Source organism: Anguilla anguilla, chromosome 8 (genome assembly GCF_013347855.1).
Source record: "Anguilla anguilla isolate fAngAng1 chromosome 8, fAngAng1.pri, whole genome shotgun sequence".
Lineage (NCBI taxonomy): Eukaryota > Metazoa > Chordata > Actinopteri > Anguilliformes > Anguillidae > Anguilla > Anguilla anguilla.
The window spans coordinates 23,957,830-24,013,378 of NC_049208.1; the positions used below are offsets into that span (position 1 = coordinate 23,957,830).

The 55,549-nt window shown below is 37.8% G+C and overlaps 1 protein-coding gene, 1 long non-coding RNA gene and 1 pseudogene across 2 annotated transcripts; all 3 read right to left on the reverse strand.

Annotated features, from left to right (window-relative positions):
* Positions 1-9,010, reverse strand: part of LOC118233589 — a 24,746-nt pseudogene extending 15,736 nt beyond the window's left edge.
* Positions 9,011-16,424: 7,414 nt separating this feature from the next.
* LOC118233259 lies at positions 16,425-43,444 on the reverse strand. Its single transcript, XR_004766502.1, has 3 exons — positions 43,290-43,444; positions 24,441-24,587; positions 16,425-18,925 (listed from the first exon to the last, which is right to left on the reverse strand). It is a non-coding gene; the product is annotated as an uncharacterized LOC118233259 (long non-coding RNA).
* An 876-nt stretch (positions 43,445-44,320) lies between these two features.
* On the reverse strand, positions 44,321-45,540 carry ptf1a (pancreas associated transcription factor 1a). Its single transcript, XM_035430236.1, has 2 exons — positions 44,877-45,540; positions 44,321-44,733 (listed from the first exon to the last, which is right to left on the reverse strand). The coding sequence occupies exons 1-2, from the start codon at positions 45,475-45,477 to the stop codon at positions 44,537-44,539; spliced, it is 798 nt and encodes a 265-aa protein (XP_035286127.1). The 5' UTR covers positions 45,478-45,540; the 3' UTR covers positions 44,321-44,536.
* Between the last annotated feature and the right edge of the window lie 10,009 nt (positions 45,541-55,549).

A 55,549-nucleotide genomic window follows, 5' to 3' on the forward strand; every position in this document is an offset into this window, starting at 1 on the left:
TATATGCTATAGATTAAGATTTATATGAAAAACCCGGGAGAGGAGGCGTACCTTTGATTTTTCAATTTGTTCCTTGGCCTGCTTCTCTGCCTCTTTTCGAGCTGCCTCTTCTTCAGGAGTAACCTCTGGAATTTCTGGCTCACGCTGCGGGTTGAGGAAGACAATATGTTTCAAATTTTATTTTCTCCTTGTAAATACACCTCTCCTACCTGCCATACCAGCCCTTTCATACACATAGCATATTCTTTACTTTTGCTTCATATTTATATTGTAAAAATAAAGTTTGGAATGACAAAATCCCAGAACCAAATCAATAAAGAAATCCTCTTAACAGAATCATACTGTACCTCACAGCTCACTCAGATCATATACTGAGACAGATGCATGCCTTACAGTCCCCTCATACCATGTCATAAATGTGTACCTCATAGGACACTCAGATCATATCCTACAATAGACATATATTGCACTACACAGAATTCATATCCTTTCTTAAATTTGTTCAATATTTGTGTTGGAGAGAGATAAGGTGAATACCCTATCTAGGACCTTGGTTTAAATATGACTAATTATACGGTAATGCAGTTTAAGATGATTGTTTTAGTGTAGGCCACATATTAAATCCTGTCCTATAAGGGGGAGGTGATGATAAGTATCTTGGTATTATAGTTTTACTGTAGTTTTTATTTTATTTTTTATTGTAGTTTATGTGTAGATATTAGGGGTGTGTCAAGTACTCAGCCTACCATTTGAAGATTTGGAAATATCATTTATATTTGGAAAAAATACAGTCCTTATGTTTTTGTTTTCTTTCACTGAACAACTAACCCTGCTCTGACAGGCTGGGAACTGGCATGCTGTGTGCACTTGGTTTTTTGCCCACAGCAATGGATTAAAACAAGAGATGTGTGCTACATTAAAATAAGGCTGCACCAATGTAAGATTTCAATGTAAGATTTTAGATTTCCAAACCACTTCCAACGCTAATGTATTTAAAAAATTGTTGTGAGTATTAAGATCACATTCCCATACTAGCCGTATCATAAAATGCTGACTATTTCTCCTCCTAACACCAATGACAGCTGTTGTGTCAGTATGCTTGAATGAAGTTAATACCTGCTTTCACCAGGCATTAAATAACATGCACAACCTGTGAAGCCGCAATTGTTGCCAAACTTGATAAATCACATCTAATATCTAATGAGCGTATTTTCATATTCACAAATTATTTTGTGGTCCTACAGTTGTCTTTAGACAAAGATGCAAAAATGAGCATTCCTGTATTTGACCTGTTTTGCCATGACAAAAGGTACAGTGTTTTGTGCCACCTTGATAGACACAGTATGATGTGATATCTACAAATAGCAAGAGCTCTGTTGCACAAAAAAACCTTGAAAAATCTGCACCAAAGTGTAATGATGAATTTATGTTTACAAACTTTGTTAAAACCACTTTCCCCATATCAACCCTGCTGTTATACCACATTAGGCCGGAGGATAGCCGACCTTACTAATTACAGCTTGTAAGAAGCTTCTCCTATTTTTAGTAATACTTACAGGCCCGTCATATATGCATGCCATTTACCTGCATAGTACCATTGCCTCTTTCAAACTTTACTGTATTGTAAAAATAAATAATATTGAAATATTTCTTGTGTCCATGTTTGAATGTCTCTGATATCTCTTCTTAAAGAATATACCATGTACCTGAGGAACCTTAAAAGTTTAACAGCTTTTGGTTTAACAGTAGAATAACTCATTATTACACAGTAAAATGTACAGTGTTAAAACAACTCTTACAGTTGTACATACAGTACATCCCAGGTACATATGGTCCCAACTGTACACAACTGTGTACATGATATTAAGAGAGTTAAGAACATTTGCTTCATATGTGAATAATATACACAAATTATTATAATTATTGTACATATAACCCAAAGCTTGATATTCAGCTATTCAAATATATTTTTTTAAAGTCAAATCTAAACACAAAACAAGAAATTCATGGCACACGAAGGGACAGCAAACCTCTGAGTCAGGAAAAAGGTTACTGTTTAAAAGTTAATAGCAAATAGAATGCTTTTATCAGTATATTCTGCATGATACAGACGCAAGCAGAAAAGAAAGCCATTACTTTACCTTTCTCCTGTACTGTCTATACATTCCAGCAGTCTGCCACAGATGAGATCCTGCTTTTTGAATTATCCAGATCCGAGGCCCGTTTTTAATGAAAGGTGAAAGTGATATGTGATAATTTCATCTGTACAATGGTTAGGACTGATTCCTGAAAATGGCAGATACAACTGCCTTCATGTCAGTTGCCTATAGAGCTTCCACGGCCCATTTTTATAATTTGTCATGTGCAGCCTTTAACTGAGTCAAAGAATAGTGGATAGAGAATCTGCTACACAGAGGTAAGTTGTGTGAATCTGTTCTCTCTGAGCTCTGGTAGCATTACAGGCTTATTTCACAGTGTGACATCTGTTGCGCCCTGCTCCACTCACTGACATAAGCCTGCTTATGCTCATCAGACTGATTGATCCTGAATGCTCCCCTGTGTGCGGACAAACAGCAGTCTGCTGTGTGACTGAGTGAACGTAACTTCAAGACTGCAGTCAAGTGCAGCACACGCAGACCATCCGAACACCATCGCAGAAATGTACTCATTTTACATGTATTTCCAACTGTTCTAGTTTATTATTAGTTTGTATCATACCACTCTTCACGTTGTCTCTGGCACCTTTTTCAGATTATTGCTTAAGGCCTACTGCCAATTGATGAAGAGTTTTACTGGCATAAAAACTGGCATGTACAGGCATGTCCCAGGACTGAATTTGAAACCCCTGATATAAACAGTCATTAATCTTGACCCAATTGACCTAGAGACAGGAAACAATGAAGCATACCTCAAACCATCTTCGCACAGAGAAAGAATTTGTCAGAAAAACCTATACAGTCCATCATACTGGATTTAGAACAGAGATTAATTTTCTGACATTGTTGTCCTGGTATGATTTACACTTTTTATATATGTTCAAATAAACACGCCAACAGTTAAAATATTTCAAGTGACTGTCTAAAACACCGAGTTAACAAAGTTAATTAAACCATAACAAAGCAGAAGTTTTATTTATAATATGACAAGAATATCTCCCGTGGAGCAAACATTATTGTAGCAAATGTTTGTCATTTGTTTGGCTGTCAGAGTCCGTTGTGGACGTTGTTTCTGTCAATTAGAATCAGTTTGCCTGTATAGCTGTTTCTGAAAGATATCTGAAGAATTAAAATCAATTACTGTCAAACGACTGACATTTTCTCATGTTTTGCAAATTGAGGAAACACACTATCCAATTGCACATTTAGTCGCCCACAACCCATGTCCCCTTTGCAAATGAGTTTAGGTGGTCTCTTGCAATAGAAAATCTAATTTAGTGTGACAGCTCACTGCCAGTGTAACACTGATGAAGACCACAAGGGTGCAGGCGTGTTCTGTGGGGAGCCAACGGCCTGTGCTTAAGGAATGAAGTCTTTCGGTTGTCAGCAGGCGCCTGATGTCTGGGGGAATTTTCTGCCTGTATTCTTCATTCTGCCTCTAAAACACCAACCCTGCCTTTACATTGACTTTGCATACTACTTAAGTGATGTGCATAGATATATGCACATCATATGGCTGTATAATATTTGGCACAACTATTGATTTGGGAGCAAACAATATGAAATACTATATATGAGAAGTTTATGTCTGCAACTGTCATGTATTTAATTAGCCAAGGCTTAAGCTAAGACTAGAGACACATGCTGAAAGTGATCACATTTAAGAATTATTATTTTATATGAGATAATATCCAACAAAATATGTGTCATAGAACAGTCAGAGAGCTTCGGGTGCTTAATTCTGCAGGGACTGGCCGTTAATTTTTTAGGCATTTGGAAGATATTGAATTTACAATGGTGTACTATTATAATCATTTTCAGACAAGTGATGCAGTTATTTAAAAGTTCAACAAATTATCCTCTCAGGGTTAGTGAAATGACACATTAATGGGCCTCTGTAATATGTGCCAGTGGAACCCTGGTGAGAGTGTGACATTGTTCCCCGGTGCAGATGGCCTATTGTTTTCCTGCAGTGTGGCTTGCGCTTTACCACTCACTCTGACATGTTATGTAGAAAATCCAGTAATCCGCTTCTGCATTCAACCATGTTAAACATGTCTGTGAAGCAAAAAGCTAACTCATATGGTCATTCTGTGGGAGAGATGTTTATTTTATTGGGAAAGTGAGGGTGTTAGGCGGACTGTGGACGAGTCCGGTAAACCCTATTGGATAACACTCACTCTAATAGATTTTGACACCTCTAATATTGACCCTTAATGTGTCTCCATCCTTAACAGCACTCTTCTGCATTCAAATACTAAAAGTAGACCTGATCTAGTGTTGCAACCAAGCTGTTAACAAAATGTCATTGGCAACATCAAGAGAAACTTGAACAACAATAATAACCAGCCCTTGCTCTTTGGAGATTGTTTGATTAATTAAAGTGCCATACTGCCTTGCCCTCAGGGCAGACTCGTACAGTAGAAGCTACGCTTTGTGATGGGGGAGGGGACATACCTAAAGTCTGCTCTTTTAAGACCTTGTGGATGAGGCTTAGAGCAGGGAGCGGGGTGCATTTCAGATTTAGGGATCACACAATTTAAACAGATTTAGGGATTATGCTATTCAAACAGACAAGATTCAATTTTGATAGAATTTTCATTCTGTGAAAAGAAACAGCTAAATCCATTAAAATCATCAAAGCATATAGCAAGTTTAGCCATTATCACAGGCGATAAGCCACTTAAGCTATTTAGCTAAAGTCTACTTTCTACAAATATATGCATTTTGATACTGTTTCAATGGTGTCTTGAACTGGAAAATATTTTGTTTGGATGTCCTGTTCACAATAATACCCTATATTCCAGTGCTTATTTTAATATTTCAGTGAAATCAGTGCAATTTATTTTATTATTTGTCATTTGTAAAAAAAATATATATATTACAAAATAGCTAAATAAACAATTGCAAATACATACTAAGTTTGCTTTTTATTTCTCAGTTTTTTAAATTAGAAAAATGTGTACAATCTAGATATTGTTAATAATAATCAAGTGGAAGTTGATATGTGCTAAGATTAATAATATTATTTGAAAATGCTCAAAGGGCTAGATTTACAGAGCTGTTTGTGCATCATTTCTGGTGCAAATGATGTGCATGGAGGCCACGCATAATGCAAATTATTTACTAAAAGGGTGCACAGGGAAAAGTGTACTTCTCTTATTCATGCGTATGCATCTGAGGGAGGGTCGTGCAAGAAGGTGACAGAGATATTCCAAGTGTGGTTTAATTATGTATTACTCTCAATTTACTAAAGTTCACACATCTTGCAGTTGCCAGTTTAGCCCATTGAAGAGTAGGTCCAAAGTTACTTTTAAGGGAATGTCCTGACGGGTGGGAGTTTTTCTATGATGGCCACGGTAATTGAGGCAAGAAGACTTCACCGGGAAGGACGCCACAGAAGTTGTTCTGAGAGAGTATTTTGCAGCAGAATTTCATTATTTAACTGAGTGAGGAAGGAATTATCAGAAGGTACAGACAAGGGATGTCCCGATCCGATCCATTGGAATCGAGTCTCGACACCATCATGTTTTAAGGATCGGGTATCGGCTAGGACATGCCCGATCTGATATTTCTACTATATGCGAGTCCCTCCTCACTCTGACAGGAAAAGTAGACTCCACAAATTTGTCTTGCAGAACCTCAACCCTACCCTTACCTATGTCATTGGGTCCTATGTGAAACATGACCACTGAATCCCTCCCCGCTCTGGCCAGGAGCTTGTCCACACACTCCAGGAGATCTCCTACCTGGGCACCAGGTAGGCAACACACTGTAGGGGATTCCTTTTCATGTGAAGAGACTATGCTGTCTACCCCTCTAATGACTGAGTCATGATTTCGATTGGTCATGATTTTGATTGCTGCAACCATGATTTTCATTGCTGTTAGTTTTGCTATTGCCTGGTACCTGTCAAATGTTTGAATGTTATGCTTTCCCAATTTAGTCCAAATTGAGTATTTTTGTGGTGTCTCTGCAGGTGTCTCACAAAATTGGAGGATGTCCCAAACATCTCTGATATACTGTAATTTTATACTCTTAGCGTGCAAGTGCCCTTATTTTTTATTTATTTATTTATTTTTTGTGAACCACAAATAAATTATTTGAGGCTTGTAGAAAATTTAGTGATGCTGATACTTGAATTTGGAGGCATTTCTCTCTGTAGCCTAAATGAAAATGACAGCCTACTTCGCAGGCAGTGACAAAGTTTAAAAAAATACTTGCCATTCCATATGTCAAAGAAAAGTCTACAGGGGAGCAACTGGAAAGGTTTCTTGATACTAGTGCCTGATGTCAATGCATTTTTTGAATGAACAAAGGCACACTCATTTATGGATGCTGTGGACTTGTCAGAGACGAACACCAGAAATGGTGAGACCAATTGCAGTGACCAAGACAAGTCCATGTCTAAATGCCACAGAGCCCGAGACAGAAGAAAAACATCTTGAGTCCAGACTTAAGACTAAGCCCGGACTTGAGAACTATGGCCCTGTATGAGACTACTGGTAAATAAAACCAATCACGCTAATACAAACACAACATTCATGAATCAGTGGGGCCATATCCACAGTGACAGAGCATGATCCAACTGTGATCCAGTCAAACACCCTGAGCAATAATAACACAGCCAGGTAGACAGATGAAATGGCCTAGGACACAGAGGAGTAATTGTGAAGTTTATTGAGGAAAAATTCATTTTCAATTCCATCAGACGAGACCACCACAGCTCAATAATGCAATGGCAATGCAAGAAAGAACTTTCGCATGGGCGGCACAGTGGTGCAGTTGGTAGCACTGTCGCCTCAAAGCAAGATCAACTGCTTTAATTGGTCAAAACCAGCAGACTCTGTGGCATGCCAGGACCAGAAATAAAGATCACTGGTCTTGTTAAGAAATTGTACCATGGTTTTGTACTACAGTATAAACATGCAACAATTTGCATTTGCAAATTTTTGCATGTTTAGAGAGAAGTGTGATTAAGGGATATCTGGAATTGTGGTTAAGCTGTTTGAGGGTTAATTGGTTGTGCATATAACGGGCTTGGAGGGCAGTGTGAATAGAAGTGTAACGGTGTGTTTGAGTGAGAACTTGTTTTGTGTGCGAGGTGTTTTGAGGGTAGTGTTAGAAGTGATTAAGAGGTGTTTGGAGGCCACAGTAATTGGGAAAAAGTTGTGTGTGTAGTAGAAGCAGTGGCTTTTGTTATACATGGTTGTTGGTCTTTTTCTTAACTGCTTAACTGTCTTTGATTAACAAATACTTTCTCAGGTTAGATAAGTTACATTTAAAACTTTTAAACAATTACTCACAGATACAGTTTTCATAGATATTACAAATACTTGTACTCAAAGTGCTTTGTTATCAATGAACTGAAAGGGACTGTAATGTCATGTGACATAAAAAATATAAAGTCTGTACAGGGCGTCATGAAGAGGAATCAGTGTCTCATCACAATTTCACTAATGTCTTCATGTCATGTTTTTTTTAATCAACACTCATTAGATATTAGGTGTCAAAAAGATACACCCTCTTTTAATTGGAATTTTAATGGGCCTCCTAGGTCCTAGTAAATGTCCTCTCACCCTCTCAATTTCAGTTTTATCCAACTGAAAGCTGCTTCTGAGGGCAGATGGTGTGGAGGGCTCCCACACAAAACCAGGCACTCAAAGTGTAACAGATGACTGCAGCTCTAGAGAATCATCTCTTTGTTCTGTGTGCTAATGAGAGTGCTCAGTGCCACAGGAGACTGCATAGCTAATCACCTGCATTTCATCTCTTATGCAGATGGTGGCGCCAGAGTTAAACATATGAATGTGGCCAGACAGCATGCCTTTTTTCCAGAGATTATTTGAAATATGAGACAGTCATGCATGAAGCACATATACTGACGCATATATTTTACAGTTGATTTGAATACACACGATGAATGGAAGTGTTGATGTGTTGCTCTGCATGCAGTCAGCTGTTGATGTCTAGATTGCCAAAGCAGAGATGACTACACAGATTAGCTAGGAGAGCATGAGGATTTATGTGGGTTTACATGTGTGCCACTCAAAACAAAATTCTCTGTTGATCTCCCCATTTTATCTGGCAGAGAGTACCGTGACATAAGTACTTTATTATAATCCCAAACTTCACAATTTCACTTCAAAAATATTAGCATCCAAAATCCAAATAATACTTTGCCTTTGTTTATTCAGATTTATCCACAGTATTGGGCTTGATGATATGTTTTTTTTATTTTTTTTAATATTTTTATTTTGATGTTAAAATGAATTTAAAAAATGTGGACTCAATTTTTTCTATTCAATCACTCAATTTTATTGTTTTAAACAAATCTCTTGTGCATCACATCTAGGCACCACACCACAGATTTATATTCATAATGTTTCAAAAGTGAGATTTCTTTATTTTCTTTTGACCCCTACCAGCAATGTACTGCCTGCTTTCATAATGAAAATAGAGGCATAAAACAAAAGAAAGCGGGGAAAGGAAAGCGCTGAAGCATTTAAAGCCTTTGAAGGCCTGTGGAGGCCCGGCTGTGACAGGCATGCAAAGCTCTGTTAATGGCTGCGGTCTGAATGGTGACTGCTGCACAAAGTGGAGTGCTAACTGCGTGGATATCACAGGACCTGATGGCCTCCATGCGGGTCCCAGTCTGCAAACTTCAGGGCTTTGACATGTGATGTGATCCCCATGACACTGGCCGCGCCGTCACTGAGAGACAACACAAAGGCAACAAGCCCCCCTCTGGAAGCTGTGCACTTCGCAAGCCCCCTGGTGTTCCCCAGGCGTACTCCCCCGCACTGCCTGGCTACGAACAGTGCTTCTGGGTGGACAGGTTCCAGCTGCTTCATCGGACTTCCAGAATAAATTGACCTGAATGACAAGGGCGCACAAACAGTGTGATATGTATTATTCCTGTCAATAAAAATGTCCCCATGAATTATACTCTTTGTGTATAATGTACAGCCTTCTTTCTTCCGGCAAAAGTGTCCTATGGCCCAACTTCTCTTTTTGTCTCTTTCTTTTTATAACTGAGGATAAATCGTAGGAGGCGGAAAGTTGTACGATTGCTTTGTTGCTGAATACCACTCATATTTGCCACGCAGCTTGAATTGAGTGCCTTTTGTTTTGCAAATAAAAACTAAAAAACCGTTGTGTAATTTTTTAGATGAGCTTTGAGGGAGAGAGCCTGAGAAAGAAGAAACTAAAAAGCCAATGGAAAGGCCTGAGGCACTGCACATGGACTTGGAGAACAACTAGGATATGCATGCCAAAGAGCAACAAGTCAAACTTATTGAGGCTGTAAAATGAAAAGGTTCTTTTAAACTCCATTTTCTTTTACATTTTCTTGGGGGGGAAGTTTTATAGGTAGTTTTTAATGTGTATTGTTAAGATAATCTAATATCCTGAGTAGACCCACATTTCTATGTAACATAGAATTAATGATTTTAAAAACAAATGTATTTGATATGTGCTGAAGAACACAATATTTTTTATGTATTTACACAAGAATTGCTTTACTGTTAATAAAAAACTTATTCATTTAATGCACTTTGTTTTTATTTCATGTGAAGAGAAATGTTTGATAACACTTGTTAAATTGACTACCCTTCTGTAGTGCGTGGGAGTCCTTCAGAACAAAGTAAACACAAGACAGGTGTATTTTCAACAAGGGTCAGGGTTTTATTTACCTGAATGCATGATGGTAATTCATTGCATACGTAACTTAGGCAACTATCTATGTATGTTCCCCAGGGTATGTAAATATAAAATGTTTTTTCTTTACAATGTGGCAGTACGTTTGGAGATAAAAAATAGGAGATGAGGCATATACTCCCTTTTATTTTGCTAGGAAGTCATACAGACATTTAAAATTACTTTAGCAATTTTGACAATGTTTGTAAGGCAAGCATATCAAAACAGATCATCACACCAAAGTATAAACATTCATACCATACAAATACATCAAATAGTTATACATATGCATATGTATACCATATCAGGAGACATTCGATAAAATCAGTCCTACAGTACAAGTAAACAACGATTTAAAGCATTTATAGAAAGAAGTGAGAATGTATAATAGCTCAATTTTAAAATATGACAATGATATAAAATACTCTAGATTTGGTCTGAAATCATTCCAAGAGAAGGCTAATCCTAAACCAAGCTTTTAATTTTACTAAGAATAACTTTTTACATTAACATGTACCATCCAACTAAACTGTATAAAGTGCCAATGTGTTATGAGTTACATGTTCCAATGGCTCAAACTTTGAGGGTCAAAATGTTTTTATCTGTTACAGGGTTTGAAAGGTGTCATCAGTATTTTAGGGTGTGAATATTGATATAAAGGTCTAAAATGTTAGTTGCTTGTATCCCACTTTAATGCACCATCCCTTCCTTTGATACATGTCTCTTTCATAAAATAAAGAGCCACCTGCTAAAGGGCTTTGTATTGGCTGTGACTAACTTTAAGGGCTGTCCAGAATTGTATCGCTAAAGACAGTTGGGCATGGACCCACACTTGGCCCTTGAACTTACCCCTTAAACATCTTCCCCAACATTTCTGGGTTCATCAGCAAATCAGCGGGAAGGAGCCTAGGAATGTCATGGTCAGAGTGTGAGGGTGAGACCCCAGGCTACGCTGGTTACATTCAACTTTCTCAGGCTGACCCACAGGAGCACAAAGGGATTTCGGCCTGTCATGACATCATGTGATCTCTCTCTCTCTCTCTCTCTCTCTCTCTCTCTCTCTCTCTCTCTCTCTCTCTCTCTCTCTCTCTCTCTCCTGTATTCTTCAATATGTCCTATACAAATGTAAACATCAGTCAATGTTGTAAATCTGTCTTTTATAAAACACTTTTTTAATAGTTTTTAGGTCAACGTTACTTTCTGAAATTCATTGAAAATTATTTAACATTTATTTTAACACTGGGGATATGTTTTTGCCTTTTGTTTTTGTGTTCTTTCCTTGCTCCAGTATTAGCATTCATTTAATGTCTTTTGGTTTTAACTTTTTTTAACCATTTTTAAGCACTTTGTGATTAATATATTGTCCACTTATTTGGCGCAATGAAAACAGCAATTTCAATGTTGCAATTTACATTAAAACAACATCACTAATGTTACAGAAAACCAGAAAAACAATTAAAATTATGTGTTGCAATGAAAGTAATAAATTCAAAAATCAACATTTTTCTATAATAATATTCACACTGTACACTTTTTTTTATTTCTAGTCTTTTTTGTATTATCAGTATTTTTATGTTATTAATGTAATTAAATGAAATAAACTAAATGGGCTATACTAATGCATATGGTTGGCCTGTGAGAGGCCTTGTAATTTTGCATTGTAATTCAAAACTATTACATTAGTTAAGAATTTTTATTTATTAGGGAGCCAAGAATCAATTGTTTTGGATTATTCTTCTTCTCCTTCTGCCTCTTCCTAAATTTTCATCTCTTCCCCATGCTCAAAAATTCACAAAACCATGGCTGCCAATTTATTATTCATGATACCCACGCAATTGACAATAGGTGGCGCTGCAGAGTCTCCTGCAAAATTGCATAATGACTATCCTGTTTCATGCACAAAATTTCTTCCACGTCTACCTCCTCATCCTTAACAATAAATGTCTTAGTCTGCATCCAAAATTGCATACTACGTACTACATATACTATCATTCAGTGCATTTAGTATGTGCGTAAAAAGTGCAATGGCTTTTCAGACATACTATGTAGTCAGAGAAAAGCTCCACTCCCTTTCAGCACTTTGTACATTGATGATGGTGTGAGATAGGTGTGCAATATTTCACACGACAACGTCCTATGCCATTATTGGTTGATGTCTGGTTGCTTGGGTCGTGAATGATCACAATGCATTGGGGGATACTCATGCCGACATAATGTGCAGTGTTTCCATGCTACAATATTTCATTGAATGTAGTATGACATCCTAGTATTTTTTACATAATATTTCATTCATGCTATTGTCTCATACATGCTAAAAATAATACGTAGTACATAGATTTTGGACACAGCCTAGAATCCACAACGTCCGCCATCCTGGATTTTCCACCATTTAGAATTTTTGGAAAAACAAACTTTTTTGATTCCACAGTTTTTGATTTGTTTTATTATTTAGGTAACCTTCATAGTTGTGAGGCAGTACCAAACTGAATCTGTTATTTATTGTTTAGTGGATGTTGATAATATTGTATAACTATGGTTTGCTGTGGGATTTGACTGGGGTGGGGAACCTCCGGCCCGCGAGATGTATACGGCCCTCCAGTCAATATCACACGGCCTTCTGGGTGTTTCCTAGATTTGATATAGCCATATGTTTCCTATTTTTGAAAAAAAAAAAAGTTTATTATAATATAACAGCAATAGAGTGTTACAGAGATTACGTCTTTTTCCCACGGCGCGCAGGAACTGCCACCCTGGGCTATACATGGCAAATTGTGGTAACTCACTCACTCACTCACGAACGACCTGTGGGACGCATGCAAAGGTGGCGCCTCGTTTAGTAGGACGGTGCTTCGTTTAGTAGGACAAATGCGCAGGTGCATCTCCCAAAATCACCACTTCGAACGGTACGAGATTTTTAAGCACAGCTTTATCGCCTAACGTTACTTTAGCTAACCCTAACATGTTAGGGTTTCGCCTACTTTAGGCTACTTAACCTACTTAGCACGTAGCTTACCACCGATACAGATGTATGGACACACGGAGGACAACAAATAATGTTACAGAGGTCAGGACATGCCATAGCTAGCTAGCTATATAGTTAGCCAAGTTTTACTCATGACACTTTGTACAGGTGCGCAGTGGGTTTGCACGGTTTCGTGCTTGTTGTAGGCCAACTCGGGAGTTAATTACTTCCGCCATGGGTTCCCACGGAACATTTCCCATTTTTCCCATAGACATTTCGTTTTCTGGTTAACGTAGGCCTCTATGTAGAAGAGTTTCACTTTATTTTTGGCAAAAAAAAAAACGAAATCTCTATTGGATAAATGCATAGGAAATCTGACTCAAAAAATGCCTCAAGAAAGCGACTTAGGCTTCTTCTGGGTTTTAGGACTACAAACTGCAACACTCTGCAAAACAAAATGAAACTTTGCCTTCGAAGATTAATAACCACGAAAGATAGTTAAACGGTAACAGTTGCATCGTCCAGTTAAAGTCTAGCTATGTCACTCATGCAAGCCATCAAATAGTTATTTCTCAAATGTACGGTTTAATTGGGAAAATGGCGAAGCGAAGAAAAATCGATGCTTTTTAAGAGAAATGGACGGAGGATTACTTTTTTGTGGAAGTGAAAGGCAAGCCCGTTTTCTTTATTTGTGGAGATGCTCTTGCCATTCTCAAAAAGAGCAATCTTGAGAGACATTACACCTGCAGCCATACAAGTTATGCTACTCTTGAAGGAACTGTGCGAGGGGGGAAAATCAAGGCGTTGAATAATCTCGCTGCACAACAAGCATCTTTCCTACGTCATGGTGATTGAGTTGATCGCTGAAAGAATGAGGCCGTATTCCGAAAGCGAATTTGTAAAGAATTGTATGGTTGCTACTGCGCAAATACTTGCTCCTGTAAAACTGAAATAGTTTCAGAACCTTAGCTTGTCTCGCCGGACTGTTTCTGATCGTATCAGTGACATGGTACGAGATATTGAGAAGTCTTTGCAAAATTCTGCTGCCAATTTCGAGTGTTAGTCACTTGCTGTGGATGAGTCAACAGACGTGCCGAACACGAGCCAGTTAGCAATTTTTCTACGTGGGATTACAGCGGATTTTCACATTTCCTTTCATTGTTGGCTAGGCACCACACTACCAGAGGTGCCGGAGTGCATGCAACCATAGAGATAATTTAACTGCAGATTCTGGCAGCTAAGGCCTGGCATAGAAACACGGATCTGCTTGATTTAAGCAATTCAACTAGCGAAAGATAAGCGTCGACGAATTACCGAGTTTGAGGAAACGCGCTTAAAATCGCATCACTGTTCGGAACCACATACCGCAGTGAACAGTTCTACTCCAAGCTCTCGCTTGCAAAGGACAGACTTTGTTCCAGACTGACAGTCATCAATTTGGGAGGAGAGCCAGCTCCGTGTAGTCAGCCAGCACATTGAAATTAAGGTATGTTCAGTTTAAGATCAAGTTTACATTTAAAGTAATAATCTCGAAGATTTTCATTAAAATAAATGTCTGTTAAGTCACTATCTATCGCCGAATTAGGTAACACAATGGTGATTAAGCCTATTATTATATTAATTTATATTATTATTATTATTATTATTTATGATTAAAGAACTGGGTGTCTGTGGCGACATTCCCGGGAAAAAATCCAAGCGGCGCATTGTTAGTGACGCGTTTTCCATCACCCATCAGTGGTTGGTCCGCCAGAGAGGGTAGGCGAAGCTAACGCAACAGGCTTGCTCTTCAACTCACTTGTGTGTGAGCGGCGTACTGTTTTTTTCCGGTGTCTGCTACAATAACAGAGAAAGTAATGGAACCCTAAAAAGTTCTTGTGTAACACGAGAGGTCATATTATTTGTTGATGTAGATTTCGTATTACATTTGATGACAATGTAACGTTACTAAATTACATAGCTATTTGCACAGCTAACGCTAGCTACCGGACCATGTCAAGAAAGGCAACATTAGTTTAGACAACGTTGCGCACAGTATCCATCTCTCATATCAGGTAACGTTGCGTTAGCTAGCTAGCTAATGTAATTATCACAATCTAATGTCAGCTAACAATTCGAAAAAACGCTAGCTAACGCTACCGACCTCGCCAACTGTCTCTCGAATGCAATGCTACCTTGTTCCAACGTTGCAATGTAGCTAACTAAAGGGGCAGGCAACGGCTCTGCTACTAACCAGTTCACACCGCTGCAGTTTTCTCTGCTACATTCTAAAACCGTTTCGTCTCGTTGCGAATCATTGATCTGAACTGGGCTTAACGTTGCCGTTATTTACATTGACATCAAGTTCATCAGTAATCATAATGATAGGAATAAAGCCGGGGTATATGTGGATCAGAGCCGGGTTTGATAAATAAAGAAATAGGCTACGGCAGTATGGATTAGCATTGTTATTATTTTATTACCCTTCCTCATATGTTCCTTCAGCCTTGATGCCTTTTTTTCTTCTTGTTCTGATTGCTATTAACACCCAGCTCAGCTTTATTCTCGAACAGTTTAGCTAGCAATACCAGAAACACCAGGGGTAACATTTTGTAAGGCAGTTGTTTCAAAAATATTACACAACAGTCATTCACGAAAAAGACTTTATTGTGCACGAGATACATAATTCACAAGCCACAGCGAATCCCGCGAATTCTTCTCTGCAGTGTAAAGATGTTCATACCGGGCAAAAAGTGGATAAAGAACGTGTGTGGAAATTGATTATCACTAATTCTACCTCAGATCTGCTACAGAATTTTAACCCGGCTCGGCAGTGTAAAGACAGTTTAAGTTAGCCTAATGATAGACAACGAATGAGTAGGCTATGTACATAACATTACTTTTATAACGACCATTTTTTATTCAGTAAATAATAAGTGTTATAGTTGGCATGGCCCAGGTGCAAACTGACTGACGTCACAGGCGACAATGGTTGGATCGGGTTGGATCTATGGGAAGTGAGGTCCAAAAACGCACCTGCAATTACCGCTTCTCGCCATTGGCACCGCCATAGGGAACAAAACTGAAATCTTCGAGATTGTAACTTTAAGTTTAAGTTTATTGTCATTCAGTCTGCATGACATGGAAAAATGTGTCTGTAGCCTAATTGACTTGAGAGTTCATGGCCCACTGTCGTATATACAAATATTAATCTGGCCCCAGACAGAAAAAAGATTCCTCACCCCTGGATTAGAGGTATGTCATGATAAATAGATACGGCCCCCATCCCCTTCTCAGTTTTACTACGTTTATATTTTAACTAAGGCATGTGCCCGTTAATTATGAATGTGACACTGGCATGACCAGTCACATAAAACCAGTCTTGTGGTACAGAATGGGGATAAAGCAAAGATCCTCTATTTATTGAAAAATGGGCTACAAACTTGCTGCAAATTCAAGTTCAGCACCTGCAGAGGACTCCTTTCCAGCCAGCAACACAACCCGTGCCATTATCAGCACTCTGGGAAATAAATGACCATAAAATAAAAGGAGCCTCCCCCATTCCCCAATCACTTATTACACCCAAACCCACATCAAAAAAAAAAAAAGAACATTTTTCTTTCTTTCTGTGGTTAATTGGTCTCATCTATTTTTGCATGAAAATATACACCCTTTCAGCTTTAAGAACAGCACTTCAGATCACGGAATAAATCATTCAGAAAAAAGTTTCAAATGTCCATATGTAATGTACTTATATTACATTCACTTTCGGTATATCCAGTACTTGCATCTTCGTGGCTGCTTTGTCAATGTAAATACTATACTCCAAAATGTGTCCACTTGTATTCAAGCTAAAGATGTTAGCTAAGTTAGGTGTTATTTTCAACTCAAACCAACAAGTGTCCACTTAGAACATGGCTGGCATGTCTGACCACGCAATGCTGTCTTTACTACAGTAGTGTATTGTTAATTTGTAACATTTGTATGACCAGTGTATCTGGAAATAGTTGAAATATATAAATAGCATTTTGAAATACAGATATTTAAATACTCATGTATCAAATAGAAACTGTAAACATCATTAATAAATTCAGTGGAAGTGATCATGTCTTTACCTCCCTTTGGTTAACTGAGAAATGTTAAAAGGAACAATATAGGAAAAAAGTGGATTTCCACTGATTCACTTTTCACTTATGGCTTTTGAATTGTTATTTGTCTATGTTATACTAACCACAAACCCCTTTAACTTAATTATTTTAATTATTTCACCAACTGTTGAGTAGAGAAGCCAGGAATATATTGTTTTTGCCATCTCTTAATTATCTGGCGTCACGCTTGGGAGCTTACTCCAGCTGTATTTTCTGTCAGTCAAACTATGACAATCAGAATACGACAGTAATATAAATTCCAACTGTTAGATTTGTCACAGAATTGAATGATTCCAAGGCTGTCATATTGGGCAACTGGCGAGTGAGGAAAATGTTTGAATGATTTTATGATGTTTTCTCAAATGATAGATGTTTGTTTACAGAAAGATTTCACATGGAACACTGGCACAGCATTTGGTAAATGGGTTCTGAGTGTGGCAGTACTTTGATGTCTACAGTACAGTCAAAATTTATAGCTTTATTAACATTGTAAAGATAAATTATATGTATAATATGACATTTATGATATTGTACTAGAACATAAAACACTGAACACAGCAGATACTGTTACACTGTCTCTTATTTAGAAGGTTTCTGCTTATCATCTTAGAATTATGGGAATCAATAACTTTTTTTTTCAAGTCTAGTTAGCCAGGTGTTGGATCACCCCCTTTGATCCCAAAGACCTTTATTTGCCACAAACCAGTGTTGTAGTCCAGACCATCTCAAACAAGTCATATTTCAGACCAAAGATGTTTGGGACTGTTGCTAGGCAAAAACCAAAACAATCTGACTTGAAATAGTTTTGAAACTTAAGCTATGTTCACATTTTGCATGCAGCTGTCAATCAGATATCAAAGCCAGTAGATTTAAAAACAGCATACCAACCATTTACAGCAACACCTGAATATAAGATGGAACACTTCTCTAGCTGATATGAAACTATTTAGCTGCTGAAAATGTAGTTTGCAGTATTTTAATATGAATTTTTCAATATACAAACTACATCATAGATTTTATTGCCGTGTTCTTGCCATTTTGCCTATATTCACCCATTTCCATATTTTCAGTTCCTTTTTCTACCAGAGCACTGGTAAAATATAGCCTCCCACAAATCTAACCCCTTATGTGTCTTACCTGATATATTCATATAAATGTGATTATGTGTACTCATTTAATAAACAGCTTTAACCCCTTTGTGCAGATGCCAAAGCTGGACAATCCTCACCCATAATGTTCTATTCAAGGCTTTATAACTCCACATGTAAGCATCACAGAGACTTGGAAAATGAATCAAGACACCATTTGCAATACTTAGATTATATTCATAATATTCATAAATAAAGTGCCACAAATGCAATTATCATGGTGAAAATGCAAAAGTGAAGTTGTTCTCCTTCAGATAAGTGATGTACTGAGAGATCACTGTTATAAAACAGGTAAAACTATACATGTCCTGTATCATAAACTCATTGACCACAAGTGTCCAAATCTGAGGGTGATATACGGAACTACTAATATCAGACATCTATTCTAAAATATCAAGAATGGATGGTTGCTCCACAATTAAGGTGCTCTTTAGGTGCAGTCATGAGTCCTAGCATCTCCCATGGAGGTCAGTTGATCCAATTGTTGTCCTAGAGACTGGTTTAGGGTGGCCTTCAAGGAATGGTGAAAACTGCATGTGGTAAGCTGCGGTGTGGTGGAGTGAGATAGATTCTGGGCGACTGAAATCCAGAGCCCAGAAGCCCATGATCGGAGGAGAGGTCGTAGGGGACACTAAACCAGACAACCCAGGTGCCGATGGACGTGTGGGCCCCGTCGGTCATAGGCATGCTACACAGGTCCTGACCCAATCATAAATGTCCGTCTTCATTCTACGCCAGATGAACTTCGCTGGGACTAGACACGGTGAGGGCTTCCTGCCCGGGTGTCAAACGCTTTCCGTCTCCAACTGTGGGATACCACCAGGTGCAGCTGTGCTGTAAAGCAAGGTAAGGCAAGTTTATTTATATAGCACATTGCATATCCAGTGAGAATTCAAGGTGCTGTACAAAGAACATAAAGCAGATAACCTTTTATTTAAAAAAATAAAAGATAAGAAGATACAATGAAAATAAAAATAAGATAAAAATAGGAATAAAAATAAATTATTCAAATTTAACTAAGTATATACACCATCTTACAGAATAAATATGTAGTATATATAGTATAGTATGTCTTCTATTTTCTAGCAGTTTGTTCCCACAATTTGGTGCATAATATTTCAAGAAGATTCACCAAATTTTGTTTTTATTCTACAAACATTTAGCAGACCAGTTCCGCTCTGCTTAGAAGATCTATTTGGTATGGAGGTTTCATTTCTCAAGAGCATGTCAGAGATATATTTTGGGACTATACAGGGATTTAAACTCAAGTAGCAGAATTTTAAAATCTGTTCTCTAACAGCTGAGAACTGGGGTAATAAGCTCTAGTTTTACTGTCTTAGTTAAAGCTCTGGCAGCTGCATTCTGAATTAGTTATAGTGAGCTCAGTGTTTTTTCAGGGTGTCTTGAAAAAAGACCATTGCAATAGTCTAATCCACTGGAAATAAAAGCATGCGTGAGTTTTTGGCATGAAACTGTAATTTTTTAACTCTGTAGCACTTTGAGATTTATTTCTAATGAAAAGTGCATTACAAATTAAGTGTATTATTATTTCTTATTATTAACACTTTGCTATATTTTTGAGATGATAGAATGCTGATTTTGTAATGGACTAGATGTGACTGTTAGAATTTAGGCCTGAATTTATAACACCCAGGCTCCTGGCTTGTCTTCAGAGAGAGGGAGTCAAGGTGGGCGCTAACTCACTGCCTCACTTCCTTGGCACCAAGAACAGTTACTTCAGTTTTTTATCTTTATTTAATCCCAGGACATTCTGGCACATCCAATCATTAATATGTGTTATGCATTGAATCAGTGATTCTTTGGCATTATTGTCACTTGGCGACTGCATCGTTGTGGTTGGAGATGTTATCATTTCATATGATTTGGCCTAGCGGGAACATGTAAAGATTGAACAAAAGAGGGCCATGGACTGATCCCTGGGCAATGCCACATGTGAAGCTAGTTCATTCGGACACAAAGTTAGCAAGGGAGGTAAAATTAGGTTCTATATTTAAGATATGTGTTGAACCAATTTAGCCCTGGGCCAGATAATCCAATCCAAGTTTTCAAGTCTGTCTAACAGTATTGTATGATCAACTGTGTTGAAAGCTGCACTGAGATCTAATAATGCAAGGATCAAAATTTTTCTAGATTCTGTGTGTTCATACAAAGATCATTTAAAACTATAATAAGAGCCATTTTAGTGCTGTGATGGAGTCAAAGTCCTGATTGAAAATGGTCATAATGACCATTTGAAATTAGATATTTACTAAGTTGGTAGAAGACCATTTTTGGCTGGACCGCAACAGCGGGGCCAGCCCTACAAACGCGAATGTCTGTGACTGACTGATTGAGTGACTGAGTGAGTGATGACGTTACACCATTGGACGGCCGGAGAGGTCAGCCATATACTAGGTTTTGACCTGGTCCCGTTTAAAGGATCTTGCCAATGAATGGGAAATTTTGGATTACTAATTACAGAAGTATCTCAGTCGTTCTTTTTAAGAGAGGCTTAATAACAGGAGTTTTTTGTGTATTTGGGAAAATGCCATACAGGAGGGAGCTATTAAGAATTTACAGTAGCTCCATCTCCAGGCCGATAAAAACATTTTTAAAAGGCTCATAGGCAGAGCAACAAGGTAGCAGGCAGACAGCTTGAGCTGTTTCAGTTTCCTCAAGTATTTTCTTATTGATGGCAGTAAAATTAGTTATTTTTACAAAGTGATGGTGATGACATTTTTATTTGACATGGGAGTGTTAATGGCTTGTCTAATGCTATGATTTTCTCATTTATTTTAGCTGTTGGTTAGACAGGGGTCACAGAATCTTGACTAAAGATCCAAAGGCTGGTACATACACCATGGTGTTTGAGCAGTGTACTTGTGTCTCAGAGCTCCCCTGCTATGTTTCTGTACGGCAATGACTATGGTACCAGAAGGACTGTTAAGGAGAATCTCCCCAAATGCTTCTTTTGCTTCCCTTAAATACAGTCCTAAGCAAGCATGTAGGCTATATTATTTGTACAGTCTACATACAGCTGGATATTTTACTGAAGCAATTCAGGTTGAGTACCTTGTTCAAGAGTTTCTCAACTAGGAGTTGCACCTGCAGCATTTTAGTTACAAGACCAATGCAAACATTATACTACACTCTTGTCCCACAATATTATTACCAAATCATGTGCCTACGGGGCCTCCTCATATGGGGTGGTCACTTACCCTACAAATAACAAAGTTCCTGAGTTTTCAAATTATTTTGATTTCATAGCTTTTTTTCAAAAGGGGGTCGTACAGAGTGAATAATAATAATGGAAGGACACCAAGATTATGCCTTATGGTGTTATTTCTATTTCCAACCATAATGCATTCTGCAAAAATTGACAGTATAAAGTGACAAAGTATTCTATCTTGTTATGTCTGATCATGAGGACACAGACATTTCTTATCAGTTTTCAATCAAATTAAGCTAATGAACGAATAGTTTAGCTAATTATATCGGTTGTAGGACTTGGAATTTTTTTCAAAACGTATTTTATGTTTGTAAGGCTTTAATGTCCAGTTGTGTTTTCCTAATTTTTTTATGTGAAAACAACATTTCATATCCATTATGCAGTGATATTTTTATAAATATACTTAAAATTTAGCTGCTCTGATTTTGCACATGTTGAGTAATAAACTGCTTATAAATCTAGAATGAATCTCTTAACTCATAAAAAATAAATGGAAATTGAATTAATTAACTTATGGCAGTTCTTATTCTATATTCTGTTCACTTTTCCACAACTGCTGTGGAAAGAAACGATACAAGTGACATTTCTTTAATGTTACATAAATAATCAGTGAAAAGGACTATACATTTTTGGTTTCAAGTGCGGCAATTGTTTCCTTGATTTATTTTAATGTTCCATTTTAACAAGGTACTTTGTGTTGTGACTGACAAACTCAATGTTAAGTTCTAAAAATATAAAAACTGAACTTTTAGCACACAATTTTGTGACTTTGATCAATGGAGCAGAAAAATGTTTCCATTGACTTAAACCTTTGTGGGAGGCATTGAATGAGAAAGCATATGATTTCCCAGTGTTGGCTTGGAAAGCACAGCAGGATGGAAGATCTCCCTGCTGAGAAGACTTTGTAGCCCTAGCACAGCGCCTCACACCAAATGTCACAGCTACATAGGTCAAACCAGACCAGTTTGAAACTTTTAATATTTTTATTTAGGTGTGTGTGCATATTTATAATTTTACCACAACTGCACTAAAGGCATGACTTTGTTCACATTATAATTATTATTGTAGAACATAGGTTATACATAGATATGCGTTATGACATAGATTCGGATTGATTTTGCATTTTGGAAAACGTTTCTGTGGGAAAACAGGATCAAATGTTGGTTAAAACTGATTGTCAGAAACATGGGAATATCAGACATTTAAAGCCACAGTGGAGCACATATGGAATAGAACTGGTGTACCCATTCAGAGTGTGAAATGTTTCATAAAAAAGCATCTGTACATAACCTTTTATTAAAGGATAATCTACTTCTTTGAGTTTATACGTCAGACAAGTAGAAATGAATGTTGAACTACAGGTATTTAATAATTTTAGTTGCAGCCCTTGATATAGATGATATAGAACTTAAAGTGGAGGTTTTTTTTACCTATGGAGGTAGCATGAATGGGGGCATAAGTTATCTGACAAAATTTTGTTTCTTATGCTTTATGCTTGATTGAAATGACATCTTAAATGTAATAGAATCACTGAACCATATTCACATTCCAATGTACTAAATTATTTTACTCAGAAATACTTTTTCATGTCAGCTTCATCTATATGATTGAACAGCTTCTCCTACTGAAAACTTAACTGCACCTCTCTCAGCAGGAGAGGCCTGTTGGTAAAGAAAAGCTATCTTTTCTTATGGCAAATGCACGTGTCCACCCACATGCATTTAAACAGGGGCAAAGAACAAACACACTATTCACAGCGTTCTCTAAAGAATGGGGACAATGGAGGCCCTTTTAGATAGCTGCTCCTGTACATCCTACATGAGTCTCTACTTTAAAGTGTAGGCATTTGTGATATTGTGCATGGCTAGATTTTCTGAATAGTGGTTATTTACCGGGTGGAGTGGGTTCTGTCACCAGCTACCACCAAGTGGGGTACCACAATTCTCTGATTGTGCATAGCAGCACTAAAGCCAAATAAAAACAGTAGGGAGGCACATTGAAGTTGAGCAGCCCATACTTCCTACATCACACCGCTTCACTCAAAAATTAGAATTCACCTCATACCTCGTAAAAATCTGATTTCACATTGTACCGCTCAAAAATTTCAAAATTAATTTTGGAAAGTGTCGAGTAAAAATGTATTTACAATCCACTTTCAACATTACAGAAAGTAATGACAAAAATAACAAAATAATAAAAAAACAAGAAAAAGAGATTAGGACAGGAAGAAAGGGGGTGGGGAAATCACATAAGGTCGAGGGCAGGTTAGGGTACAGAGGCAAGGTATGAGATATTGAACAAAAGATGGCGAGCAAGAGTAACACAACTGCAGGGGAAAACATGAAAACCACCCTAGCTTACGGGCATTACAAGTTAATTATCACCAGTGAAAATTGTCCTGCAGCAGTTGCTGGTGTACAACCGGGTGTCATCCTGACTGACTGAAACCCTCCCATCCTTGAATAATGCTACAGCTAATTGTCTATCACCATATGGAGTTTCTGGTCAAAGTTGCCCCTAGGCATGGTCTGGATTCAATGCCACACCATGCAGCCCATCCATGCACTAGAACAGTACCCAGTTAAAAAGGTTTTTAATCTAGATTTGAAGGCTGAGTCTGATGTGCAGACATGGACTGGCAAACTAGTCCATAATGAAGAGACCATTAGACTGCAGTTTGGTACTTGAGGTCAGTCCTGACTGAAGTGGCTAGTAGACAGCATTCTGTTCTAAGTCTGTAAGCTACTATAGTGCACTATACAGCACTATAGTATTTAGAAGTATTTTCACAAGGAATAACTTGGCCCAATATTGAGGTCTTAAAGGTCTTAACTTAACTTTAAGTCACTAACCGCATTTGGTACGGCACCTGAATACAGGGGTGAATTCATGATGTTCAGCAAAGGAGCGCATCGCCTTGCCCATCCTGAGCTGCATATTTACACACATTTCTTCGTTAGGACTTTCTATGCTGGCAGGTTTTTTAATACCTTAGGCTATAATCTTCCCAACCACTGTTTATTTGCTTTGATTGATTCCCCCTTACTTGTCTATTTCCATTTAGATTATCTTTAACTGGAGACACTGGGCCAGCCAGTGGACGATGGGCTCATTTCTTACCTCCACAGTTTTTTTTCTCTCACAGTGTTGTTTTTCTTCCCAATGGGAAGTTTTACATCATTTGCTGGTTCTTTGGGGGTTCAGGGTTGGTTGTTGTAATTTTTTCCTATTTCCTGTTTTCTGCAAAGTGTGATTGCAACAGCGTCTCTGTAAAAAGCACAGTACAAATAAAATTGAATTTACTGGATTTAGAAGTTCCATGAGCTGGAAGTAACTCTTAGTCTACATTGATGGGAATTGTTGTTTGGTCAGAAGACCCAGACTTGCACATGCAAATCACACAGCAATCAACCACAGCTGGGTTGCAGGATACAATAACTGTATATATTTTGTTTAAGAATTCACCATGTCATAATCGGCACTGAAACAGAAACTGGGTCAATAGGCATAGCCTCTGGTCCTTGTAAGTAGATAAAAGTTTGAGACCACTTAACTGATAACTGGCTGGGGTTTGGACAAATTAGCATAGTGGCAACTCCTACTGAGAATGAACTAATCATCCTTGTGATCTCCTTTCACTCTTACTGTGCTTACATCTCTTCCAGAGGTTAAATGAGAAATATAATTGAATTTATACTATGATTTGACAAATAATGTTTATGTAAAAAGTGTGATTTGTGTTTATTTTAATGCGTATGACTTGCAAATATAAATTTGACTGGCAGGCAGTTTGCAGTAAGGCCAGCTTATACAGTATCCTCCAAAGGTATGGGCACAGTTGCGTGAAATGTGTTACTTTTGCTATAAACTTGTCTCATATTCATCAAAAGATGAATATGAGACAAAAGTACAGATCATCAGGTTTTATTGAATGGTATTTCTATGCTAAAATGTTTTACCATTTTGCAAAAACAGCTGTTTTTCCCATGGCGCGCAGGAACTGGCCTGTGGGCTATGCGTGGCAAATTGTGATCACTCACTCACGGACGACCTTTGAGGGAGGTTTGGTGGGACGCATGCGCAGGTGGTGCTTCTTTCAGTAGGACGCATGCGCAGGTGGTATGGCACGACAAGCACAGCTTTATCGCCTAACGTTACTTTAGCTAACCCTAACATGTTCACGTTTCGCCTACTTTAGCTAACCTACTTAGCGCGTACGGTTCACCTACTTTAGTTAACCTAGTTAGCGGGTACGGAAGCTATTCTGCACGCATGAGTAGGAGCTAAGGACACACAGCTACAACCACCGATACAGATGTATGGACACACAGAGGACAACAAATAATGTTACAGGGGTGAGGACGTGCCATAGCTAGCTAGCTATATAGTCCGGAGGGCAAAATGGAGCTTTAGAATGTCGCCAGCAGTGTATGCGCTGAGCTCAACAACACATTTCTCATAGAAAAGGTAGTTTATAGCCTTTTTTTAGTTAATTACAGTGGTGGTAGAAGTGACAAGAAGTAAGTGGTACTGTGCTGTTGGCCTTTATTTATTGCCGTACAAGGTTAATGTAAAGTAGCTAGCACAATCTGACAGCACTAACCCATAAAAATGTACTGTGTATGATACTTGCTCAATCGAACGGTAAATGTGAAAAACATTTGATTACAGTCAGCGGCACCGAAATTTCCTGTCACACCCTCAACAAATGGCAAAACTCCCAGTAGAATATTGAAATAAATCTTTTAAAATTATATGTTTTCTGAAATGTTATCGATTCCGCTTGGCCACAGTGCGTGAAACTAGGCGATCTGAGCGTATGGTTTCTATGTAAATTACGTCAAAAGGAAGCTACCTAAACTTCACAGCAGTCATTGCCGTTATCATGATTGTAGCATGAAGTGTCTATTTTCAAAATCCATTTAAACCATTCACAAATGATCTGGGACTTTGAAGTTATAAGGCGGGATGTATCAAGTCTCCAGTGAAAATATTGACCTGGCTATATCAGTCAGAATTCTGAGAACCAACTGCCATATATGAACGTGTAAAATCAACCAAAAAAATATAGTTTGCCAAGTTGCGCCATGGGTCTGGATGGTTTCGTGCTTGTTATCCCCCCATTTTCAGCTGTGCAAAAGTAAGTTAATAGATAAACTTAAAAATAAATCAAAGCAATAAACTCTTATATTTAGATGTGTATCCCTCAAATTAAATAATTGCATCAATTCTATGACCCATTGACATCACCAATCGTTTGGTAGCTTCTTTGGAACTAGCTTTCCTGGCCTTCAATGAAGCAGCTTTCAGTTGATCTTTTTCTGGAGGGTTTCTGTCTTCAGTCTCTTCAGCAAGTGAAATGCATGCCCAGATGAATTTAAATCAGATGACTAACTTTGCCAGTCAAAAATTTTCCGCTTTTTCCCAGTGATGAATGCTTTGGTTGCATATGCAGTGTGTTTAGGTTTCATTGCTTTGCTGCAGGGTGAAGCGTCAGCCAATGAGGTTGGAGGAATTTCTTTGTACATAGCCAGACAAAATCTGTCTGTACACTTTAAAATTCATCCTACTGATGCCATCCTCAGTTACTCTTAAGTTTCCTTTGTTATCATCTGGAGTCGTATTCCTTGGCTGACCTGTACAGTTTTTATTTCTGGGTCCACCAGTGGTTTCTTTCTTTTTGACAACTTTCCAAACTGCTGTGCTTGATATACCCAGTTTCTTTTCCGTCCTCTCAGCTTACGGATTAGTTGTTTTTCGACGATAGTAGTAACTCTGGTCTTCAAGATGGTGTATACCAGAGCTGCCCAACCCTGTTTCTGGAGATCTACCGTCCTGTAGGTTTTCACTCCTACCCTAACAGAGCACACTGCATTCAACAGCTAGAGATCACAATTAGCTGCTAATTAATACAACCATGTATGCCAAATTAGGGTTGAAATGAAAACCTACAGGATGGTAGATTTCCAGGGACAGGGTTGGCCAGCCCTAGTGTATGCCTCTGACTCCAAATATAGTCTCCACAAATTAAAACAAAGTCTAAAACCAAGACTAGGTACTCACTGCTCTTTTATGTGTGAACAACCCATGCAAAAGGAAACTCCTGAGCAACAGTTAGTCGGGGGGGATTCAACTACTTCCATAAAATGGTAAAACATATGCATATGTAAATACCATGAAATAAAAGCTGATTGTCCTTATTTTGGTACGTATTCACCTATGATCTCAAATCCAAATGCCTTAAGTATAAAGCAAAAATAACTAATTTCACTCTGCTGTTCCCATCATTTTGGAGGGCACTATAGTTAAGAAACTGAGTGAAAGAGAGATAGGGGTACTTGGTAACTTATTAAATTATACAGTGACCATGGTCATTTGTTTAATCAGTTACTTTAGCCCTGTACAAAAGATAGATGGGTGACTGGAAATAGTAAGATATTTAGGATTTATAGTATATTCTTCTGAAATCAAATAGCTGATGTAGCAACTGTATTTCAAAAATAAGTCTTAGGCCACACTGCAGGGCACCTTTGGACACCCATTTTCTTACCAGTATTGCACTTGGATTACAGTAATGGAGCTTAAAACATAAAGAATATTTCTTCTTCAAACCATTCATTAGTGAAACGTGACTATGTACAGTCTGTCACATGGTGACTTATGCAGCAGCACATTCACTTTATGGAATCACGGGTCAGTGAAGTATTATCTGTGTGAAGTCTTTCACAGGTATGTCTGGAAGGACAACCACACAATCTGCAGACATTAGGCTTTTAAAACAAAGAGAAGGGATAACACACGCAACCTGTCCCTCTTGTATTGATTTTAACCATGAGTTGGTTAAAATACAACCTTCACCATTGTGTCAACACCAAAACACATCGTTCAACTTGTCTATTAGGTAGTGTGCCCTTTCTAAGCACCAACTGTTTTCAAGGGCAGCACAGTAACCACTGTTTTGTTTCTCATAAGAAATCAATCATTTGAATCAAAAATATGATACAAATATTTCTTGCACAATTTGAATAGCATCCCTTCTGGTTTAGATATTTTATTTGACATGTTTAATAATATATGCCTTCATCCATACCCAATCCTGATTATTTAAGTTAACTTCACTTCCCACTCTCTGATAAGCAAATAAAAGCACTTTTTTTCCAGGTGCCGTTAAATAGTGCGCTTCTTTCAAAGCTTATTCAGCCCTTGTCGGGGAGAGATTCTGTAAATATGTTGACCATACAGAGACATAGAACTGCAGCGCAGTGCAAGAGGAATGTGACTGCAGCTGACACAACACACTGAAGTGCCAGAGTATAAGTGGCACTGATTAATCATGCTATACAATAGAAGATTAAAGTCCACTTCATACAGAAGAGCTAACAATGCCCATCCTGTAGTACCCCCTGTTGCGGATATTTACAGATTTGTATTAAAATTAGAATCTTATCTCCCTCACACCAGGCAGTGGTCAATTCACATGCATGCATGTTGACGTTGTCATTTTGGAAGATATAAATGGTTCTTGGATTTTTGGAAAGGAAAATAAGAGCAAATTCAGTGCAAGGATTTGTATGTTATATTGTCAGACATTTATAGTTATGATACTGTCAGAAGGCTAATGCTGGAGTTCAGCTACCTGATTTATCCAGCTGCTATCTGACAGATCCAGCCACTATCTGACTGATCCAAGAGCTTACTCAATGATCCAGCCATAGAGGAGGCAGAAAATAAATGTTTCAACTCATTGATCTAAAGCACTTTCGTTGATTTCACTAACCAGAATAATCTCAATAATGGGGTTCTTGCTGTTATTACATCACAAATGGGGAAATATCTAATGGTTTTCCATCAGGAAATGTTACTACTACTAAGCATAACTACTAAGTGGATTTTAAAAACTTTCAAAAGAAATTATTTCCCATAGAATGCTTGGCCAGTGATATATTTCAAATTTGGCATCAGCTATTAATGGGCATGAAAGTAAATAATTTCTTCAGGAAATATCTGTAAAATTAAGGACTATACAGGTGTTATTTTAATAATTGATTAATTAATCACCTCATGTTAGTCACCCAGCTCCTTGCAAAAAAATTGGGCTTGCATTTTTCAGCCTTTAATTAGGCTTGCATTTTCCAGCCATTTTAAATGGCATCAATTGTTGGTGTTGGTACAAAAGAAAAGGAAATTGTTAGACCATTGTCATGAACTATCAAAAAAGCAATCATCATCACTTTCGAAAGTTGTTTCAGTAAAAAGTACAAGGGCCTCGTTCTTTGTAATGGTGAATTATGCTGACCAAAGTAACAGTATGTCTCTTTGACATTGGCTAGATTTGTTTGTTTGTAGGATAAATTCATTGAGAGTTGGGCAGAGACTTTATTGGATTTGGCCTTTTCGTAGGATATGTTTATGATGCTGAAAAAAGACAATTACCAGTGCTATCCATTAAACCGGAATTTTCAGCAGGAACGTTCTGCTACTTGTTTGCAGGCTACAATGGTTCTGATTATGAAAAGTAGGTTACGATTGATCCAGGACCATGATCGCCATGTTGATCCAGTGTAGATTTGCTAACGTTGAGCCAGGATAATCATTGCCATGTTGATCCTGTTGATCCAGGACCATCATCACCACCATATATATATATATATATATATATATATATATATATATATATAGAGAGAGAGAGAGAGAGAGAGAGCTATGGTGCACATAGTAGCATACCTCTTTGGAAACTGGGGTGTTTTGGAGGGAATTTTGAAAAGGCTGAGAAGCCTGAAGTTGTTCAGCACACACTGACATCAGTGGGCAATTATTGGTGAATAGAAATGTTGTTCCAGGAGCAACAAGGGATGTTGAGCCTGGAACATGTCCTACTTAAATAAAGAATACGAAAACACAACTGCATGCTCTTTTTTGTGACAGCAAATTTGATTTAGCTGGATTCCATCCTGCTCTCACAATTTCAAAGATACTTCCCCTAAAGGGAAGATATGCCTCTCAGACTTACAAAAAGGGGGTGCTCGAAGCGCAGTAAGTGCAAAAATGAATAGGATTAAATGGGGGGCTTCCAAAATTAAATTTTAAGGTATCCTGGGCCATATTTTCTCTCATTTTCATTAGAGAATCGACCTGCCATTGAGCTGGTGTATTCTTCTGTTTATGGTAGTCTTTAACACATTCTCATCCTGTAGAGTGTTCTTGATTGGTTCGACAGTTATTCGACAGTTGACTATTCTTCAGTCATCCACTACAGTGGTATTCTGTGGTCATTTGCTAAAATCAAACAGTTGATTTTGACACACCCAGTGTTTTGACTATGTGTTTGATCGAATTATTCAGATTTTTCAACCTCATGATGACCTGCTTTACTGTCATTGACACTAATTTGGCCCTCATGCTGAGAGACAACAGCAACAGACTCCAAATGCAAATTCTGCACCTACAATCAACTATAGACTATGCACTTTGCACTTTAACCTTATATTCATTGTTTTATTTCAAATCCAACATACTCGAATACAGAGCCAAAACAACAAAACTTGTGTCACTGTGCCAATACTTTAGCATTTTACTGTATCTTCACAGGCCTCTGTAGCTCCAGACCTATGGAGCTGAGAGGTAAGTACACGAGCACTGCTATATTTCCTCTGTTGGTGGCTGGAAAGTGTCTTTCCAGTGAGAATTCCAGGGTTGGCCAATTTGCTGTGAATTTGGAGGGGTGGGCTGTGTCCAGTGGTGGCGCCCACAACATAAGGCATGGGCGGCTCCAATTAAATGGGAGTGAGAACCCCGTCCAAGTTAGTGCATGCAGGCAAAAAGACTGACAGCCCAATAAAAGAAGTTTTACAATGAAAACCAGTGCTGTTGGCCTGCCTCACATGGCGGTAAAGGTGGCTTCACAGCCACCTGGCAGGAGTGGGAGAGTGATCCTGCATGGGCGTGAGGGGGCTGCAACATGGTGCTGTGAACCTTTAGTCCCAGCAGGGTGGATGGGAGTGTGCACACTGCACAGCACCTGTAGGAGCTGTCCATCAATTCATTTAGCCAAATAAATGTTTTGGTATAATGATTAAATAAATTTCCTCTCTGATAAATCACTAATTATCATTGTGTCAACAATACGCTAATAAGCCTCCACTTTCACTGCTGTGGCAAAGTCAAGCTGTTTGCCTTTGCAAAATACTTACCAGGCAGTAGTAACAAACTAAAAAAACATGTGTTAAATGTCAAACTGGACAGTCATTACAAAACAGCTTTTGAGAAAAATGTTTACACAAAAGCCCAAAATTAAATAACTAATTAATAATAGTAAATATTTTGTCTATATAATTGCAACTGCCCTTAACTAATTTTGCATATTCTGTTTGGTAAGTGTATCAGGTCTCTATAAAATAAAAAACAATGTTTATGTTTCAGCGAAAAAGTTAAATAATATTAGAAAATGAATAAATGGACTACCTTAATCACAGACAGATTCATTGGGGCTAAGCTCTTTTTAATCTTTCTATTTGCAAGCTATTGACTTTTTCATAATTAGGGATTTCACTAATGAGCTTAACCGACATGACTCAGATAGATAACTGGGAGGCATAATTCCTTCTGTCAATATGGAAGCTCTCTGACACAATATCTAATGCACAGAAGCTAACAAATTAATCTGCTAGATTACATTCTTATCTTATTGAAATATCCAAACAGTCCACAAAGACAATACATCTGTGTCATGAACAGCAGAATCTTTTCTGAATAAAAGCTTTTTTATTTTCTTATTTTATTTGTTTTTCTGATTCAGTAGGCCTAAAATAAGTACAGGTTTAAAATAGGAAATATTTGATTTTCTTTTTTTGTGTGAAATTCTTTGGGAAATAATATTGGTTTACTAGTTGTCATTATCTGCAGAGTGCCTTTCTGACTTCTCTGATTTGTTTCAATAAACTATTGTTTGGTTTTATCGGTCTGCCAACTTAGCATACTTTTATTTTAGTTTTCAGTGTCTAATGTGTGCTACCTTTTCACACTGGTTTTTGGGTTTTATCACTGCATCATCTGAGCCACTTGGTCACCAGAGGACAGAGTGGACAGCGGCAATGACCTCTACAATGTCCAGCAAGACCCAGACTAAATGATGAGAATTCCGGTTGCAGATTACCTTTGACACATTTTCATTGAAACAATGCAGATAAGGCTGTTGCCAGTTCTGGGTTTGACTCGTGGAAAGAGTTTGCAAACATTGTTGTCACAAAGTGGATGATGTCAAACCTGTTGGTCCACAATGTGAACTTAAACTCAGAGGTCAGAATTTTAGAAAAGAATATCTGAAATTTAGACAGTGACACTACTATCCAATACAGAATATCAACAGGAATCAGTTAACCATTTAAGCAAGGTTTGTTCGTGACAAATGATGTGTTGGAAATTGCTACATTTTATCTTTTTATTTTAAAACTAATATACAAATATTGTGTATTTCAATACATTGTTTTATTTTTGTTAGTGCTTATAATTTCATTGTCACTGTTCAAATAGACTGAAAGTTTGAAAAGTATGAACCAAAATGAGAAATAACATATTTTCTTTTTTAAAATATAAGTATTGCCATGTAAAACTAATTTGAAAGAAATTTTAAAATTTATTTTTACATGGAAAGCAGTTAAAACTACAAAGTCTGTGTGCAAACAAAAGAATCATTTTTAAAAGTGCTGGAACGTACAAGCATAATAAATTGTGGTTTGTGTCGGTGAATACGTCTGGCCCATATGCTGCAGTACAAAGCTACATGAATGAGGCATTTACAAACTCAGGCCCACTGCACTAAACAGAAAAAAATCTTTATTCATGGTAACTTATCAGTCTCAATTAATCAAGCTGAACAATGGAAATTGTGATGTGTTCAAGTGACCTGAAAGCTCTGGGTCATCACCAGGGCAGCACTATGCTCACAATTCCTCTCTTCTTAAAGCACATTATTTTATTCATTTTTATGATTTGTTATTACATTAATTTGCTTCTGCTTTTAAACAAATCACAAAATGCACAAGAAATACATGGAACTTTGCAATGGTGCTTCTCAAAATGTCCTGACAATGAACACAGACTGGCCTCTGATCCGCATGTTTTCTGCACTGCTATGTGAATACTATTATTGGCACTGAAAAGGGGCAGCCGCTGGTTTGATTCAGTTACACGGTTTAGTTAAGTTCCCCCTCCCACTGCCTTGAGGTCTATGGAGGATCTGTGACCTGTTTAGAATCGGTCGGGAAAATGTCATGTTGCCCCTCCCACAGGGAGGATCTGTATTCATGTGATTGGTAAAAAAAATGATTGGGGATGGTTAAGTCAGTGCTTTTGAATTGCATGTTATAGTACTTAACCTAAATGCACATTGTTGTCCAGAAAACATGGAAATGTTGTCTTAAAATGACATTACCTGTGAAATGTTGCCATTATTTAAGATCAACTCTTCTTTTGCTATGATTTAAAGATGTATCTATCAATATAGAAAAGCCTACTATATATATATATATATATATATATATATAGTAGGCTTTTCTATACTGAAGACAATATTGAAAATATATATTATTTATTCTTAAGTGCAAAAATATTGTAACAGTGACACAATTTTTGTTGTTTTGGCTCTGTCCTCCTCACAGTGGATTTGAAATAAAATAATGAAAACAATGAATAAAGTGCAGACTGTCACTTTTAAGGTATTGACATCTATATTGGGTGATCCACACAGGAATTACTGCCCTTTTTATACATAGTCCTCCACCCTCCCTCCCCATGTTACGGAAGCAAAAAGTAACCGAGCAAATTAAGATAATCTGAAATATAGTCATTATATTTAGTACTTGGTTGCAAAGAATTTGCATTCTATGACTGCGACACATCTATATCACCAGATGCTAGGTATCATCCCTGGTGATGCTCTGACAGGCCGGTACTGCAGCCATCTTCAGTTCCTGTTTTTGCTTTCAGCCTTGTCAGTAAGTGAAATCCATGTTCTGTTGGATTCAGGCCTGGTGATTGACTTGGCCAGTCAAGAACATTCCACATTTTCCATGAAAAACGTCTTGGTTGCTTTGCCAGTATGTTTGGGCATTTTGAGACATTTGGTTAGATCTGAGCAGAAAAAATGCTTGTCTTCACTTCAGAATTCATCCTGCTGCCATCCACTGCCATGTATGAAGACAAGTGAGCCAGTTCCAGTGGGGGGGAGGGGGGTTCCTTGAATCATGAGCAGTTTCTTTCTTCACACTTTTGTCTTTCTATCACTTTGTACAGGTTAATACTAATCTTATATGTCCATAAGACCTTTCAGAACAGATTTCAGATTTTTTTATTAACTTTTTTTCTGGCCATTCTGTTCTTCAGGCTTACCAGTGGTTTCCATCTTCTGGTGAACCCTTTGAGGTTATACTGATGGTAGCCTTCTCTTCGTGGTTGTCTTTGACACATCTATGCCTACATCCTGGAGTGTGTTCTTGATCTGTTCAGCAGCTGAAAAGGGGTATTTCTTTGCAATTGAAAGTGTTCTTTGGTCATCCACTACAGTGGTCTACCAGATTGTTTGCTATTGCTGAACTCAAAAGTGCATTCTTGCCTCCTAACAGTTTATCAACGTTTGGAATTTTACACATCCAAAGTTCTGGCTATGTCTCTGATTTATTTAAAATTTTCAGACTCATGATGGCCTGCTTGGCATTGACTACATTGGCAACAGCAAAAGACTCCAAATGCACAATTCCACACCTAGAATCAACTCTAGACTTGTTGTTAGCTTTCTTGCGTATGAATTTATGATGCAAAAAATCCACAGCTGGCCAAGAAACAGCTGCGCGGCCAATTGTCGAATTACTTTTGCTACCCAAAAATGGGCACACTGTGTATAAAATGGGCTGTAATGCCTACACATATCACCCGATATGGATGGAATCACCCTCAAATTAAATCTGCCTGTCTGCACTTTAACCACATATTCATTGTTTTATTTCAGATCCAGTATTCAAATTTCAAATATCATGTATTTCTCTATTCATAAACCTGTTGTTCTCAGTAACATTATTAAATAACAATGGTATTTTTGAAAATATTGTCACTGTAATAACCTTTTGTCAGACACTTGTATTATGTAAAAAAAAAAAAGAAATACTTCCAACTTTTTTCTGCCAGGTCTCAGGAGGATATATCATTTTACCTTTTATGCCTTACGGTTTGAGTTTCCTGGCATAAAATATATAAGGAGTGACGATTTAGAGTGGTAGTGTCTAGTTGAGGACCTGTGTAGTGTAGTAGAACAGTTTTAATTGGGTGGGCAATAAGGAAGAGGAGGGGATGTTGTGAAGAACAGCTGGGTGTGTGTTGAAACAAATGTTAATTTTATTTAGTAATAATAATAATAATAATAATGTTTCGTTCTGTTTATGTTAAATGCATTTCACTTTTCATATTAGCTGAACTACCTTAACAGCTTTCTGAAAAGTTAAGTAAATACTTCAGTTACTTATTTCTCTTTTAACTGTAGCCTACATTATCACCACGCCAGTGATCACTGTAATGTAGTTTTCTCAAGGTAAAAAAATAAAAAATAACGGCGTTTGGAACATTGTGATAAACGTAAAATTATATTGCAATTGTTTTTTATGTGAATGAGCTTGAGTGTGATATGGTGGATTGAGGCCCTAAATGTAGAATGCTGCGAAGCGCCGTGTGGACATGACGAACAGTGTGCATTCTTCTGCTACAAAGTAGTGTTCCGAGAATGTTATTTAGCTTTCCGCATGCCTCGTACTTCACAAAACAGAGGAATTCAAGGCTTTGGATGTGCTTTCAATGGCTATGTGGCTTTACTTTCAATGACTGTTTAGATCACTAATTCATGTGGGCTTTTGCATTTTCTTCCAGTGAAACAGAACGGTTCAAAACATGCATAAGAACTACAAAGGCAAAGCCATCTGGTTCTCCCTTCTCAAGACAGTGTGATCTATCTGCCTAGTGCACTCCGCATGTGTTTACCTTTCGCTCTTGCTGTTGGAATGTCATCTATTTACTTTCAGTTGCATTCATAATGTTAATCCTTGCTTCATTCCCCTTGATCGTTCACCTCCCGCTTAATTAATGTTATAATTGTTGTAATTGCTGGTCTTACAGTTTCTTTTAGACACGCAACTCATAATACAACATTGATGCACAGCAGCAAATGTTCATTTTTATATAATTTAGTTCACATTATTTCTGAGGCTGAGGTCACACTGGTTTAGCTTGACACAGACCTTATGATCTAGACCAACCGACAAGCTTATAATCAATTACCAATTTCAACCCGGAATTCATGTCCTACGACATACGTGATTTTTATTCAGATACTTTTTAGCATGTCATTGGCCTTTCTATTGGGATCATGTGCATGAATCCGTACTTATTTTTTTGTTGTTATGATTGTACGCTTCTTATAAATTTTGCTTGTGTTGAGAAAGTCACTGTGGTCGGTAGGCTAGCCCGTTGTCATAGAAACTTCCTTCAGGTGTCTGATAGGTTGTATGTTACTGTCTCTCCAATCTTTGGAGGATTTTGACCGGGACTGCGTGCTTCTTCTTTCACTGTTTTCTCCTCCCCAGTTTGTAAAACAAGAAAGAAGGAAATTTTAAACTCCGAAATTAATTAGTTTCATTTGTAGTTAGATAAATGGCCATTGCTGGTATTCTGGATTCCAGCAGAGTTTCGCCATAGTGGGTTAATCAGACTAAGTGCTGGATACCATCCCAGCACTGGCTTCGAGCCATTTCACCAGGCTTGCAGCTCTACCAGAAAGTATTTCCCTTACTCTTTCTTGCATAATTTTGTATGCAAAAGGGCTAAATTATTGACCAACTTTTTGGAAACTATTGAGCAAAATTGGTAATGCACATTGTTTATTACACTGCTATATTAACTAAATCAAAATGTAGTTGTATAACTTAATTATAAGTTGCTATATGATTTTGTGTGGTTTTTTATGTTATATATTGTATTTAAGTGTCATCTCGACTTTAAAATAATTGTCCTATCACGCTGTATTCATTTAGTATGTTTTCTCATGACACAATTTGGATTTTTGTTAAATGATGTTCTTAGTGATTTGAACAATTGTCGGTGTAAGAGTGTTTTACAATGAATCATTGGCCACGGTGGCATATTACGATAATAGGTTTTCAATGCACGGCTCTTTCCAGATAAGAAAGTTATTTACCCAAAGTGGAGTTTATCTCCTATAACGAAAATTCTTTACTACATTGTCGGCAGCATTTGTCTTGCAAATACATCCCTGCTGAGAAATGATTATAATAGAAACAGAGATGTATAAGGCAGCAGTGAAGTTCATGCCGGTTTCATAGATTTTCTATTCAGGATATTAAAGCGACCCCTGATGAAAAATGATGCATGCTTTTACACTTCAGAAACCTGGCAACTGAAAAAAACCTTTTTAAACTCTGCCTCCAGAACAATGGGTGTAGACACATCTAGCGAGTTTGCAACGAGTTCTGTGTCCCAAGCACATTACGGGCATCATGGAAACATATTGTATCGAAATAGTTTGGAGGAGAATAGAGAGTGAAAGAGAATAGGTCGCTTTGATCAGCGCCCTGGGGTCTCGACTCCCGAGTGCGCACAGACTGACTGCGAGGCGTTATTCACTTCCAGCTAGACACACTTACAACACCATTCAAAGAAATTAGCATATTTGTAATTTATCACATTTTTTGTTTAACTTTTTTCTGCAAGGTGAAAAAGTAGACTGAATTAAACAAATCAATCATCAAAGTGGATCGCAATTCACAGTGTTCTGAGACTAAATGGGAAACGCTCGTTTATAAAACCCGTAAATGTTTCATTTAAAACATTCTACAAACGTGGAACAAACTTGATTCCACCACTTCACCAGGTTTTTAAGTTGAGGAGTTCGTTTTGCCCATGGGAATTGTTTAACGAATTATTTCCTTGGAATAAAAATTCATTTTCTCAGAATTTTACATTCATGTGAATTATTTAAAGTTGACTCATTTGTCATCTTGTGATTACGTCTTGAAGGAAAATATATTTGTTTGATTCGATTAAGAAATTGCTCAGTCAATAAAGGATTGTAATATTTCATGTGGGGCACGCAAAAGCTGGGCACAATGCTTCTCACATTAAACGTAATATTCTTTCTTTTTTCAGTGCAACAAAGATCATAGCAAGACGTCTTTATGGCTAATTCAGTCAAAGGAACCTCTCTGATTCCCCCGCAGAAAGGTCAGTGTCGTTGTGTTTGGTCCACCGAGGGGGTGTTTTCACAGAGAAGGCTAAGCCAGCTGTCTCTGTCATACCCGAACGATTGGGAAAACGCACACTGTGCATGGCTATTAGGCCGATTCTATACCTGAAAATATACTGATTCATAAATAGACTACTGTAAAGACGAAATGGATATCAACTCAGGCGCGGTCGAAAAAGGCATGGACATAATTTGACTGTAGAAATGTATTTGGCCAAACTGCGTCAAATGAAAAACTTTTACATTATTCAGCTGAAAGTCATACATTGCGTCTGATACTGAATCGTTTTAACACCGAAAAACGCAGTCAACCATATAATTAGTATTGGGCTACTAGATCTTCTTAGGAAGAAAAACGTTAGGCTACCTGTTGAATTCACGTGCCATTTGGAATTTGATGTATTTCTGGTGTTTATATCCTGTTTGGATATGTTTATTTAGGTTATATTTAAATTTTCAAATAGGCCTAGATTTAACATGGGCAATTATATGGCATATGTCAAGTGATTTAAACATTCTAAGCACTTTCACGTTAAAGCTTTGAGATAATTACATATATTTAATTCAGTTTTCTCCCGAAACTTCACGGCTGTGAGCCTACCACTTCTCACTGTAATTTGATGGTTTAATGTGGGAAATGTTTCCCGTTAAAAACAGAAAATTGAAATACTGTAAAAATGCTAATTAATCCGCCGAAAGCTTTGTATTTTATTGCAGCCTGTTGGAAAACGATTAAAAGCATATAACAGAGTAAAAAATTTTATTAATAATTTCTCAATGGATAAGACTAGAGAAGGTCTAAAATTTGGATACATTGCAGCTCTTGGCGTCTCGGTGTCTGGGATTTTTTAACTCCCAGTTATATGAAACATCTGACCGCGACGTGCGCGCAAACCCTGGTAATTCTGTTTGATTCTCCGTTTATGCCTGGGTAGTTCCATGCGCAAAAATAGACACAGATTGGAGAACTCTCATTTAACTCTCTTATTTCTCAGTAAGCTTGGAAGTGCAGTTAATGGAATTACTACGAAGCTGTTCCATCGATAGAAAGGGTCTGATTTTCAGTAACATTTTATGCCCTTCTAATCAAGGATAACTCTAAAAAGTTTAATCTTGCACGCATGCGCGTATTTATGCACTGGTTACCCTAGATCAAGTTTGGCAAACTTTCGAGAAGTTAAATAACTTGTGATGTGAACTGTTGCCGTCTCAGGGGCTTTTTCAATACAGAGAGCTGGCGCTTTGGCACCATATGCTCAATGAATACAGCCGTAGAAGCTTAATAAAGGTAAAACGTTGTCTTTTACGTGGTCTTTTAAAAGTTGGAAAGGGTCCTTTATTTGATTTAGATGGAGTACTTGCGCACAAACCAAAGCGCGCTTTGGCTTTGACTCTCCCTTTTCTTTAGGAAGCGTAGCGGCCACCACGTCGCGTGTTTCATTACAGCATAAGCTTTTCATCACTCGGCTTTGTTCTGAATGAAAGTAATGCTGTGAATTAAAGAAATGACAATATTTTCTATCAGTTTGAAGGTCCGAGAGAAGGGCTCTTGAGCTTGGCAAAAATCAGGCAAATCATTCATCATGTCACCCCGCACCTGTGGTCTTGGCATTCAAAGTATACAAACCTATTCTTATTAACCTTAATTATTCAAAAACTACACAATGGTTGAAATAGAGCAGGTTGAAGTCTGTTTATTGCTCGTAAATGTTTTTCTGAAGATCTCCCAAAGCTCTTTGTTAGGTCGCGCTGAGTCTGCCCTCTTTCTTTCAGACGAGAGTCGCCTTGGACTCTTCCATTTTCAATCGTAACATCTGCTTAATCGTGCGGATCAAAATATGGAGACACAGAACATATGATGTAATGGATGATTTGTTAAATCCTGGTAATGAGTTATTAAGAAGCGAAAACAATAGGCGGAGCGGTAAGAGCCTTATGGTAGCAGAGTCACTGCATCAAACGCCTGACGTCTCCTTTCTGGCTAAATGGAACTAAGGTCTGAACGCCAGGTGATAGGAAGGAAATCAATGTCCTTAGAAGCCAAGGCTAAGACTTTTTTTCTGTGTGAAAAATTAGAGGACATAAATTTAATTGGATGATCGGGGTACAGCAATAGGCTCGGGTCTAATTGCCTGTAGATTTAGCCAGGGGGACAAAACATTTTGGACTGTTTGCGAGCTCGTATTGGCGCTTTCAGCTCCAGTCTATCATTGAAAACGTGTTTTATTATAACAAATGCCATGCTTTACAGTTCCCATATTGTATAAAGACAATGGTTAATGGTACATTAAAGACAAGAAAACCATGCCAACACGTCTTGGAGACATTGTAAAGGCCTCTCTCTTTGCTTGTTTTAAGCAGCTGCAGTCCAGGACCCAGAAGCACAAAAAGAACAAGTTTGAAATACCAGGTGCATCCTAGAGAACCATGTTACAGCCTAAAACATGACCATCGCAATAAAGATATCACCGTGATTATCTGGCACCTCCCTGCCATGGAAAAACAGAAGCGCCCGAGCAGCCTGTTATCTGGCAACCAGACAGTTCCATGTGTCTCGCTGCTAACCACACTACCCTTCAACCAAATTCGAACACCTGTTGACCAGACCTCACATCCGTTCCTGGGAATCGCTTTGTTTGTTTTTTTCCAAATATGTAATATTGTTGTAGATATTAGAGCATTTGTCGCCCGGTCTCGCGCTGCACAATGCTTGGTTTGAGGCATTTACCCACGAGGTTTACCGGAGAGAATCAACTGGTGTTTTGTCATCCTCACAGCTGGTCCTTGATTCCCGGATAGAGATACATTAATGAAACTGTGATGAGTTGGTGGATTTACAGACTCACTCTCCATATTTTTGAGCGCGATAATCCCAATATCATCAGATTTAAGGCTTATGAGATTCTTGTTCGGCGTCGTTCCCAGTACTCAACATACGCTCAGTGCGCATTACAAAATAATGCTCACACACTGTTCCATTGAAGTATTATTGTATTATCCAAATGTTAATATAATGTATGCTTTACTGACCATATTTATCTAATAGTCATTTTATGTAATAGCATATGGGTTATTTTAGGCGTCCTTGTACATTACGTTAAGTCATGTATGTATGTATGTATGTTTGTATGCACTTATAGTATGAGCAGCCGTAGTAGGCTAATAGTGTGTTATATTTAGTATTTATTGTATAGGTCGCCCAAATCATTACTAAAAATATGAAATTGCGAAATTTGGAAATAAATACGCGCAATCTATTTCCAAATGCGGCATAAGGTGCATAAAGTATTTTAGAATATGAGGACATTTTAATCAAGGCATCTGTGCAAAAGATCCGTTAGATGTTATTTGAACTATTATTTTGATTTAAATGATTTGGTTTTCTTTGTGTTTGTACAGAATTTGTATTATCCTCACAATAAGGTCTGCGGGGCGTGCTAATCATATATTTGTAGGTTGCAATAGCCATCTAAATTCCCAGTGTTAACAACAGAGTTATAGCCTATATGAATTCGTATCGGGAGTACGATATCAGAGATAATTTTGACACTTTTACACTATACATATGGCCTTATATACAGCAAATGTATTTACCTATACTTGTTTTACAAATATTAAATAAAATATAAATTCTATTAGGATTAGGAGCACATTGCTGAAGAAGCTAAGGTTAATTCATTATTTTCAATTTTCTCTCACACCTGTACTAACCAGAATCTGGTCGCAGAAGTCAAATTCCTTAGCGTATAGTGCAACAGGTAGTCCAAGGTATTATTATTTTTTAACTAAACTAATCCAAGCTAGAGCAGCATAATGAGCCCGCAGTGTTTCCGTAATACTGTGTACTGGCACTGGTTTAAATGCTGAACAGTGAGAGAGTGAGAATAAAACCTGTCAGCCTCTAAATGTTTGGCTTTAAAGACTTGCCAAGTCAATGCAGCAGAGTGACAAGATAGAGCCGCTGGCATTTCTCTTCACAGGCCTTTCTTTCCGCTTGAGCGGCAGCGGACCAAAGGATGTTTTGGAGTATTGTGCCATACAAGCACACAAAAACATCGCCTCTCAATAGCAATAGGTGCCAATAAACAGTGATTGGAGTGTTGTTTTTGCCCTTCACCACTTCACCAAATCAAATTGAAATGTTGCCCCCAACAAAACAGATGAAGCCAGTACAAGACTATTCGGCCTTTTATTAAGTTAAAGTCTGACTTGCAAACAGTTGACTTTCTAATGAATGTAATGAGATTACATGGTTCCCGTTTCGTGCCTACAATGCGGATTGCTGTACGTTCAATGGAGTGCTTAGCGTAACTGTACGACTGTTCTACGGCAGTTTTTTTTTTTCTTTTTTTTAAAGTTGTATTGGGAATATGAAAAATATAGAATGCACAATGAAGAATAAATAAATTTTCAGCTGGAAAATAAAATGTTAAATGTTTACATGGTTGTATGCATTATAAGAACATAGCAAAAACTACAGTCGTAAGAGCAACAACAACAACAACAATAATAATAATATTAATAATAATAGTAATAATAATGAATTGACAAAAATATATATCCATATTATTTGTACTAGTACCCTGCCCAATGGTTATTCTATAGCTAAATTAAGCATTTTAAAAAAAATGTTAAACAATTTAATACGTTTGATTAAAATGTAATTATACCTTCATCTTTGACTTCTGTTGATAATCCGCTCCTGAGATTACCCTCCACAAATATGCTTCCTGGGTTCCACTGTGCACGTGCACATACGGACATGGGCATCTGTTCAGCTTGGGCTAGCTCTTAATAAGCACCAAAGCTGACGTATCAGCAGCGCCAGTATCTGCACTATAAGCGGCTACCACGGGAAAAACATGTCAGGAGGCACCTGCAGAATGTGCAGACTGTTCTTGATGCAAATGGAAACTTAAACTTAGTCATGCTTCTTTTAAGAATTTTAATGGTCCTTTGTAATGACAGAGATGATTGGAGCACAGCTCAGATGTGTCAAAATTCGCGCCTCAGATTTCCTCCAGATATTGCAGTGCACTATTATTAAAACAATCCTTTATACTGAATACATTTCCACATTTAGTTTTTGTATTTCCTGAACCATTTTGGAAACAATGGTTTACATAATAGAATGCGCTTCAACGGAATTATATTAATATGAACCAAGTTTCATGAAATCAGGTTAATAACTTCTCCCTGGTATTACCATAGTTGTTCGTTAGAATCAGTATTATAATTAGTGGTACAAAAGCGCAGCTCTGAATGAAGCTGTGTTCTCTAAGATTTTGTACATACTACTTTTTACACATATTTAATTGTTATTCATAAGCAGGTAAAACGAGCCACTCCCACTTTATTCAGATCAAGCCATTATTGAGCTCATATTCTAAATATGCATGATGAACCGGCTACGCTTTTCTCTTGTTTATTATTCTCTTTCAAGCATGGAGATATCTCGAGATCCAGAATGTATGTTTAAAGAATATAACGGGGTACTCGTTTTCAGAAATAACTTGTAACTCTTGTGCATGGTTTCATGAGGGTTATAGATATTTTAAAATGGGATATATTTTAATATGTGATGAATTGTGAATAGAGCACTCGATGAAATTTTTCATCAAAAAGATCATTTATTTATGAAATACAGAAAAATAAATTATTTATAATTTTTATATAAATATATTTTCTTCTTTACACACGAAATTTTTAGTTAAATAAATGTATATATTATACAAAATCAGACATTTAAATACATATATACTCATTATCTTTGATTCTACAACAAAGGATGATTGCCATTCTCTCTGTCACTCATACAGTCAATACACTCATTCTGTTACCAGCATATATAAACATTTGTACACCCATACAATTAAGTTATTCAGTTATAAACATTTGTTTTTTAAATACATAGTTTTTACATAAAATCAAAGGGTGGTTCGTTCTCAATGTTGTTTAAGGATTTCAAATGTAATTTTCTCGGGTCTTCTGGAGTCCACACTTTGGCGTTCCGGATGATATTCTGCTCTTTGAGCTGTTTCTCATCAGTCCAGGACAGAGAGTGACCGGCAAGTGGAGGCAGCCCATAGTCCGGGTCACTTGGAGATGGAGACCCTAAAATAGAGGTAGAATTTACACATACATTAGATTTTCATTTGAAGTCAAACCTCTTATAATACAACACCCACATCAATCATAATAATAACAATAATAAATTGCTGCTAGTAGTACACTATAACAGCTTCAAATCAACTTACTTGTTCCCCTGTGACAGATAATAACTTTCTTAGGCTGGTTTGACGCGTCACCGTTGGGATGTCTGATCGGTATATCAGAATGCACAAGCTCTGCGAGGAAGTTTATGTATCCTATTGCTAAGCGTAGAGTATCCACTTTCGAAAGCCTCTTTTCGTACGGCAGAGTGGGAATGTGAGATCGTAGTCCTTCAAAGGCATCATTGATTGACTGCATCCGTCGGCGCTCTCGCACATTAGCTGCCTGCCGCAACTGTTGCATCTCGACTTCGGATCTCATGCGTCTTCGCCTCTTCATTAGGAGTCCCTCGCCCCTTATTTGGGGGGACATCTCGGAAGTGCTGTCAGCGCAGCCATAGGAGAAGGTGGATGAAGAAGAAGAGAAAGAAAAGTTGCCAACATCACAGTACTCCCCGTCGTGCAGTATCCTGTTGTCAGTGTAGTAATCTTGTATTTGGCTGGTGAGAAAGTCTACATCGTCTTCCAGAAAATCGTCCGTGTCCAAATTGTCGCGTGAGGACTGATCTGTAAAAAAATCGTCTTCGTCGAAGTAAGGGGAGGAGAAGGAGTCCAATCCCGTGAACTGATCTAACGTAGTGTCCATTTTTGTAGTTGTCTTCCTGTTGCCCAGTAACAACAATTGCTTGCTCCTTGCTCTGTCTCTGGATGTTTAAGTCTTGCTTCGGCTGAAGGCTGGCACGCGAGGACTCTTATAACTACATCCATAGTCGCGTGCCATTAACCAAAAGAGCCAGCCAATCAGAGCCAAGTTTCCACTTCGTTCTAAGTGGCTATTGTACACCTAGAGATAACGCAGCTCAGTACGGAGCCCGATCTCCGGAATGAGATGTGAATAGAGACTGAAGGTTAAATGGGCAATAAAACAATCAGGTTGCACGTGGCTTCTTAGTTTTATGCGTAAATTATTCAGTAAAAGCAATGAACTCTGTACGGCAGACTCTGCTTCAGTTAACGTCCTTCATGAGGCTGACATGTAAATTAAAATGAGAAAAATACATAAAAAGCTTTTTATGTTTCTGCGCAGCCTAGATTTAAAAACTGGATCATTAATACATATGATTGTGGATCGTAATTTAGACTACAGAAGCAGGTTATTGTTGATGTGCACTGGGGTCTTTACCGTAAAGATGTTGATCTACATGTCGGTGATTCAATGCAATGATAAAGTGTATATCGTGTTTTTATTTTTGCACACTTCAGTCGTTTTTGTGCCATGGACCTTTTGTCATGTTTTGTTTTCGAAGTTATTGTTTAGGTATGAGTTTTGTTGTGTATCCTCATCCACTTGTGGTGTTATCTGTATCCAATTTCTTTGCACTGTTCTTTGTTGCGTTGTCCTTCCGGCACAATTCATTTCTGGCTCTCATAACATTATGTGACCTTGGTTTTCATATTCTAAACCATTTCCATAGACCGACACCTTGTTCAATTAAGGCATTGGGGAACTATTGCTGCATTGCAGTATTATATTGTGCATATGATCGTAGCCTAATGCTTATTGTAACAATCACAGTATGTTCATGTGTAAATCAAATGCAGCAGATGAAGTAAAAGCAGAAATGTGATGCAGAAGGGTACTAGTAGGCCTAATTGATTTGCTCTCCATTATACTTAAGTAGCCTATATTGCTATACTGAATGATTTAAATACAGTAATAAACACTACATTCAATCATTAAGTTCTTCATCATCGCCACCATCATCATATTCAAAGGAATGCTTCTTAATAAAAAGGTGACCTTAACTTGAATTTGCATGTGCGATGTATGAGAGCTACAAGATTACTTTTTTATCATGATGATGACATTGGCTGTTTTCAGTTTTAGACACAAGAATTCAACAGGTGTAAAGACTAGCGACTGGATTTAAAGAACATAGATCAGAACAAAAGCACATGCGATACTCGAAGCCTCCTTACGCTTGGTCAACACATATTTTACTTTTCCATGCCGTCTTAACTGAAACCGAATTACAACTGTTTTGTTTAAATCTTAATATAACAATATAGAAATAAGTAACAGTGCTCCGTATTTAATGCGCACATTTTTTTCTTCTTACCACACCACAATGAGTAAAACAAAAAAACAACATAATTCGTTGTTTTTAACGCGTGGAAAGGTCAAAGGACCAGCTTCCGCTGACCCCGTAACCCTGTGAAGGCACATCTTAAAACAGGTACGTACGTCCCCACCTTTCAACAGCCCACCACTCGTGCCTGTACCATGTAGCAGCACTTAATTAATTATCAAGGCATCCAACTACATTTAAACTCTTCACGGTTTTGCTTATAGACCTACACAATGCAGCACAAACGTTTGTGTAAGGGTAACATTGCTGAAAGGAGCCGTTATTTGAGGACAAGACACAGAAATGAATAGGGAGCTCATCAATCATAGGTTTTAGGACGCTGGTCGGCATGATTGCTTCTATGCAGTGGACACTCGCCTGCTCAAGAAACAATCAGCAGCGAATAAGACCACTTTAGTTACAAAGCAGGGGCGGTCCATTCCTTTCAATAGCACCTACTTTCAGCTACCGTGAACGACTAATTTATGACAATAAGATGTCTCTGTGTTTTAAGACATTGAAAAGAGCATATTATGAAATTGCAACAAAACATAGCGGGATACATACTTGCCATTGATCGAAGGCCCACCCTATATGAAAAAGATCTGCTTCTAACGGTGTATTTCGAGGTCGAAAGGGTTGAGGAAAACCTGCGTGGAAACAGGAAATTTAGGATTGAATGGGAAATAGTAATTGATTGAAAGAAGGAAAGAGCAAAATTTGAAAGATTGTTTCAAAATGGAAATATAATGTGCGCGGTAATGAGTGCACGAAGGAGAATTGTCTTTGTCTGGTCACTGGGTAATTGGACAGTGAACACAAATTTATGTAGGCCTACTCTTGTATACCGCCCATTAACACACTGGAATATTTAGCGTTATTAGAAACCGCCGTGGAAAACATATTGTTAATGTTTTATTGTTATTATATGCGTAATTACACACACGTTTCATCTACATTAATGAATACGATTGGTTATGAGTAATTTAATTAATTTTAGATATAATTCAAACACTGCTTCTTCGTTTCTCTTTAAATGTGAAGGATCTCACTTCGAAGATCCGCAGCCTAAAAGATCCAGCAGGTGCAGTTTCTGAAACATGATTATAATCTACGTTTGACGTTGAATTGGCATAATAATTCAGCTATTGAGGAGGCCGACTTCAGTAAATTTCTGTGTGATTCTTACACATGAATGACAGTTGACTTTGCAGGTTAACTTCCACGTAACAGATTATGTAAACTATATTTTCTTACAAGTAGACCAACTCGAAAAATAAGGAAGCCAATTGCATTGAAATGGAACAAAAGTAGGGGAGAGTCGGTCTAGATGTAACGGATCATATTAATATAACACGGTCAATATTTGTTTTACACTGCTAAGCCATTTCTGTTGTGTACGCGTGCAATTCAGTTCTCTACCGCGTCCCAAAGAACGGAGCAATTCGACAACATTTCTAAAAAAAACTTTTTGAGCAAGGTAAGTAAAAATCTATTCCGGAAGTAATTTTCGCATATAAGGCATTATTTTCATTTATCAATTCATACATCATGTTAAACAGATAGCTGTCCTTAAAAGTTAGTATGGTTTTCTGAGTCAATTTTTGCGGGAATTGTTCGCTGGGAGACCAAAAAAACATGATCTCTCTGTTTGTATAAAAGTAACAGTTGTTACATGCCGCCTCTGAGATGCTATAACAATGTGCTTTTTTGTTAACACAATAACATCTAAATTGAAAACGTGAGGGTCGGTACCTAGGGAGGTCATGGACAGGGCTTCAGATTTGGAGATTAGGGACACTAGATGGTGGTGAAAACCGTCTACACCGTCTGGGGAGACCGTAGGCACTTTAAATTGTGTTTAATATTTGTTAAAGATAATTGTACTCATCAACGTGTTTAACTTTTTAAATTAATTCAGTGTTTAATGTTAAATGTGTTCAGCTAATTTGCTTGCTGTGTTGACATAGCATCATCTTCTGGATACTCCAAGTTATTAATGAAAAGGAAATAGCCACCTGGTCACAGATATTTATAATAAGCACACACCATATTAGTCTGTATAGTAGGCCATTTGCTTTTTAAAAGGTTACCTGGGTGTTAAAAAACAAACAAAAGCAAACTTTGCTCATCGATTTGGACCTCACCACAAATCACGAGTTACGAAGTTGCTTGTGCGTCAATGTCTGTCTTTTTTCCTCCATAAGCACACCATACAGCGGTTTCATTTATTGTTACAATTATTCCGCCCATCTGTTACAATTATACCGACTAGGTAGTATGAATGTAACATCAGTCTACTGGTACTTTGGTTTAAATTGTACCCGACTTGAATAAGTAAGGAACGTAACTGAAACGGATAATGACTGACATGTTAAAGCTATGTTGTTTGAAGTAAAATTTCATGGTGCTTGGGCTAAATATTTTTTGAGTAATTCAGCAAAATCCAAAAACTCTTACATTTATTCCACCTCTCCCCTACATTCTCTTCCAAGTAACAGGGATTCAGTAATTATATTTTCTGACAAGCTGACCAACTCAGAAAATAAGGAGACCGATTGCAATCAAATGGAATAAGCAAAAATATTTGGTTCAAGTACTGTTACAAAATTGGTAGACATATTGAGTCAAGTTATCAGTTCTTAGTGCAAAAAACTATTTTATTTTATTAAAAAAGATTATTATTATTTGGTTGTGGTGTTGTAGTGAACTAGTGACTCAGAAACACATGTTTGTTTTGTATTAATTTGTAGATTTTATTTTATCACTTAAAAAACAGATTTATGTTTCAGTAAATTCCTAGTTATTCCTCAAATAAAATCAAGTTTAACCTAAATAGACATCCCCTTTCCACAGATTTCGAATGCAAGCCTAACATTATTATCAAAATAAATAAATTTAAATCGGGCGATTGTTGCTGTCCTGTTGGCTTCCGGACATGAAAATGTTCATCGTTAAAGTCCGAGTTCTGTCACTCTCACCATGCAATTGAGGTTATGATCCACGTCCCCCAAAACAAGCTAGAATAAATGTACCAGTAGACAGATATCCGCGCCGATTATCTTCGGCGTTTTTTGTTTCTTTATGAATGAACTGGTATTGGCATTAAAGCACTATGGCCTCTCAGTGGTCGCCAAGGAGGGGATATGTCAGATACCTCAAAACAAATTACGTTGGTACCTGAAATGCTTACTGGTATGGGTTTTTTTTAAAACCTCTTATTCACTTGCATTGAAATGGAGACAGAGGGGGGTTACTGTTTGGGAAAGAAAAAAGCCTGAAAAGTGCATGGATGCTGTGCCCTACCGCAAGCTGCAATGCGAAGGACAATCCGTGGGAATCACAACACTTGTGCTTTTTGCGAGTCAATGAGACCTACTGCACGTAATAAATGAGCAGTGCTGCTTCGCAGCTTGTGCGAAACAATGCGTCGACAGCAGTGCCATTTCGCGAAGAATGTTTTTGGTAGGCTATGGGCGACCTGCTTGTATCACAATAAAATAAAAATTTATACAGTAGGTTATACGCACAATAATGTGCCAATTTAAATGTGTACAGATTTAGAACGGCATACGTTATTCAAAAGACCTCACTTTTCCCAGTTGGAAATTATTCTTGCTGCATCCGACTGAAACATTATCATATTACTGTGGTACCATCTTGATCATAATCAGCATCAGTAGGCTACATATAAACACAATTAAGGTATTGACCTTGCCATTGGTTTGCGTCCTTCTGGTGTCACATTGTAATTAGTTGACAGTAGGTCTACTATAATCCAAATAGGAGGGATATTTTTTTTAAACCCATGGTGACATCCTTCTCAACCGCGTGACCTGCCCAGAGAACACACACACACCGACTGATATAGGCTATGCCTAGATACAGCATAGTGGATACGTGGGCAGAAATTATCTCACATAGCTAACTACAACAGCAGCGTGCTCATAATGGGGCGGATACATTTATGCCGCGTTCAAGACAACTCGGAACTCTGAAATTTAAAGTGGGGAATTTCCGACATCTGACGTCACTGCGTTCACGCTATTTCACTCGGAAACAAGACCAGGTTAAAACCTAGTATATGGCTGGACCTAACACACGTGATCCGGCTGACCAATGGTGTAACTTCATAACTCGGCCGACCAATGGTGTAACTTCATCACTCAGTCAGCCAGTCAGTCACTCACAGACATTCGCAATTGAAGGGCTGGCCCTGATGTTGCAGTCCAGCCAAAAATATGAATTCCCACAGGAATCCCAGCTTTATTTATTTTTTTTGTTAAGGAGGATATTAAATGAGTTAATACAGTGAAACCGCGAAGCAACGTTAGGCTGTAGCAGTACTGAAATGTAAATATATCAGGTGTCACTTATTTTATCTGCAGTATTTATTTCTGAGCAAAATAACGTTTTCTAGCTAAGGTGGCTAGCGAAAAAAAGTGGCTGATAGATATCTTGACTTTTAAATTTGACATATTGCTATAATGAATGGGAAACATATATGATACTAACACATATCACATAATCATACACTCAAATATGCATTAAAATTATAAATATACACTTTTCCTTTCTTACCACAAACCCAGAAATAAGCTATTAGTTGCCAGAAGCGCTGTGTGAACAATGGTGTAACCAATTTAGCAAACAACCTGCTGTAGGTTAAGTTACTCCCAAAATTAAATAGCCTAGCTATATCATAGAGTACTTTTCATCATGCTATAGTCTAGCAACACTAAACTTGAAATATGAACCCGTAATATTATTATATGCTAGATATAATTAATTGCCTTTATAACCGTTAGCTAACATTAACTAGCTATAGAGCTAGTTAGACTCATAGGTTAGACTAGGCTATTCACAAACTACTGTGTAGCCAACAGGTTATAGATGCTGTTCTCCCTTACGGTAAATGGTCTGACAACACAACTTGAGATGTTCTGTTTTTGAAAATATTACTCACTTCACTTAATAACTTTTATTATTAAGCACAATGTAAAAACACCAAATCAACAGTTCCTACCTAGATAAGCTAGCAAAATTCTTAACTGTTAGCTAAAAAGTAGTTAGCGACCTATTTAGCTGTACCCACAGTTTTGCAAATCTGAGAAGAAAATGAAGTCACTGTGCAGATAGGCCCCATCGCGTGATGAAGCTGTGAAGCTACTATGGATGCCTCAAGACCCTGTCACAAATCTCATCGGTTTTGTTCTTAACCAAACAGAGATCAGTTCACCTAGTCAACGCAATCGGAGCAGTGATATTTGATCATGTTTTTTTTATTCTTTTTAGCCTAGAAAAGTTTTTGATCCAGGAAAAATTGAAAAAGTTATTGCCTGCTTGTATTGATTAACATAATATGAACTTTTGGCTCATAATTCGCGCTGGAGCGAGTTTAGTGAATTTCTACTGAATTTCTACTCACAGGAAATACATGGCAGACTCATAAATAATTCTATTTTACGGTGGCACTGTCAGGACAAATTTAATCCCCCTATTCCCTTCCGGGGTTATGTTTCCGGTTACGTTTCTTGATGAGTAAGTTAGTGTCAACTTGATAACCTTGCCTGGTTGCTAAAGACAGTGAGAGATCGCTAGTCAGCTGGCTAGCTAGGAAGAGAAGTTATAAGACTAAGAGAAGCTCTTCCAGCTAGCTAGCTAGTGATCTGTATATCTGGCTGTCTCGCTGGCTATCTATGTATTTCTCTTGCTAGCTAGGTTGCGATCCATGAATCTCATGAGTCTTTCCTTAATTATTGTATTCACTGTTTCACCTAATTTACACAACATTACACAAGCTAACATACACCAATATGACACACACACACACACACACAAAGTTGTATTCTGTTCATATGTTTATTGCTTGTTGTACTCATTGTTTTGCAGTATGTATATATAAATACGTCATGCCAATAAAGCTTATTTGAATTTGAATCTTCTGACAGAGAGATCTGACCAATCAGCGTAATGTAACGGTACAACGTAACCCCGGAAGGGAATGGGGGGATGAAATTTGTGAGGGGGATGAAATTTGTTGTGATAGTGCAACATGAGGAAGTATCGAATTGAATAGAATTGAATCGGACCACGTGTCCCTTCTAGTTCTTACAGTTCATTGGTCTTTACCCTTACCCCCACTCTATCCCTGTGATGTCCCGGTGACATTGGGCCACCTAGGAAAGGCTTTAAATACTAAGCATTCAAATAGCCTAGACTTAGCAGGAATGAAGGGCCAGTGAGCAAATGCTCTAAATACTATGTTGTATGGAATCATTTGATAATGTTGTGCAGATGTCGCAACGACCGTGTATGTTTACTGGGTAGTTATGAAAAAATCTGTAAATGAAAACCTTAAAGTTATATTCTGTAGGCTACTGTTTTTGCGCTCAAGTCTCTGCATCCAGGTTAACTAGAGTTTTGTTTATAGTTTTGTAAGTCTTTTGGCTGGTGGAGCTCCCAATGTAACACTGCTAGGATTTCAGGAAAACGGTAGGTGCAGTCCAGTGGTAGTGGCCCGTCCCGAACTCTAAATTGTATTAATATTTAATGGTTCTGTACCTTTACCCTGTTTTACAATACAGTTATTTTGTTTTGTCCAGATCTAATGGCAAATTATACCTCACTAGCTAGCACGACTGTTAGCCAGGTAATCCCCTCCAAGGCAGTTAGCTATCAGGAAATAATTACCTTCGCGGAGGCAATCCCCCTCTGGCCTCCACGGCTCATGGACATAACCGGACACCTCAGCCTTTTAACAGTTGTAGAATCACTGTACTACCAAATCCAACATTCTAACGCAGTTAAACATCATGAATTTAAAAAAAAAAAGAAATGTTAGGTATACATCCTGTCCCCTTTTCAATGTCAAATTTCACAATTAACAGCAACGTTGAATCACAGTTCTAGTTACTGTAGCTTATAACTCTATTTAGGGTTGCCAACCTTCCAGCAAAATATGGAATTGTTTGGACAGTAGAAGAGGTGTTTCATATTTAACTTATAGCTACGGGATGCATTTTCTGCAGTTTCTGCTTGTTTGATCTCAAAAGACAAAGAGAAAGTAAACTGCCACTGAAAAGTTGGAGGAGCTGGTCAGCTGAGAAGCTGGCCAACTAGGAACAACAAGCTGAAAAGCTGTCGCTCCATTTTACTTTCTTATTATAGTTATTTTAGTTTGTTGTTTCGGTTTATTGTTTTTGCTCAGAACTTGGAGGGAGAAGGGTGAAAGTGTTCATTTATCTGATTTCATGTTGGTGTGTGTGCGCTTTCTCCCTCTCCATGCGGCAACCAACGGTGTTTCCCTGGAACTGCCGCATCTCGCACGGTGTGTGACAGCTCCTTACATAATAGTCTGAATCTCATGTACTAACTCATATTGGTCATCCTACGTGTATCAGTAGGCACTCGTTTTTTGACTTGCTGTCATATTTGCTGTGTTTGGTGCTGGGAAAACAGCGGGAGAAAGAGATTACACAAGATGGTGACAGGGCAGAAGGAGCAGGTGTCGTGGAGGTGAGTGAGAAAGGAGCAATTATTGAAAGTTAAGACAGAATATAATGACAATAGTCCTAGCATCGTTTTGGCTAACTTTTATGTATTAACAGTAAGCACTAGATTTCTGGCTTACTGTCGTGTTTGCTCTGGTGAGTTCAGGGCAAAGAGAGGGACAGAGAGAGTACTGAGTGGTGGATGTTGACAGGGAAGGAGGTGAGTGATAAAGGTGAGGGAGAAAGAGGTGAATGATAAAGGTGAGGGAGAAGGAGGTGAGTGATAAACTTTTGAAAGTTAAAGGGATAATCACACAAAATGACATGATCACCTCTCACCATGAAAGTAACTACAATCAGAAAAACCAGAATGTATGCTTTAGATCTTCAATAATGGCAGACTTGAACCACAAACACAAATTATTACTCCTGCTTCTTTGAGCCAGTTGTCTTTGGTGTCTGAAATTTGTGTTGTTTATATATCATATTTACACAGCAATGGTAGCATTACAGTATTCAAAGAGAAAGCGCCTAATTTGAATGAAAAGCACTTTTTCCACTGGCCTGGCCAAAAATGTATTGGTGCCTACACCACTGTAGCTTGTGCAACATGGATAAATAAAACATGAATCGCTCCTAGGGTTTTAATATTAGCCTGTGTGGCAAAAATTTGTTTTGATTTACCCCCCTTCTGTTAGTGTCATAATGAAATTATGAACGGCATACATTTATTATGTCATTATTGTGAGTTGGAGTGTCATGGAAAAATAGTTGTTTTTGTCAGAACTCAAGCACATTAGTTGAAAAATACAGATTTTGAAATATCCTGTGTTCCAACATTCCATGGGCTGTTTTTCAATAGAAAAAATGTTGGGTTTTTTGGCAATTATTTATTTCAGGTTCTGAAATTAGTTTTCTTATTCTATTACTGCGGACATGTGCTCATAATCACTCAGATTCACCTAAAATTTCTAAAAATGTATTTCATTTTTTTTTTAAATGCCGCCTCACTCCCTAGTCATATTTGGTCCCAATGTTGTATACATGGTTACTGCCTTGGTTTTGAATCTCTTAGGGAGTGACATAGGGCCAAATG

Excerpts from the sequence above, each read along its gene's own strand:
- ptf1a (XM_035430236.1), bottom strand. The coding sequence starts at position 45,477 with ATGGACACTACGTTAGATCAGTTCACGGGATTGGACTCCTTCTCCTCC. Across the intron at positions 44,734-44,876 it reads TATCTGTCACAGGGGAACAA|GGTCTCCATCTCCAAGTGAC; the intron begins GTAAGTTGATTT and ends CCTCTATTTTAG.